Source organism: Nelumbo nucifera, chromosome 1 (genome assembly GCF_055504915.1).
Source record: "Nelumbo nucifera cultivar China Antique chromosome 1, China Antique-T2T, whole genome shotgun sequence".
NCBI classification, from domain to species: domain Eukaryota; kingdom Viridiplantae; phylum Streptophyta; class Magnoliopsida; order Proteales; family Nelumbonaceae; genus Nelumbo; species Nelumbo nucifera.
In genome coordinates, this window is record NC_142649.1 from 30102511 (window position 1) to 30163858 (window position 61348).

Here is a 61348-nt window from a genome sequence, read left to right on the forward strand (position 1 = left end):
GACTTCCCTATTCTCCTTCACTATTCAGAACTGAAGAAATGGCTCAACCTCCATCCCTCCATTGAAGACTTCTTAAAGTTTTGAGACTTTTGACAAGCAACCAAGGTGATAGTTTTTCCTTTCTTTCTCTTCTTCACCTTTCCGATTCTAGTGCATAGGTTTTCTTAGAGAACTGGAGCCTAGGCCATAACAACAGCCCGAATCACAATTCTTCCTTCTCTTTTGAGTTTCTAGTAGAAATAGAAGTTGAAAACAGAGTTTTGAGTTTACATTTGATAGGGTTCCTTCTTCATTCTATTTTTTTTATTTTTCTTTTCAGGTGAAAACTCAAAATAGAGTACCATTGTAACAAAGACTAAGTTGACTAACCAACAAGGCAAGAACCAGTCACAATTTGTGTATTCACGACCAATCAAACTTCAAAACACGAGATGCTCCACTATTTTAAACTTTCCACGTCCCAAGCCACAAACTAGTATTATTTACACGGATGTAGTAAGTGTGGACGTGCATTGCACATGGCAGCTTGATGATAGTAATAATATTTTTCTAAAATTTTTAGTTGTGTATAAAAATTCTTATTTATCATATTTATTTTTGTTTAATATGATAAATATATGACAACAGAGATATGCCCAAATGATTTCTACAAAATTTATCCATTTTTTATACCTTTTTGTCTTTATCTTTTTTTCTTATTTGTTGTACCTTTTTTTTTCTTATTTTTATTATTGTTGACCCACCACCAAATAAGAAACAATTTCATTTTTGGACCAGTTCTAAATTTTGAATTTCAGTTCTAATAACAATAAAAACAATTATATATATATATATATAATTTGGTTCCATTTTAAAAGTTTTAATATTTAACTAAGACATCATGGGTTGACCCATTTTAACTTGGTTGAATTATGATGTTAAACTTGGTTTTTATACTGTTAAAACTATTGGATATAGATCTAACGGCACAATTAATTTAAAGCAAAAAAAAAGAGAGAATTTGTTAGTGAAAAGCTTTCTTAAATACAGAAGTAAATGAGAGAGAATGGGAGTTAATAACTTAAATATATGACTTCATGAGAAGGAATTGAATGAGGTAAAAAATAGCTCAAATTACATTTTCTGCTCATAATTAGAGAGTGGTCAGATCAAAAGATGGGAATTTTAATCAAGAATAATATTAGATGAAAGATGATGGAAACTAATACCTTAACTATAAAGGAATTAAATAAGGTGAATAGCAGTTAGCCAAATTACATTTTCTACCCTAATAATTAGAGAACCAAATTCAAAAATAGGGGTCTTTTGGTTGAAAAGTTTCATACTCCCATTCATACTTTTAATAGTATACTAGCGGAGCTGGGAGACTTAAATTGGTAGCTTATCTATCTATAGCTGATCAAAGTGTGTGGCATATTTTGTGGAAAAAAAATAGAAAATTATAAATAGATTTTTCAAAGAATACATGATCAAATGTAACATTTGAATTGAGCCACCTGGGGATAAGTTCAGAGTTGGTAGTTAAAAGATTAGGTAATACAACTAAAGATGTCATGATGTTTAAATATAGTATGTCCATAATATTTTGGTTGGTTGCTGAAAGAAGGCAAGAACCAAGATAGACTAACAAGGTTCCCATGCTGTAAGAGCTATCCAAGATGAATTAAGCCATCAAAAACAAAAGTTAAATTGATAGATTTTCTTGGTCTCAAAATGATATATGGTTTACTTTGTTTAGAAAAATAAGATATAGCTTAAACAATAATTTTCAATAGTTAAAGCACAAAAATAAATAGTCTCATAAAACGAATATTGAAATTCAAAACGTATAAGCAATAAAAAAAATTCAAAACTTAGCTTACATGCATTAAATAAATATAAAACTCAAAGGTTTATAAAAAGTGAAATGAAATCATATTTGAAACCAAAATGATTCAATATTTTTTTATTTTGCTTATATGTTAACATATATTGCAAAAAGAAGACCAAAAAGTTAGGACCTTTTCCAATCTACCCCTCCCACTGGAACCAACATTGGGTGAGCCTTTAACTAATGCTTGTATGTTCATGTATATTTTTTGGTATTAATATGTTCATGTACATTACAACTATACAAACATGCATGCCTGTTCTTCCCTTAGTAGACAACTGATATGGTTTTGTTATGCCTATTCTTCAGATAATGTATATTGATGCAAGGGTCCAAAGAGCAAAGGGGAAACCAAAGAAAACATAATCTGAAGTGATTGAGAACAAAGGATCAGTAATTTGACAGGAAACATGGTTCTTGATAGAGCAAAATAGCGGGATAGGATTTGTTCAACCAACCCAAAATGAAGATTAAGGCTGAATTTAGTTGAGGAAAAATTGGAAAATTAAAAAAAAAAGTCCATTACCCAAAGTTAGTCCTAGCTATCTGAGGTCTTGGGACAGGTAAACTGGATACAGTTGTAACCTCTGGAATTTTTTGCATGAAGTGGCACAGAAACCTGCTTCTCAGACTTGGCAGCGCAAGATTTTACCATTACACCATGGTAATGAACACACTATGTGAAACATAGTTACTTTTCCTGCAAATATCTGATACATGTACTAATTACAGAAAGATAAAAAATAAACACAACCAAATCTACAATAGATACACAAACAACTTAATATTTAGGAAAAATAAATACACTACCCATGTCAAAAACATATAGATACAAAAAATAAATAAACACACTACCCATGTCAAAAACATATAGATACACAAACAACCAACTAAATATTTAGGAAATATGTTGTTTATCAAATCTACAATGTGATTGAAGAACCTCTGGGCTCTGACTCTAATACTGTGTTTGGCTTCTCTTATTTCTATCAAACCAAACACAGCCTTTTATAAAATTTGGGCTTGAAGTGTATCTGCAACACAAGACAACGGGAACAGGTCTGCTAGTCAGGACATTTAATTAATTAGACTGAACAACCAAGGCATCTTTCACGTGGCAAGTTGATCTGGATCCCAAAATGGCCCCATAGTTTGCTCTTATGATCCACTATTAACAGGGATAATTTCATCCCAAAACCCATGACATGTGGCCAAAATAAACCACTTTTTTTCAGGCAAACTAATATTAAAAAATGGAATTTAAAAGGTTCAATATTACTTATGAAGTATACTGTTTTTGAGAAGGTAAGATATATTTGAATTAATAGTATAACAAAATATCAAGGTCTGAGATGTAAATCAGTCCTTTAAATCTGATGTAAACTTGGGAAAAATTAGAGAGAAAAGAGAAAGAAAATAAGAGAACAGCAATGCAAGAGAAGGAAGATGGAAAAAAGAGGAGGAAGAAGAAGAAGAGTTCGAATATCTCTTCCCTCCTCTAATCCTTTTACTAAACTTCAATCTGAACATAATTACAAGTATACCCTTAAGTGGGCGGCCAGCTAGGCAATAACATAAAGAGAACTAGCAAAAGAAATAACAGGCCCATTAGCTAACAAATAAATAAAACATACTACAAGAAAAGATACTAGGGCCCATTCACAGCCCAGTTTCTTTACATTCCCCCTCAAGCTGAGCATAGATGTCAATCATGCCCAGCTTGCTTATATAGTGTGTCAACTTCCCTCTTGGAACTCCCTTGGTCAAAATATCAGCCAGTTGCTCTTCAGAGGTGATGAACGGCAAATAAACTTCTCTGGAGGAAACTCTTTCCCGTATAAAATGTCTATCAACCTCAATGTGCTTAGTTATATCATGTTGAACAGAATTATGTGCAATACTAATAACTGCTTGGTTGTCACAGTAGAGCATCATTGGCTTCTCATAGTCAACTCCCAATTCTTCTAAAAGGGAACGTAGCCACAATAACTCTAACACATCATGTGTCATAGCCCTATATTCGGCTTCAATAGAGGATCTGGTAACTACAGACTATTTCTTATTCCTCCATGAAACAATATTCCCTGCCACAAAGCACAATAACCTAAGGTAGATCTCCTATCATCAATACATCCTGCCCAATCAGCATCAATGTATGTTTCCAACTTCACGTGTCCATGTTTGGCAAATAGCATACCTTTCCCTGGAGTACCTTTCAAGTAATACAGAACTCTTTCTGCAGCAGCTAAATGAGTATCTCTAGGAGAATGCATAAATTGACTAATAACACTCACTGCATAAGAAATATCCAGCCGAGTCATGCAAAGGTATAACAACTTCCCAAGCAGTCTCTGAAACACTCCTTCATCAGATAAAAGTTCACCATCTATAGCAGAAAGCTTGTGATTGGGATCAATAAGAGTGGAGGCTGGTTTAACACCAAGTTTGCCAGTCTTAGCAAGGAGGTCAAGGATATATTTACACTAAGAAATGAAGATACCATCTTCAGATCTAGCAACTTCAATGCCCAAAAAATATCGTAGATCTCCTAAATCCTTGATCTCAAATTCAAAGTTAAGAAATCTTTTGAGTTTACTGACCTCTTGGGTATCATTACCCGTGACCACAATATCATCAACATAGACTATCAAAAAGGTCACCAGAGAGCCACTTCTTTTCAAGAACAAGGCATGATTCGATTGAGCTTGTGTGTAACCAAATGAGACAAGAGCAACCCTAAACCTCTCAAACCAAGCTTGAGGAGACATGTTTGAGAGTGTAAAGAGATTTTTGCAGTTTACACACCTTCCCCTGCATTTCCTTTCCATACACCCCTGGAGGCAGACATATAAACCTCTTCATGTAGATCGCAATTCAAGAAGGCATTTTTAACATCAAACTGGTGGAGAAGCCAATCAAAAGTAGCAACCAGAAATAACAAAACCCGAACTGAGGTCATCTTAGCCACAGGAGCAAATGTCTCAAGATAGTCAATACCATACATCTGAGTATAGCCTTTAGCAACCAACCTGGCCTTAAACCTCTCAATAGATCCATCAAAATGATATATAATGGAAAATACCCATTTACAACCCACTTTCCCTTCAGGTAAGTCAACAATATCCCAGGTATGGTTCTTATGCAAAGCATCCAGTTCAGCCATCATAGCATCACTCCATTCAGGTTTAGATAAGACTTCTAGTACAAACCTAGGTATCACATGGGAAGAAACAGAAGCAAGAAAAGAGTAGTAGGTAGGAGATAAAAAGTTATAAGATAGGTGTTTGGAGATACAATGGACTGTACACTTCTGCTTGCCCTTGTGGAGAGCAATAGGAAGATCAATGTTTGGGAAAGATGTAGATGGGTCAAAGGAAGGTTGACCTGTTACCTCAATAATGATGGGAGGAGCAACAGGCTCTTTTGTAGGAGTGGAAACAACTTGTTCATGTCTGAATATGTGCCTTTTGTACCACCTTTGAAGAATAGGATGAGGAGGAATTACAGGAGGATGAGGTGGAGGAGGAATAGGAATAATGGAGGTAGGCCCGGTGGGAGAAGTGGACACCTCATGAGATGACTCAAAAGGAACAGGAAGAGGAACTGCTAGAGACTAGCAAAGGGTTCATCAGATTTCTCCCCCTCAAAAGGAATACTAAAGAAAGGAGTAGACTCAACAAATGTGACATCACGAGATACAAAACGAGTGTCATTAACTGGATCAAAACAGCAATATCCCTTCTGTGTGGGGGCATATCCCAAAAAAAACACATTTACGAGCCTTAGGTTCAAATTTGTACCTTTGATGGCTGTGAACATGCACATAGCAAGTGCACCCAAAAACATAGAGAAGAAAAGAGAAGAGATCCTCATTTAGAAAGAGAAGGCTAAAGGGGGTTTTGAAACCAAGAACCCGGAAAGGCATATGGTTAATCAAAAATGTAGCAGTAAGGACAACATCTCTCCAAAATTTTATAGGAACATGGGATGAAAAAAGGAGGGATCTGGCAACTTGAACCACATGTCGGTTCTTCCTTTCCACCACTCCATTCTGTTGTGGAGTGTAGGAACAAGAACTTTGATGAATAACCCAAAAGTTTCAAGATAGGCTAAGAGGGTTTTCTCAAAATACTCCTTAGCATTATCAAAATGGAATATTTTGATCCAGGTGTTAAACTGGGTAAGAATGAATTCATGAATCTTTTGCACAATAGTTGGTACTTCATCCCTGGATTTCATGAGATAAATCCAAGTGTAACGCGAATAGTCATCAATAAAAAGGATAAAGTACCTGTAACCCCCCATAGTAGGCAAATGATATGGCCCCTACACATCAAAGTGAACAATATGAAAAGGAGAAATAGATCTTTTATTGCTTACTGAATAAGATTGTCTACAATGCTTTGCCAGTTCACACGACTCACAATGAAGACTTGATAAAGACACTCCCTTAAACATATCTGGAAATAAATGACTCAGCAGAAAAAAGACAAATGACCAAACTAAAAGTGACATAACATAGCTTTATCAATAGACTCTAACAAGGCCGACTCCAAGGCAACTCCATGAGGTGGTCCAAGAGCACAATCAGGTGTGTCTAGCAAGTATATTCCGTTCGCCTCATGGCCACTCCCAATCATCCTCTGAGACTGTAGGTCCTGAAAAACACAATAAGTGGGAAAGAAGGTTATGCTACAGTTCATGGATTTAGTCATGCTACTAACAAATAAAAGATTCGTATTAAGTTTAGGAACATGAAGGACAGAGGATAAATAAAGGGTGCCAGAGGTTTTTATATCCCCTTTGCCAGAAATGGGAGCAAGGGACCCATCAACAAGGTATATTTTCTCTTTACCAAAGATAAGGTAGTATGAACAGAAAAGGTTAGACAAGCTGGTCATATGGTCTAATGCACTAGAATCAATGATCCAAGGGATTTTATGATTACCTGAAACTGAAGCATGGTTTGTAGAAGCACAAATACCTAAGTGAGCAAATGTTGATGATTATGTGTTGCCTGAAGAGTGAGATGTAGAAACAATAGCATCCAAGTGACTTAACAGCCTACCATACTTTTCAAAATCCGCCTTCATTGATGCCAATTGTTCAATGCTGTATTTCTCTTCACTCTCCTTCCTCCTTCCAGTATTGTGGCGACATTAGCTGTCTTAAGCTTTCCTGTCTGACTACCCTTCTTAAAATCATTGTTATTCTTAAACCGGTCAGGAAGATCAGGGTGAAGCTTCCAGCAAGTGTCCTTCATATGCCTCGGTTTCTTGCAATATCCACATACCTGCTCCTTCTCAGTTGGACCCTTCGGCTTTATTCCCGCATGTGCAAAGTGTTCCATAGGTAGACTCTGTAATTGAACTTCCCGCCTACTCTCCTCACTGCTCACCATAGCATATGCCTGGGCAAGAGTAACATCATCTTTGGCCAGAATATTCTGCCTAATGATGTCAAACTCGGGGTTGAGTCCAGTAAGAAATTCAAACACGTTGTTTCTTTCCACCAACTTCCTAAACATTTCTGAATCATTCTTAGTCTCCCATCCAACTATCTTCATAACATCAATTTCCCGCCATAAGGATTTCAGTACAGAATAGTAGATTGCCACACTCTTCTCCCCCTGTCATAGGTTCTTCACATCACTTTTCAGCTTGTAGATTCTATCCACATTCAACTTCTGTGAATAAGTTTCAGTAACACTGTCCCAAATCTCCTTGGCAGAGGCCATCCAGAGATAGTGCTGACTTATATGAGGTTGCATATAGTTGACTAACCATCTTATGATAGTATAGTTCTCCTGCATCCATTTCTCATATTCAAGGTCTGTCTCTTTGGGTTTCACTTTACTGCCTATGAGGTACCCTAATTTTCCTCTACTACAGACATAAATCCTTAAAGATTGTGCCCAAGCAAGATAATTTGTCTCATCTAGCTTGATTGTGGTCACACCAGTCAAAACAGAATCCACCGAGCCAAGCTTGGAAATCGGCATCTGCTTGAACTCACTTCCATATTGCTCTATTAATCAAACGAAAATCAAAAAACCAAAAAACTTACTTGAAGTCAAACCAGTACCCAGATGCTTGAAAACTAGGGTTTCACTGTGTCTGGTTGTTGGGGAGAAAGAGAGAAGATGCAGCCGCTCCTACCAGAGCTTCCCAATCTCTTCCAAACCTGAACCGCCCTCTTTTAGAAGTCAAAAGACACCTCCCAAGCACAGAGTGTCACACCGAAAGCTTCACTTTTACTTGTAACTTCAAAAATCTCTAATCAGCTAGGGTTTTGGATAGATACAATACAGCACCACTTCTTGGCAATATCCAGCCAGATTTACACTCTCCAAATCCTCTACCAACTAGGCCAAAGATCCTCTGAACTATAGAGAGCCTATCTCACCATACACTCTCTTAACCAAAGGGTGTATGGGAAAAGAGAAAGAAGAAAAGAAGGAAGAAAGAAACCTGCTCTGATACCAAGATGTAAATCAGTCCTCTAAATCTGATGTAAACTTGCAAAAAATTAGAGAGAAAAGAGGAAGAAAAGAAGAAAACAGCAGTGCAAGGAAGAAGAAGAAGAGTTCGAAAATCTCTTCCCTCCCTTCTCTAATCCTTTTACTAAACTTCGATCTGAACATAATTACAAGTATACCCTTAAGTGGGCAACCAGCTAGGCAGTAACATAAAGAGAAATAGCAAAAGAAATAGCAGGCCCATTAGCTAACAAATAAATAAAACATACTACAAGAAAAGATACTAGGGCCCATTCAGCCCAGTCTCTTTATAGTCTGTACAATGAGATTCTGATTAGGCTTGAAAATTTGCAGAGGTGACTATCCCTAGGGTTCTCTATTTGGTTGACAGTTTGGATTGCTGATGGCATCCCTTCACAAGGCAAGTGTAACAGGTTATGCACAAAGTTTCCTACTTGACCCATTTAAGAACCTTTGTCCCATTTAAAATAGTTGATTACAAATTATTTTAATTGGTTATTGTTGCTTGAATTAGTTTATGCTTCGTCATCTAATTTGCATTCTTTTCCAACATTTATTCAATTATTTTTATAAATAAAAATTACATAATATTACAAAAAATAAAAATGCCAAAAAAACTAAAACTCAAAAGTTGAAATACACTTGTGGAGTCCCAAATCCATTTTTTATTTTACGAAAAAAAAAATCCTACTTTTCAGAATCACGGAGAGACACCCTTATCCATGTTGTGAAGAAAGTAGAGGTTCATTTATCAAAAACCGAAAAAAAATGAGGTACCAACAAGTCAAATCTAGACAAGGTATATGAATACCCACACCCAGAAGCTATATTAGATATGCCAATTCAAGTTATGGTGAATTGGATACTGGACCTGATCCACCAAAAAATCAGTACTAACAGATCATACCAAATTAAATGCACAAATACAATTAAAAGTTAGAGGAAAATGTTGATTTACCAATCTATAAATTTCAAGATTCACATATCACACGTTAGCAGGTATCCACCTAGGACCAGTGTTTGCAAACCCAGACCCTACTGACTGGGGCCACCTGTGTTGGATATCCAGGCAATCAGGTACCCATTGACACCGAAAGAAGAAAGACATAATTATTCCATACAGGCATACACATAGCATATCCATCAAGGGACCCAAAACTGGAACATATACAATGACTGAGAAAAGATTGGTATCCTCTACATGAGAAAGAAATGGCACAGAACTCAGAAACCACCAATTAGGAGATGCACTGGTGAAGCATTAAAAATCAGTGGCACCAGAAATAATGATCCTTTACATCCAAATTTGAATTTCTCATGTCCCAACCTTTTCACCTCTCTTTCAAAGTTAGCATTGATATCTTTCACCAAGTATTCTCAAATATCAATGATAAATCATAAAAAGTACTTCAAAAAAATGCATTCAAACTAGTAAACAGGGGAGCATGCTCAGTAAAAATAAAAGATAAAGATTGTACAACAATAGTCAAGACTGAACTTGTTTACAAAGGTGTTGTCATAAGGAACCAAGTATATGCATATTTACCATAGTACCAGATTAACTTGTCTCAAATGAACCGTTTTTTTAAGCAAGCGAGACTTAGAAGATAAGGTACCTGGCCGGAATTGCTAAGCATAGATTCACTGCAAGGATAAAGATCCTCCGATATCAAAGCAGGATAAAGCCTTACATATATAGTTCTTTCCAACAACCTGAAGGAAGATAGGAAGATCACTAAGAGCCATGTATGAGTGACTCAACATATGGTATGCCCATGTGTGTATCTTGTTATCTGAGATAAAGGTAAAAGTAACCATTATAAAAGGATAATGCTTATAAAGCAAGAGCATAGATGAGAGGGGAAATCACAGTATACATGAAATTATTATTCTAGATGCCCTTGAGGCTTGAAGCACAAAGTTTGACTTGGTTATAATGTTTGTTATACTTGAATAAAATAAAAGAATAAAGGTGTGTTCTGATGTAATTCAGGAAGAAGAAAGAAGAGAACTATGCATCGAAGAGAAGAAGAGGGAAGTGAGAGAAGAGAGAAGAAAAGAGAAAAGGGGTTCGGTTAGATTAGTTCTGCCGCCCCACTAATATATATATATATATATATATATATATATTCATGTCCTTACAAAGGTAGGAGTTACTCTAGCACCCCTACTTAAAATAAAAGACAAAAACAAAGAATAAACAAGGCCCAACCGGCCCAACTGTAATATAAGGAAATAAATAATAAAATTGTTAAAAGACTGGTTAAAGAGTGTTTTTTCTTATGTTTTTTATTTCTATTAGTGTCGCAGGGATATTATTGTAATTCCCCTTGTCTTTATGTCATGTCCAGTCGCCCTAATATAAATATTAAAAAGTTGGCACCGCCAGCAACTTTTGATGCTCTCAAATCTCTCTCCTTTCTTCTCTCTTTCTCTCCTCTATCTTTTCTTCACTTCAGTTCTGGACAAGATGGTACCAGAGCAGGACTGTTAGATCTGAAAGAAGAGATCAAGGAAACCTTTTTCTGTTTTCTCCCTTCGCCAGATCTAGATCCAGATTCAGATCGGACTGAAGTACTCTCTCTCCCTTTCTCTTTTTCTTTTTTTCCTGGTCGTGTGCCAGAACAGAACCTGTAATAGGTTCAGTCTGTCAATCTGAGGCGAACAATCCTTCCTCTTTCCTTTTTTGTGGATCGGCTAATCCCTGTAACAAAACTGCAGGTTGGTGATGACCTTTATATGCTGCGACAGCAGCCTTCTGGTGAACTTGTAGGTCAGGGGATGACCTATATATGCTGCAACAGCAGCCACACTTGATTTGTAGGTCAAGAGAGGACCTGTACATACTGCTACAACAGCCGTACAAGATTTATGGTAGGCTAGTGATGACCTGTAAGTCTGGTAACAGCAGCTGGTTTTGGTGAAGAACTGAGTTCTAAAAGAAGGGAAAGGAGTGCAGTGGTGACATAACTGACAGCAGCTTTGTGACGTGGTGACTGAAGTACTATAGTTGACCTAGAAGGTGGCTGCCTGGTTCTTTTATTATTCCTAGTGCAGTTCTTTTTCCCCCACAATTAACACCATGTGAAAGGGAAATAAGTTCGATTATTCAACCTCTTCTAGTGTGATTTAAACTAGCTATCATGAATAGTGGCATATGTTGGGACCCTCATGGAAAGACAAAATGGACTCAGGAATTGAGTAAGAAACAAGGTTCAGACCTGCATAAGAGGCTAAGCCAGCAAGATCCAAGAAAATTCATTGCAGCAACCATGGCTACTCAGGAGACCCAGCCTGCTACTACTACAGTTCAGACATATACAATTGGTTCTGACCCTAGGGAGGATATCATTAATTCATTCCATGATCATTGAGAGCTTTATGGTAGGGCAATTCGCCAAATGGATGCCCCCCTCCATCAACTTCATATGCGTCTACATCAAGTAATTCTGCCATAGCTCTCTATGTATCGTCTCATTCCTCTTACTCTCCTTAGATAATTGATTCTGGAGCGTCAAAACATATGACCGGTAAGTCCACCTACTTTCAAACCTATCATCTTCTCTCTAGAAGAGACAAAGTCAGGCTGGCTGATGATTCATTCTCTATCATAGCTGGTCAAGGGACCGTTTCTCTTCCCTTTGGTCCTACACTCTCTGATGTTTTACATGTTCCTCAATTCCCTATTAATTTGTTTTTTGTTAGTAGTATAACCAATTCTTTAAATTGTTCAGTAACCTTCTTCCCTTCTCATTGTGTAATCCAGGATTTGGACTCGGGGAAGGTGATTGGTAGAGGGCGTATGATGATGGTGTCTACTTGCTGGAGAATAAGGCTGGCCTTGCAGTCACCGAGTCTAAGAGTCAATCTAGTAAGAGTCAAGCCTAAATATGGCACAATTGTCTTGGCCATTTATCCTTTGATTCCTTAAAGATTGTGTTTCCAGAGTTGTTTAAGTCAATGTCAGTGTCAGAGTTGATATGTCAAACTTGTCAATTGAGTAAACATTGTAGAACTCATTTTTCTTTGAAGAATACTAAATCTGAATTTCCTTTCCATATTGTTCACTCTGATGTTTGGGGCCCAGTCACTCTACCATCTGAAAGTGGCTATAAGTATTTCATTACCTTTATTGATGATTATTCCCGGTATACATGGGTATACCCCATGAGAACTAGGGATGAAGTACCAAAAATTATCCAAGACTTCCGAAAAATGATTTTCACCCAATTCCAAACCAAAATCCAAATCTTGCAATTTGATAATGCCAAAGAATACTTCCATAATGACCTTACGGAGTTCTTTGCTTCACATGGATCTCTCCATCGTAGCTCCTATGCTCGAAAACCACAACAAAATGGTGTTGCTGAAAGAAAGAACCACCATCTTCTTGAACGTCCCCAAACGCTTTTGGCTTGAACCTATCCTTTGTGCTGCCTATCTTATTAACCGTATGCCCTCTCGGTGGTTAGAGTACAAAGCCCCGCATCAGCTTCTGTTTCCCAAGGCTCCTCTTTTGTCTATTCCTCTCGGTGTTTTTGGTTGTCACTGCTTCATTCAAAACCTGTCACCCACTCGTGGGAAATTAGATCCTCGTGTTATTCCTTGCATATTCTTGGGATACCCCTTCAAATCAGAAGGGGTATCAGTGCTTTGATCTCGTTTCTCGGAAATATCATATTTCCATGGGTGTCACCTTTTTTGAGAGTGAACCTTTCTTTCCTGTTTCTCCTCAGGGGAGTGTAGGCATGAGGACAAACAAGTTCAAAACCCTCCTCTACCTCAGATTCAGCTCCCTCCTCTACCTAATCCTCCCTTTCGTGTTTTTTGTCGTCGTCATAAAGGCCAACCAAGTTCAAGAGCTATGGAGCATTAAGGAGTTGTACCACAAATGCCATCACATTCTCCAGGGACAGATCCTACACATTCAGGTACCTTAGTTCCCATTGATATTTCTGACCCGATTGCTATTGATACCTCAAGTGTTGATGATCTTAACCTTCCTATTGCTCTCCGGAAGGATGTTAGATCTTGCACCACCAAGCACCCCATTTCCCACTTTGTTTCCTATGAAAACATTTCACCTTCCTTTTGAGCATTCCTCTGTTCCATGGACAGTGTACCTACTCCTAAGAATGTGGCAGAAGCTCTCTCAATGCCTAAATGGATAGATGCAATGAAGAAAGAGATTAATGCATTGCATAAAAATGGTACATGGGAATTGGTGGATCTTCATGAGGGAAAAGAACTAGTTGGATGTAAATGGGTATTTATAGTGAAACATAGAGTTGATGGCACAGTGGAAAGGTATAAAGCTCGTCTAGTGGCAAAAGGGTTCATTCAAGTGTATGGGGTGGATTATGTAGAAACTTTTACACCAGTTGCTAAGATGAACTCCATTAGGGTTCTCTTCTCTTTAGTTGCTAATTTCGATTGGGACCTTCACCAATTGGACATCAAGAATGCATTTCTAAATGGTGATCTAGAAGAAAAAGTGTGCATGGTACAACCTCCTGGTTTCCAGGCTCAAGGTAATGAACAAAAGGTTTGTAGATTAAAAAAGTCTTTATATGGCCTAAAACAGTCACCAAGAGCCTGGTTCAGTAGATTACAAGTAGTTGTGCAACAAAATGGCTACAAGCAATGCCATTCTGACCATACATTGTTTGTCAAAAGAGAGGAAGGAAAAATTGTAGCCCTAATAGTGTATGTTGATGACTCGGCCAGACATTGTTTATTATGTGGGTGTTTTTAGTGAATTCATGCATGCCCCTAAGACCTCCCATCTTGAAGCAACCAAAAGAATTCTCAGATACCTTAAGAAATTCCCAGGTGTAGGTTTGTTATTCCAAAAGCATGGACATCTGAAGGTTCAAGTATATACTAATGCAGATTGGGCAGGATCACTGGATGATAGGAAGTCTACCAGTGGCTATTGTACCTTTGTGAGAGGAAACCTGGTGACTTGGAGAAGCAAAAAGCAAAATGTGGTGGCTAGATCTAGTGTTGAAGTTGAATATAGAGCAATGTCTCATGGAGTGGCTGAAATAATGTGGTTAAAAAATCTATTGACTGAATTGGGATTTATAGTTGATGGACCTATGACTTTATATTGCGACAACAAGGCAGCCATAAATTTTGTTGCAAACCCAATACTACACGATAGAACCAAACACATTGAAGTAGACAAGCATTTTATCAGAGAGAAAGTTGTCAAAGGGGAAGTGTGTACTTATGTCAGGTCCAAAGATCAACTTGCAGACATCTTCACAAAAGGGCTACATCATTTGTGGCACAATGATTTATGTGACAAGTTGGGCATGATAACTTGAGGGGGAGTGTTAAAAAACTGATTAAAGAGTGTTTTTTCTTATGTTTTTTATTTCTATTAGTGTCACAGGGGTATTATTGTAATTCCCCTTATCTTTATGTTATGAACAGTCGCCCTAATATAAATATTAAAAAGCTGGCACCGCCAACAACATTTGATGCTCTTAAATCTCTCTCCTATCTTCTCTCTTTCTCTCCTCTATCTTTTCTTCACTTCAGTTCTGGACAAGAAAAATAAAGTGTGAGGCTGGAACCACACACACTAATGAGCTACTCACACTCCCCCTCAAGTTGGGAGAAAATATTTGTAATTCCCAACTTACGTACTGTCTCCAACTTGATTTTTGTGACTACTTTAGTAAAGAGACCAGCTAACTGCATGTCTGAGGCAATATAAGGAAGGCACACTTCTTGAGATGCAACTCGCTCTCGGATAAAATGTCTGTCCACCTCAATATGCTTAGTCCTGCCATGCTATATTGGGTTGTGGGCAATATTAATTGTAGCTTGATTATCGAAATATAACATCAGAGGCTTCTCATAATCAATTTCCAACTCATTAAGCAAAGATTTCAGCCATAACACTTCTACAAAACCATTGACCATGGACTTTTATTCAGCTTCAGCACTGGAGCGAGCAACAACATTTTGTTTCTTGCTTCTCTAGGAAACAAGATTCCCCCCCACAAATGCACAATACCCGAACATAGACCTTCTATCATCAACACATCCAGCCCAATCAGCATCCGTATATACTTCTATTTTCATGTGACCACTATTCTTGAAGAGTACGCCTCTCCCTGGGCATCTTTTCAAGTAAGCAAGTATCCTTTCCACTGCAAGAAGGTGAGTGGTCCTAGCAGAATGCATGTATTGACTAACAACACTGACAGCATATGAAATATCAGGTCATGTTAGGCAAAGATAAAAAATTTTCCCAACCAACCTTTGATACATAGCTCTGTCCTCAAGTTCTCCACCTTCTGCACTTATTTTATTGTTCAGCTCAATGGGTGTGTCAACAGGCTTCACTCCTAACTTTCTTATTTCTTCCACAACATGCATCCAAAGCAGTGGCTTTCCCTAGATCCCAATGGAAGTTTCTTGTGCCATATTTCTCTGAAATGAACTGCCTCCACAGCTTTCCAAACTGTTTATTTAATCTCCAAACCATTTTCCAAATAAGGCAGTATTTATTATTTTTAGTCTCCATATTCCCAATCTTGCTTGATTTTTTGGTTCATGTGCCTTATTAATTTACCCAATCATTGTGTTCATCCTTCCATCTATTCCATAATAAGTCCCTTGTTAACTTTTCTGCTTTCTTGCAAGTTGTGACACTAGATGGTAAGTTGCTAATGTGAACATAGACAAGAAATATGTGGGGAGGGATGCGAGGATACTTGTAATGAGAGCGATCTTGCACATGTTCCCCACCAACATATTAGCTAAGGTCCCCATCTCTGCCATTTCTCCTACCGACATTATTTCTGTCTTGTTCATGTTGGCATGCCAACATGAAACTACCTTGAACCATCTTAGAATGCTACAGAGATGGACATATGATCTAGATCAGCCCTGAAGAAGAATAATGTGTTATCCACAGATAGCAATGGGATCGGTTCTAATTCCTCCCCTGCCTATAAACCTTCAATAAATACCTCTTGAGTTGCCTTCATCATCACCATCCTGCTTAGAGCCTCTGACATATACAAAGAGGAACAGGGATAATGGATACTCCTTCCTAACTCCCCTGGAGCTTGGAGAGTTACCATGATTTGCCCCATTTGTAATCACTGAAAAGATAGGGGTGGCGATCCAAAGTTCATCATTACAAGGATGAGATCTAGAAATTTATAAATCCATATGATCATATCATCATCATTATCTAAGCCTTGTCCCAACCATATGGGGTTGGCTACATGAATTCATATGATCAATATGCCTTCTCCATATCAGCCTTGCAAATATCTTTTTTTTTTATCAATAACAACAGATTTCATTAAATAGTAGTAAACTTACAAAGAAGAGGAGCTAAGGTATCTGAACTCCCTAGAAGTTGGGAAAGCAACCAAACTGATAAAAACAACAATTACAACTGAGCCCAGAACCCAGAAACACTATTAACCCCTTGCCTAGCTAATCCATCAGCAAAGGAGTTTGCACTTCTTTTTACCCAAGTACACTGAACTTCCATATTCTTGATCAGCCATTTGAACTTCCTCTTTTCATTACTGTAGCTCCACATCTTAGAAGTGTCTTCTTTTAGCCAGTCCACTACAATCACAGAATCTCCCTCTATAATCAATTTCATGACATTTACGCCGTTAGCCCTTTGTACCCCTTCTAAAGCTGCTAACACCTCAGCCCTCAAAGAGTCTCCCACTCCAATTGGGCCAGAGAACATAGCTATTACATTACCTTTCTCATCTCTTAATACCCCCCAATACCCGAAGCCCCTGGATTCCCCATGATATCAGCCTTGCAAATATCTCCAACTCCTTAATCTAAAGTCAATTATTTTACTGGAAACCAACATCCCATCAAGGTATCTAAAGTCCGGGGGCGGAGCACCCGGACCTAGCCGCTAGACTCAAAAAAAAAAGGATAAAACATCAAATTTTCAAAAGGCGCACCAAGCGCACGCCTAGGCGCACCAGGCATGCACCTTTTGAAAGGGCTGTGCCTAGGACTTGGGTGAGGCGCCTACCCTAGAATGCGCCTCACCTATGCGCCTAGGCGCACCTTTTAAATCACTGCATAAAATTACCCTTGATCTCCTTTTTTAATCCCCAAATTGACCTCATTCACACCTACCCAGAAATACCCTAAATCCATCAAAATCTCAACCACCTCCCCTATCCTCCACTTATAAATGGATGAGAAACCAACAAGAATTAAGATGCCAAATGGAGAAGCCATGTAGAAAGGCTGTTCCTTCCTAGGCTCTCATGCCCCATCATCTGTCCCCACAAACCCCTTTTTCATCCTAGAACAAAAAGAGAAAGTCGCCATGCACCCAGTCTTAAGCTCATCAGTCTTCTCTCTTTCTAATAAGCATCCCCATGACTTTGCAGCTGTAGTATTCCATTCGATCAAAAAAGCGAGTTCTTACAAGCACAAATAACATCAAAAATCTACTATCTTCTTCGTCCTCAAACTTCTACTGCTTTAACTCCTCTTTTTCTTTGACTAGTAAGGATTGCTTCCACTAAGTAGTAGGGCATGCAACCAATCCTTCATCTCTCACTGCTTTGTAGGATTTGAATCCAGTGAAGGTGGTAGAGGGGGAACCTGAAGCCACCTGTCTACTGGGTGTCAAATTGACAATGAAACAAGAAATTGATGATGATGAGCAACTGACACTCTTTAATTAGCATGAGCTAGTTCCCGGTTCGTTTACTTCTGTTTTTGAAGCCTTTTTAGTCCAGTTACTTTGTCAAGAAGTAAGGGTTTCATCTGTAGGTGGCAGGGCTTGCTCATGGGAATCAACTTAAGGCATATCAAAAGAGAACCAAAGTCACTCCTATGCTCATTTGGCATAATTATGAAGATGTGGGGCCGACATTGGAGCTGGGTTAGCAATGCATCAACTTGGGAAGACTCTAGAGTCTTCAATCTACCTTAAGATGCTCTTTGTGTGGTTAAGCTTGCTGCTGGACAGGACTAATTTGGTTTTCTTACATTTCTGGATAGTAAGGGTATTTTTACAATTTTGCATGTTTAGTGGTTATGTTTGGGAATAGGTCTTAGTCTAGTCATTTCCCTTTGTTTGGCTTTACGTTTGTAATTGTTTGGGGCGGGTTTAGTCTAATCTAGCTTCTTTTTGTCAGTGGCTTGTTGGGCAAGCTAACTTGGGGGGCAAGTTTCTTTCTTTGGAAGCTTCTTCTTATTAAGCCTGTAAGGCTCATTTGGGGGACAATTTTTGCTAATGAAGAAGAAAGCTTCTCTACATAATTTGGTGTGCTTGCCAAGTTGGGGGCGTGATTGCCCTCACCCTTAGGTGTGATTGCCTAGGGTTCCTATCTTATTTCCATCTCCCCTTCTCTTCTCTTCCTTCTCTTTTAGTTCTTTGTTGTGCTGCACACATCTAGACATCAGTGGGTTGCAAGATCCTACATCACATTTGCCTTTTGATCCCACATCTCCCACGGGCTCTATAGGATTTGTGTCCAGCGGAGGTGGTGGAAGGGGAACCTAAAGCCACCACCCAGTTGGATGCCAAACTGATAATGAGGTAGGAAATCGATGGTACGGAATAGCCTACATACCAAATGACATGAACCTCTACTAAACTATGTTTCTAGCTTGTTCTTCCCTTTTTTGAATGCTCACACTTTCCTTTTTCCTTTACTTTTATAAAGTGATCTACGAATGAGAGAGGGGTTTGTCAAGCACAAGGGAGGCATGCCTAATACCTTCTCTACCTTGCTTGGGATCCTTAAATCAAGCCATATTTGACCAGTTGTGGAGCTAATCAAACAGGAGCGCACCCCCTATTCAATGAGTGGGATTTGATCCCAAGTCTTTGCTAGAACAAGTCAATGGTCCTACAAATTGAGCCACCCAACATGGATCAGCTTGACCCATGTTCATCTATATTTCTTTACTTTCATGGGCTCCTTCAGCTTCAATTCACTTAACAAAGCCCGAGCATTGCATGAACCCTAACTAGTATTTGTGTACAAGTTAGCATACCTACCAGGTGATTCATGATCTATCCTTTTCATGGAAGAAATGAGGGTGTACATTAGTATCAAATATCACAAGGTACGTTTAGCATCTTAATTGTTGCTCTCCTTTTCCATCTTTCCATGCTTCATGTCAATTCATTGAACTAAAAAGTTAGGGATCCTAAGCAAAAAGATTAAAACAAAAATGATCATTGTGCAGGTGGTTCCATGGCAATGTGACTTTTCTACTCATCCTCCACACTTTCCAAATTAGTTCTTCCCAACCAATTGCAAATGTCTTGACCAAAGAAAATTGGACTCAACCTCTCTAGAAATGCAGCCAATCTCCCTAAGAGCTTTTGTATGAGTGAAAACCTTGACTTCCTCTTTGTAGCCCAAAACACCTCAAATCAAATATTCACCATATCTCTGCCTTGGAAGATTCATTCAACAAACCAAATACAACATGGAAAAATAAGTAGAAAGAAAAAGAACTACAAAGAGTTAGAGACAGACAGATATTCTAAATTAAATTATGTATACAATTAGATAAAATAAAGAGTAGGTACTATAGAAATTCATCTCAATGTTGCTACCTATCCTCTTTTATGATTTTCTTTATAAAAATTAAATTAAACTAAAAGAAAATAATCTTACTAGAATCAACAATTCGTTGTTTCATTTATCTTCATATCTCTTGCTCTTCTTGGAGCCATTTTAGTTCTTTAATGTTTGGGTTCCTAATACCTTCCCCATGCCATAAATGAATCTCTAATCCTCATCCTGAATTATAGCTTATTCTCCAAGTCTTTTCTTTGAGAAGTAATTTTATTTGCAAGGAAAATAATCTTAATGGAATTCATAGGATGTTATTTGATTGGTAACACGGACAACATTTGCATTATGAAACAACCCTAATTTTACATTATTGGCATTTTCTTCATTGAATCGAATTTTGAGACTACAGATTTAGCTTCTCTCAAGTTGGCCTACTAAACAGAACAGGCAAGTTGAACATGGCTCTAATTCACTATATATATTAGTCATCCTAATTAAACTTCAAAATTGTTTAGGTTTCAGCTAAATAGCAGCCACCAAATTAGTTTTTTTTTTATCAGCAAAGGAGAATTTTATTCAAATAAAAGAAATAGTTACAGAATTAAATCAAATAGAAAGCAGACATCACACCATAGAGTGTTTCAATAATGCCCAGAAAAGTTGTTGCCTATGGACTCCCTGCTTGGCTAATAAATCAGTGATCCTAGTTGCAATTCTCCTGATCCATGTGAACGAGGTGTTGAATTCCCTTGCTAGACTTTCAATCTCCCTTAGGGGATGTCTGTAAATCAAAGGAGCACTACCCCTTCAATTAGTCTAAGATATCAGTATTTTTGAGTCCCCTTCTACCTCCAAATTCTTAAGATCTACTTGCTTGGCCAGTTTTAACACCTGTACCAGAGATAACAGCTCAGCCTTTAAAGAAGCACCTTCCCCTAAAGGTCCTGAATACATAGCCAAAACTTTGCTTGAGGAATCTCTAATTACACCACCAATGCCTGCCAATCCCAGGTTTCCTATAAAGCTCCCATCAAAGTTCAGCTTGAATTTGTTGAGTCCTGGGGGATTCCACTCCATCAACTTTCTTTCTTTCTTCTCAAAAGAATGTGCCATTTCATTCCACACTCTTACTATATCAATAATTGAGAACTTTTGAAAGAGCTCAAGTGTTTTCACCAAGTGTGCCACTCTTATCTTGATGGCCTCCACTAGATCCTCACTTGGCTTGTACTTCTCGTTGAAAATTCTTGCATTCCTTTCCTTCCATACAGTCCACACCACCACAACCCTAACTGATTTCCACATAACTCTTCCTCTTTTTGTTGGCTGCCTCAAAAGGTTTGGGTTGAAGAGGCTTACTACATCCTAGGGAGTACTCCACCTGCAACCAAAGAGAGAACAAAAAGGCTCCCAAACTGTTGTGGGCCCGGGATTAGGATCTCGTCGCGGGTCGGTCCACGGGGAAAAACCTCCTGTTTTCCCTTGTTCCTCCCTGCTCTTGATGAACCTATCTTGGCGCCCTAATGGTGATTTGTCCAAGAGATCACCTAACTCTCCTTGCTCTCTTTCTTGACTGAAATTTTCGATGCCTTCATTCAATAATAGTGGCTCCTTAAATAGGAGATTACAAGAGTCCTGCTCTTAGGGAGACTCCTTGCTGAATAGGGAGACCTCCAGCTCTATCTTGATAAGATAAGATAAGTCTCTCTTAATCTTAATCTAATAAGATAAGATAATCTAATCTACTAACTTAATAAGATAAGATAAGAACAACAAGATAGTCTAATCTAATCTGCCGAATGGATAAGACTGTTGCTGCCGAATTGGATAGGATGAGAACACCGGATCATTGTTGTTGCTGCTCATGAGAACACCGGATCATTGTTGTTGTTGCTCCCAATACGCGTCCACATCATTACTCCCCTCCTGAACTACGAGCTTGTCCTCAAGCTCGAATTCAGGATGGGTGTCTTGAAACACAGTCAAAGGAATCCCGGATAGGTGGAATGACTTTGCCCTCCTGGATCGGGTTCCAATGAAGAGGGTTCATCCTCATCTTCCCCTTGTTCCACCAGGAGGCAGAAAAGTCTCTTGCACTTGTGCCTGCTAAGTAGATTTCATCACAATTAAAACATTGTCCCCTCGCCCTGCGTTCTGCCATCTCAGCCCTGGACAAGTGCTTAATAGGGGGTGCAACGACGCTGCTCCCCACACTGGATGCTGATCTGGAATTGTTGCTCGTCTGTGGCTTCCGTTCTTGGCTGGATGCTGAATATTGAGCCATTCCGAGTGGTTCCGGGGATGCCCATGCTGATGGAGGCCGCCCCATACTGAAGGTTCCGCAGCTGAGTTGTAGTTTACGTTCGAAGGCGCGAGCTATATTCATGGTTGTGACCAGGTTGGGGGGTGTTGCATCTCCACATCCACCCTCAAGGGTTCTGCTAACCCTACGGTGAACATGTCTGCCTGCTGGTCCGGTCGTACCGGAGCTGCTCTGGCAAGGAGGGTCTGGAATTGGTGTTGGTATTCAGCCACCGTTCTCGTTTGTTTGAGGTTGATCAGTTCACCTAAGGGGTTGCTTGTCAGTGGGGGCCCAAACCTAAGAAGGCAGTAGGATTTGAACTGGGTCCAACTGAGCCCGAGTTCTTCCTGTTCCAATCAATAGAACCAGAGTTGCGCTTCCTCCGTTAGGTGAAAGGCGGCTAGGCTTACCTTGTCTCGGTCGTCTGTCCATTGATTGCAAAAAAACTACTCGTACCGGTACATCCAACCCAAGGGATCTCCATTGCCGTTGTACGACAGAAATTCCAACCTGTTGTACTTGGGAATGACCGCGGCCCCCTAGTTGACGATCTATTGCTCGCCGGAAGACTCCAACAGATCCAATCGGCGGCCGCTAGTGGCTGTCGCCCCTTCTGTGTTCCTCTCCTTGCTAGAAAGGAATAACTCCATCAGACGTCGTAGCTCCCTGACTTCGTCCTTGATTTCCCGTACTTCCGAGCTGGTCTCCACGAGCCGGTGCTCGAGTTCGTGGACCCTGGACGGCAGCTGCTCCAGATCACCCATGACGCCTTGCTCTGATACCAAAATGTTATGGGCCCGGGAATAGGATCTCGTCACGAGTCGGTCCACGGGGAAAACCTCCTGTTTTCCCTTGTTCCTCCCTGCTCTTGATGAACCTATCTTGGCGCCCTAATGGTGATTTGTCCAAGAGATCACCTAACTCTCCTTACTCTCTTTCTTGACTGAAATTTTTGATGCCTTCATTCAATAATAGTGGCTCCTTAAATAGGAGATTACAAGAGTCCTGCTCTTAGGGAGACTCCTTGCTGAATAGGGAGACCTCCAGCTCTATCTTGATAAGATAAGATAAGTCTCTCTTAATCCTAATCTAATAAGATAAGATAATCTAATCTACTAACTTAATAAGATAAGATAAGAATAACAAGATAGTCTAATCTAATCTGCCGAATGGATAAGACTGTTGCTACTGAATTGGATAGGATGAAAACACCGGATCATTGTTGCTGCTGCTCATGAGAACACCGGATCATTGCTGCTGCTGCTCCCAATACGCGTCCACATCACAAACAAAGAGCATGAAAGGGCAACGGATCAGTGAATGGGGTAGGGATTCACCATCTACAGAGAAAAGAATGCTCATGTAAGGGGTGAGGCACTTATCTTGCCTCCTGTTTTGAAGCATGTCACAGATGTTCACCTTCCCAAGAAAAACCTTCCAGCACAAAGCTTGAATTTTTAGTGGAATGGCCTTGCTCCAAATCTCTTTCGTTGGGAAATTCTTTCGCCCATCTGGAGTTTGCACAAGAGTGTTAAAAAAAAAAGAAGCACAAGTAAAGGTGCCATCAGATGATGTAGACTAAACTCTAGTGTCCTCCAAATATGGAACCAAAAAGGCTGCCTTAAGCTTGTCAAGCAAACAAATAAGGGACTCACACTCATTATCTCTCAAATCCCTTCTGAAACCAAAATCCTAACTCGGTCCAAAGTGAGAAAAGTAACAAAATTTGATATAAGTTGTAACTTGTAGTCAGGAACTGAATAAAGTTAAGGGAAAATAGCACAAAAAGGAGTGTCATCCAACCAAAGATCTTCCTAAAAGAGCACCCTAGAACCACAACCCACATCAAATCTAATGGAATCAATAAAGATTGGATAAACCTCTTATATTGCTTTCCACGAAGAGCTCAAGGATGATATTGGGGCCACCTTTGCATCCCAACCATTGTTCATCAACCCGTGAATGCTTTCTATAACCTTGTGCCACAGCCTGGCTCTTTCCTATGGAAACCTCCAAAGCCACTTCCCTAACAAGAAGTACTTCTATGAACTAAGTTTCCCAATCCTAGAACTCCCTTTTCCTTTGTTTTGCTGACTTGTTCCCACTTTACTAGATGATCCCTCTTTTCATCCCCAAGTCCCCAAAGAAAATCCCTCATAAGTTTTTCTAATTGCCCTCCTACTCTAGTTGGAACTCCAAAGGTGAACAAGAAGTAAAGTAGTAGGTTTACTACAGTTGCTCTAATCAAGGTTAGTCTCCCACCTATTTTTGGAGGATACTTGGGTTGGAGAGGCTCCATTGAAGGACCTTTTCCCTTCTTTGTTCTCTGATTCAAGATATAAGAAGGATTTTGTGTCAGTTTTTTTTTCCATTATGAATAATCCATTGACACCAAATTGGAACTTTGGGTTCCGTAGAGGTATAAGGGAAGAGGAAATTGTGTGCCTAACAAATCTGCTAAGCCTACTTGATACAGTGTGCTTGGACCCTTCTAAACCTGACAAACGGATTTGGACACCCAGGCCAAATGGATCCTTCTCATGTGCTTCTTTCTTTAAATCCATTACTCAGTCTACCCCCAACCAGCCTTTCACTCTTAAGGAAATCTGGTGTTGGCCTGTCCCCCCTAAGGTTATGGCTTTTTTGCTAGGAAGTGTATTATGGGAAAATAAACACCTTAGACAACTCAAAAGAGAAGACCTTTTCTCTATCTCTCACCTTCTTGGTGTATTCTTTGCAGGTCACATGGTGAGGACTGTAACCATTTACTAATATCTTGTTCATTTAATACACAGAGTTATGGGAGTAGCTTTTCTCATTGTTTGGGTGCAGGTTGGTTAGGCCAGCAGATGCAAGTTTGATTTTTGATCCTGCTTTCTTCCCTTGGCATCACAGAAGAAGAATTATGTGGAGGTGTGCAAGAGCAGCACTGATCTGGTCCATGTGGGAAGAAAGGAATACCAGAATTTTCCAAGAAAAGGAGAGAAGCCTAGAAGAGATGAAAGACTGCATTCTAAATAAGGTGATCCTGTGGCTAAAATCACTAGACTTATTCCATCAATTCTCGTTTAATGATATTTGGAGGAATTGGTTATCAGTGGCTAATTGTTCATCCTTAAAGACTAAAGTGAGTATTGGCTTGGGAACCCCCTCCTAAAAGCTTCTTGAAGATGAATTTCAGTGGCAGTAGTCTTGGTAATCCAGGCCTGTCAGGGGTGAGAGGGGTACTGAGGAATGAGGCTGGGAATGTGGTTCTTATTTACTCAAGACCCATAGGGGTTGGAAACTCTATTAGGGCGGAACTTGCAGCCGCTATCCAGGGAGTACAGCTAGCAATGCAGATAGGTGTGGAACAATTGATAATAGAAGGGGACTCCAAGGTGGTAGTGGGCTGGCTACAAAACCTGGACTCTATAGTGTGGTGCTTTAAGAATCAAATTAAAGAATTCAATTGCCAGACAAGGAGTTTGACAATGAGAATACAATGGGTGGGGAGATCAGCAAACTCTATGGCTGATGGTCTTGCAAAGCAAGGGGTAAACAGGGAAAGCTTGTATTGGGCTCAACTGTAGACTGAATCTGTTTTCTATCTTTTGCTTTTTTTCCTGCTGTTAGGAGAGGACGCAGCTTGCGCCTCTCCATGGGAAGCTTGTAACTGCATTAGTTTTCTATTAATGAAATCCTTCTTATTTATCAAAAAGAAAGGTTAGTCTCCCACCAATGGATAAATAATTCCTCTTCCACAAGGCGTACTTCCGTGTAAACCTTTCCACCACTGGCTTCCAAATACTTCTAATCTTGGATTCCTGCGAAAGGTAGCCCTAAGTACTCCGATGGCCATTGTTTAACCTCACACTCCAGAAGCTCAGCTAGCACTCTCAAACTTTCATCATCCAAGTTAATCCCTCCTATACAACTTTTTCCTCAATTTATCTTCAACTTGGAAATCGATTCCAATGAACTAATGAGCTCTCACAAATTTCTTATATTCTCTTGATGACCTCTCTCACAGAATAATATGATGTTATCTGTAAATTGCAAATGCGTGACTGTCACCTCATTTTTCCTTTCTTCATCCTCTAAATAGATTGCTTTGATCAGCCTCCACAATCATACTACTTAGGACATCAGCAATTAAAGTGAAAAGGGAGAAAGGGGAGCATCAACCCTCTTCTTCTCATTGGAAAGTAATCTCTAGCCACACCATTAATAATGATTGAGTACTGCACTGAACTTAGAAGAAAAGACCAGTCCACAAAGTCATAGGCCTTTTCCAAGTCAAATTTGCACATTAAGCCCCTCCCTCATCTCTGTTACACATTCATTTTCCACCAAAACCTAGTCAATAATCTTTCTCCCTTCAACAAAAACACCTTGATACTGTGAGATGACCATAGGTAAAACCATTTTTTTAGTCTTCTAGCTAAAACTTTTGCTATGATCTTGTAAAGGCTTCCTGCTAGGCTTATTGGTCTAAAATCCTTTGGAAGTTTTGTCTCCTTGGGGATAAGGGCAGTGAAAGTTAAGTTTATTCCATGAGAAATTTCCCCTTCAAGATAGAACTCATCAGAAACACAAATCTCTTTTGATAAGAACCCAAAACTCTTGATAGAAGGCCAAAGAAAACCATCTGGTCTAGAGGATTTGCACCTTTCTATTGAAAAAACTGCCTCTTTGATTTCTTCTAATGAAAATGCAACCTCTAATGCTGCATCCTTAGCTTCAAGCACTTTATTCCATTGAAAATCTGGTAAAATTGGACTTCTCTCCCCTTGACTCTGCTAGATGATCTTGAAGTGATTTACAAAAAATCCTGATAATCTCCTGCCCCTGGTTACGTCAAGGTGATCCACTTCTAACCTAGCAATGTGATTTTTTCTTTTTCTTCCACTGGCTAAAGAGTGAAAAAATTTTGTATGCCATCCCCTTCCAAGAGCCACTTGCATGAGTTCATCCAGATTTTCGCCTTTAGTTTATTTTGTTTGTTTCCATCTATGACATTTGTTTTAACTTGTTCAATTGCTTTATTATACTTAAAACAAAAATGTGAGGCTAGAGGATTTTCAGCATAGGTAAAGTAAATTCATTGCTGAATAAATACGGGTTCATACAAAAATCTATATATCTACATATCTCTTACTAGAATGGTGGTATATATTTTTTCTCTAACATCAGCATTAGTCATTGTCTCACCTTGTTTACTTATGATATATCTAATTCGTGTGATTTTTCAAAGATATCAAAATTTATAAACATTACTTATGTATATCCATTGCATTATTACGTAAAAATCCAACACCCTGTAAATGCAATTCTATTTTTCAGAGTGATGACACATTTTTCAATCGTGAGGGGCCATCCAAATAAATAGGGGAGAGAGAGAGAGAGAGAAGAGAAGAAGAAGAAGAAATCACAAAGCACTAAAACTCCTCAACAAAATATAACCAGTAAATACAAAATGTACCTTAATAGACACTCTGCAATACTAAAACAAAGAAGCTTTCATCTTCTACAACTCAGACTAATATAGATTCAAAATGAGAACTCTAATTTTCACCAAATGAAAGCGTACCTCAATAGACACTATGCAATACTAAAATTAAAAAAGCTCTATCTTCTACAACTCAGACTATCAAATTCAAAATGACAACTATAATGTTCACCAACTGAATATCTTTATTTTTCATGACATTTAGACTGGAAGTCTAATTTTCTCCAACTGAATATTCTTCCCCTTCAAGATCTCCATCTTCGTTGATGACATTTGTTGGGACAACCTTACTAGGTTTTTTCTTTGGTCTAGAAATTTCAAATTGCAAAACATCAAAATGATTTTCAAGTCTTTAGAGTTAACATCCACTATTGCTACCTTGAGTGCTTTACAATGTTTTTTAATTGCATTATGTGAGGCATCTTGTTGTGTATCTTTCTTTATAGTTGCTAATTTTCCACAAAACTTCCAACTATCTCCACCAATGTTAAGAGTAACTATGACTCTAATTTTCCATTCTACAACATCAACTACAACTCTTGGGGTGACAAATGCATTCTCAAGCTCAGTTCATTCAAGACATTTTTGAAGGAAACTAAATATTCATTTCTTGTTGCCATAGTTTCTGCAAGAAACAAAATATATAAATTATCCAATTAGTTTTCAATCTGTTGCAATTTCCTAAATAAAACAATTACTATCCAACTAAACTACTTTTTTTATTGAGAAACATCATATCTTATAGAAAACATTGATTTTTTCTTATTTATAATAAGGAAATCTCATTTCCAGAGGATCAAAAGAAAAGAATGTAGTGAGTTTTTCAATCTATAAATTTTTCATTTGTGGTTGGCTGATCTGTTCATAATTGGCCTGTGTTCTGATGTAGTTTCAACAAGAAACAAAAGAAAGAAAAAAGGAGAATAGAAGAAAGCCAGGGAAAAGAGAAGAGAAGAAGAATAGAAGAAGGGCGCAGCTAATGAGTCTGCCGCCCACTCTCTCAATTAGTATTTATATGTTTCTAATATAAAAACAGTACAAAGACATAAATACCCTTTCCGCCCAAGAAACTCTAACAGCAATATAACAGTAACTAAAAAACATAATAAAAACTAACAGAAACTAATAAAAGAAAAAAACAACTACATAACTAATTTACTACACTATTTCTCCGCACTCCCCCTCAAGTTGGGAATGGATATTGGTCATTCCCAACTTGCATAAGTCTATCTCTAACTTGTTCTTTGTAACTACTTTGGTGAAGAGTCAGCAAGCTACATATCAGAGGCAACATAGGGAAGGCACACTTCTTGAGAGTGAGAGGCAACTCTTTCTCTAATAATATGTCGGTCTACCTCAATATGTTTGGCCATATCATGCTGTAATGGATTATGAGCCCATTTCTTTCCACATGAAAGCAGCCTCCATATACCAGTCTTTTCCCTCATTCATCATGGAGCCATCCCATCCAGTTTCTTTGCTAGTTTCGACTTCAGTGGTTTTCTTTGAAAATTTAAAACATAATAAAGGATAAAAATGTTTTTTCATCAATTCTGTCAAATTCAATGGCATTTATTCCTATAAGATGAAGTTTAAGTCCCAGTTAAAAATCAGGGAGCTAGAAGTATTTATCATAAACCTCAGGGGAGGTTTAAGTCTTTTTCCCTTTAAGAATTTGGTAAACTAATGATGTTAGAAAAGTTCAGACAAGTCTTCCCTCTCAAACTGGAGATCACTTGTCTGTTTTCATTCTGTCTCTATAAGAGGTGTCCTAAGAGACAGTCCCTTATAGATTAGAATAACAAATAAAAGGGGGATAGAATTGGGAAATAAAGGTCAGGGTCTGTCAAGTGTTGACCAAGCAGGTTAAAATTGGAAATAAAAGCAGCCTATCTGACACTTAAGAAACCTAAATTAATGTGCGAGGGCTAGAATTAGAAATAACATAACCAAGCAATTTGACGATATTAACACGGTAGTATTAGAAATGCAAAATCAGACCATTTGATGACACTGCTTGTTTCCCATTCTCATTTTTTATATACTAGTAAGTGTGCACATGCTTTGCACATGGAAATTTTTTATGATGATGATAGTAAATAATATATTTCCAAAAATTTATAATTGTTTTTATATTTCCATCTGTAAAAATTATTCTTATTTGTCAAACTTATTTTAGTTTACTATGATAAATATACAGTATTTTTTTGTATTGATAAATGAATAATGCTTTTATTAATAAGAAAGGAAGTGTACATTCACCCTAAGAGGAAGCACGAGATGTTAACTCCCCTTAGAGGTGAAAGAAGAAACAAATTCAACAGAATACAATCAAAGAATCACAGAAAAAAGCACAACCCTTGAGACCCCTTGTTTTGCCAATGGATCTGGCATGGCATTTTCTGATCTGCTGACCCACTGAAAGGTGACTGACATATTCCTTGTGAGCCAATTAACTTTCTTAAGAAGATCCCTGTAGCCCCATAGAACTGCTTCTGGACTCAACGACCAACCCAGTACCACCTTAGAATCTCCCTCAACTATAAGATTTTCCTCTCCAAGTTGGTTTCCAGCCCGTATTCCTTGCACTACAGCCGTATTTCAGCCCTTGTTGAATCGCCCACTCCCACTGGTCCTGAGAATAGGGATAGGATGTTTCTATCCTTATTTCTTAAGATCCCTCCTATACCCAAAGGCCCTGGATTGTCTAGGCTTCTTCCATCAAAGTTCAGCTTTACCACACCCTATGTAGGAGGTTTCCACTCTATTTGTAATCTAATCCTTTTGGGGGCTGTGGCGGCCACCTCTGCCAAACTTTTACAGAGATCATCAAAAGAATAACCTCTACATAGATCTGAAGCTTTTATCCAATGAATTGTTCTTGTCAAAATGCACTTCTTTACTTCATCGATGCTTCTTTCCTTTTCTTGGAATATTCTAAAATTCCTTTCCGCCTAGATAGTCCACAAAAAGACTGCTCTGATGTGCTTCCACATTAGTTTCCCTCTCTTAATTGGCTGCCTAAATATAGACAGATCAAAAAGCAAGTTTACTTCAGAGAGCAAGATCTACCTGCACCCAAACAACATAAAGACCCAATTCCAAATATTAGCAACAAAAGCACAAGATAACAGCAAGTAGTGGTGATCCTCGTTATGCACTTTACACAAAATACACCAGTTTGGAGAAACACAAAGAAAAGGTCTCTTCTTTTGCAGGTCATCCATAGTATTGATCTTACCATAAAAGGCTTCCTAACAGAAAACAGCTACTTTAGGTGGAATGGCTTAACTAGATTTCTTTGATAAGGAACTCCAAAGAGAGAGGGGCAGAATAGAGGGACTTGAGATAAGAAGCACAAGTAAAGGAACCATTAGGAGTTAGGGTCCAAATTCTTCTATCAGGTTTAGAGAGGTCCAAACAAACAAAATCCAAAAGAAGCAAGAGCTCAGAGACAAGCAAATTCCTTATCCCTTAAACCTCTACAAAACCCAAAATTCCAATTCAAAGACAAGGGGAGAACTGGGGGAGAAAGAAATCTTGAAACAGGCTCCCTTTTAAAGCGGGATATAGAGTACGAGGGGAAGCAATCTTTTAAAGATTGAGAGCCCACCCAAATATCTTCCCAAAAAAGAACAAAATTACCAAAGCAGACTTCATCCCTTACATACCTGAGGAAATTAGGGAAGGTGCCTAAAATGGCCTTCCAAGGGGTTGTGAGTGAAGCCCATCATGATACTCCTGCATCCCAACCAATCATAGAATAGCCATGAATGCTAGCCACCACCTCATGCCATAACTTCTCTCTTTCCAACGGCCACATCCAAAGCCACTTACCTAGAAGTACTCTGTTCTTCCTAACTACCTATCCTAACCCTAGCCCCCTCTTTTTTTAATTCACCTCACTACTTCCTAGCTAACCAAATGATCCTTTTTTCCTTCCCCTGGCTCCCATAGGAAGTCCCTCATCAATTTTTCAATCCTCTTGGCTTCCGTGTTAGGTAAAGACTGACAGAAAATAAATTGGTAGATTGGCAAGTGTAGCTTTTATTAAAGTCGCTCTACCCCCTAAAGAAATGTAGCTCCTCCCCTAAGCCACCAATCCTTTTTCAAACTTTCCCACCACGGGGTTCCAAAGTCGACTCTCCTTTGGATTGGCACCTAGGGAAAGTCATAGATAGGTCAAAGGCCACTTGAAATAGGCACAATCTAAGCAGGCAGCGATAGTCTCCAATACCCCTTCACCCAAGTTTAATCCAACCACACAACTCTTTTCAAAACTGATTTTCAAATTAGAGGCATTCTCAAAGAGGATAATCAAATTCTTCAAGTTTCTCACTTTCACCAAACCACAACCCTCACAAAAGATGATAATGTCATTTGAAAACTGAAGGTGGGTTACCTGAATTCTATTTCTACCTATTCTCCAGCCTCTCAATAACCCAACCCTATCTGCATCTGATAAAAGTCTATTAAAAGCATCAGCAACCAAAGTGAATAAGAAGGGGGATGGGATAGTGGGTCACCTTGTCTTAGGCCCCTCCAGGCTAGGAAAAATCACATTAACTTCCCCATTGACTAGAACAGAATAATAACAGGAGGAAAGGCATCCCTTCATCCATTTGCACCATTTGTTGGGAAGAATTAGTTGTGGCTAGGGGTAATCTTTCTTTTCCGTGGGTCATTGGTGGGGACTGTAATGTCACATTGTCGGTGGATGAGAGAAGCTCAGGTGGGAGAAGATCGAGGGATATGGTGCAGTTTGCTGATTTTATCAACAGATTTGAGCTTGAAGACCTACCTCTTCATGGTAATAGGTTTACTTGGACCAACAACCAAGGTCTTCCTACCCTAGTGAGGCTGGACAGGTTTCTGGTTACTTCTAATTGGGAAAATGTCTTCCCGAAGTTTAAGCAAATTGCTCTTCCTAGGCCAATGCCAGACCACAATCCAATTCAGCTGGTTTGTGGTGCTAGAGTGAGAGCTAAAGCTTCTTTCCTTTGTTGAAGTCTGTTTGGGAGGAGTTGCAAGTGGAGAGTGCCAATTCATTCATATTGGCAAAGAAATTCGGGGGTCATTAAAGCAAGATTAAAGATTTGGAAGTTGGAAAAGAATTTGATTTCAAATACTGAGAAGAAGGCTCTCCTGAGTTCCATAAAGGAGATTGATACAATTGAAGAATTAGGTCCTATTGCTGAGAAGCTCAGATTAAAAAGACAGGAGGCTAAGTTGAAGTTTGACAAATTGGCAATGGCAGAAGAAATTAAATGGAAGCAAAGAGCCAAAGTAGCTTGGCTGAAAGAGGGGGCTAGGAATACACATTTTTTTCACAAAATGGCAAATGCTAGAGCTAGAGCTTCCGTAATTACCAGACTGGAGGGTGAGGGCAGGGTAGGTATCTCTGAGACTGATATGAAGCTTGTGGCAACAAACTTTTACAAGAAGTTGTAGAAGGAATCTTGGTTTTTCAGACCTTTTCCTAGATCCCTTCCTTTTAACCAGTTGAGTGATGAGCAGTCTTCCCTTATTGAGAGACCTTTCTCTGAGGAGGAAATCAAATAAGCTATTAAGTTGTTGGCTGATGAGAAGTCTCCTAGCCCTAATGGTCTTACAAATCTCTTCTATATTAAATGTTGGGATGTGGTGAGAGAGGATATCATGAATGTTTTCCAGGCATTTTTTGAAGGGGTTCTTTGTTGAGAAGTCTGAATACTACCTTCATTACCCTTATTCCAAAGATTGAAGGTGCAGTGAATATTAAAGATTTCAGGCCAATTAGCCTTCTACATAGCTTCTATAAAATCCTAGCTAAAGTGCTTGCTGAGAGATTAAAAGGAGTCCTTGGTAGTGTTATCTCAAATAACCAAAGTGCTTTTATTTTGGGTAGGCAGATGCTAGATTTTGTTCTTATTGCCAAAGAGCTTATTCATTCAAGGAAAAAAGAAGGTTCCCCAGGTTTGATCTATAAACTAGACATTGAGAAGACCTATGATCATGTTAACTGAAGATTTGTGGACCTTGTGCTTCATCAGATGAATTTTGGGCAGAAATGGAGGAATTGGATTAAAGTCTGTATCACTTCTCCAAAGTTCTCAATCTTGGTTAATGGGCACTTTGCAGGTTTCTTTGATGGTTCCAAGGGCCTCAGACAAGGAGACCCTTCATCTCCTCTTCTTTTTCTATGTGTAATGGAGATCCTTACTCTGTTCTATAAGAAGGCTGCAGTCTCAGGAGAGTGGGATGGTTTTGCAATTGTGCCAGGGGGAGAGAAGGTGAATATTCTTCAATTTGCATATGGTACTTTGTGTTTTGTGGATGTCTCCCCCTCTCAGGTGGAGCTAATCCTTGGGATTCTGCCTTGGTTTGAAGTGATTACAAGTCTAAAAGTAAATTGGAACAAGAGCCAAATTATCCCAGTTGGCCATGTGTCTAATTTAGCTGAGTGTGCTGGTATTTTGGCTTGTCAAATTGATTCTCTCTAGGGGTGAGTGGTGGTTCCTTTGCAATTTGGGACCCAGTTATTGAGAGATTGGAAAGGAAGTTGGCTTCTTGGAAGGAAAAATACCTCGCTTTTGGGGGAAGGGTGACTCTGATTAAGAGTACTCTCTCCAATTTGCCTACCTACTTCTTGTCTCTTTTCTACATACCTAAGAAGGTTGCAAATCAGATTGAAAAGCTTCAAAAGAGTTTTCTTTAGAGAGGCTGGGAAGAGGAGAAAAAAGTGCACTTGGTGAGTTGGGAGCAAGTCTGCCTCCCCAAATTTGAAGAGCGGTTAGGTATAAGGAAGCTAAAAAATTTTAACTCTGCTCTCCTCTATAAATGGATTTGGAGATTTGTTGTAGAACCTGATGCTTGGCGGAGATCTCTCATTGCCAGTAATATGGTGTGAGTTGGGGAAATTGGAGAACTAGGGATCCTCCTCCTAATTGGGGTAACTCTCTATGGAAAGGGATAATGAAGACCTATTCGGATCTGGCCAAGGTGGTCTCAATTAGGGTGGGTAATGGTAACAAGACCAAATTCTGGAAGGACCCTTGGTGCTCAGATGTTCCTCTTGTTGAGTCCTTCCCACTCCTCTTTCAGTGTGCTTCAGATCAAGAGGCCTTAGTTGTTGAGTGCTATAGTATTTTGGGTGGTTCAGTTCTTTGGACTCCCTCTTTTCGAAGAAATCTTTTTGATTGGGAGGTGGAAGAGGCAGTGAATCTCTTGACTTATCTTCAAAATCAAGTTTTGGATTATAATTTGGAGGATAAGTGGCTTTGGAGGTGGAATTCTGATGGTCTGTCTTCTGTAAAATCATTGACTACTATGCTTGGTAGGAGGGGTGGACCTGATTTCCCAGCTCGGCACGTGTGGAATCCTATCAGCCCGACAAAAGCCCGCTTCCTAGTTTGGACTGTGGCTCTAAATAAATGCATTTCTAAGGAGAAACTTGTGAGAAGGGGAATCCAGGTTTCAAACTTGTCTTGTAGTTTATGTGGTAGCAGTGCTGAATCCACTGATCATTTGTGTATCCACTGCCCGTTTTCTGCTCAGTTGTGGAACCATTTCCTCAACATCATGAAGGTTTGCTGGGTGATGCCAAGGCAGGTTAAAGAGTTGTTACGCTGCTGACAGATTAGGGGTTTGAGCAAGAAAAAGAAGACACTTTGGAGGTTGCTTCCAATTGCGGTAATCTGGTGCATCTGGACCGAGAGGAATAGAAGGGTTTTCAATAACAAGTTTCTAAGTCTGGAGGACCTAACTTAGAAGTTAGTGGCCAAGCTGATTTCTTGGTTGTCTGTTGCTGCAGATTTTAGAAACAGTAATGTGTCAGATGTATTATTTCTGTTTCTTGATGGTTCATGTATTTGTTGTTTAGATCAGTCAGCCTATTCTGGGATTGATCTCAGCCTCCTGTGTGTATCTCTTTCTCAATAAATATTACTTTACCTTTTTCCGAAAAAAGAAAACACTAGATCATAGGCCTTTTCAAGATCCAATTTACAAACAAAGCCTTGATTACCCGAACTTGACATCTCCTCTACACATTCATTTGCTATTAAAATTTGATCAATTATGTGTCTCCCCTGGACAAAAGCTCCTTAGGCTTGACTGATGCTTGAGGGGAGCACCTTTTTGATCCTCAACAACAAGACCTTCGCCAAAATCTTGTAAATGCTAGTCACCAAACTGATAGGTATAAAGTCTTCTAGATGAATGACCTTTTTCTTCTTTGGAATCAAGGCTAGAAAAGTAGTATTAACTCCTCAACTTATTATTGAACTTTCTTCAAACTCTTTAAAGGCTTCAAACAAGTCTTCTTTAATAATATTCCAACAATCTTGAAAGAAAGCCATAGTAAAGCCATCCGGCCCTAGGGCTTTAGATCTATCCATAGAAAAGAGAGCAAATCTAATTTCATCCTCCTCAAAGTGCTTTTCCAACCATCCTTTATTTTCCTCAGAAAGTCTTGGCCAAGTAACACCTTCCAACTCCACCCTATTACCTAGAGGCCCCCTTAGAATAGATTTGAAGTGAGCAACAAAACAATTGTTTATCTCCTCTTGAAACTCATAAGTCACTCCATCCACTTCAAGCTTAGTCACCATATTTTTCCTCCTCCCATTAGCCATCTCATGGAAGAATTTAGTGTTTCCATCACCTTCCTTAATCCATTTACATCTAGATTTTTTACTCCACGAAATTCTTTCCATAGTAATACCTCTTCTAGATCCCTCTTCAGCTTCCATCTCAATTCTCACTCCTGCATATTCATGGTTCTTTGGGACCCTTCACATCTAACTCCTCTATTTGCATTAGCAAAGTTGATTTCAGTTCCTCTAATCTCCCAAAATGGTCTTTATTCCAATCCTTCGATTTTGATCTCAAGCTTCTCAGTTTTTTGTAGAATCTCACCCCTTTCCACCTCACCCCACTTATATCTTCCCTCCACCATTCCTCAATCTTCTTAACAAAGTCAGGTGTGTCAGCCACATGTTTTCAAACATGAAGGGTCGAGGACCATGCCTAAAAGGTTCTTGTCCTAACTCAATGGGACAATGATTAGAAGTAACTCTGGGTAGAGCTCTAGCTACCAAATCCCTCCAATGACCTTCCCAACTTTCATTAAAGAGAAATTTGTCTAGCTTTGAACAGGTTGGGATTTCCTAGTAATTAGACCAAGTAAAGTGAGCTTGTAACAGAGGAAGTTCCTTTAACTCACAACAGTTAATGAAATCATTGAACTTCCTAATGCCAGTTGTTATGGCCTAATGGGGGTTGTTTGATTCATTAGTAAAGCAAATTACATTAACCCCCCCCCCCAAACACAAAGGACCATCCCACAAACCCTAAATCCCTGATAATTCTTCCCAGAATTCATTCCTTTCTCTATAGTTGCATGGTCCATGCGCATTGGTTAGTACCCAACTAAAACCATCATTCACACTTCTAAAGTTGAGGGATACTGAGAAACTTCCTATTACTTCCTCCACTACCTCCACAACATCCACTCTCCAAAAACTGACAATACCCCCTGAGGCCCCCCAAGAAGGTGTTGAAACCCAACTAATTCCTATAGATTTCTAAACACTTCTAGCCCATCTTCTATCAAGTTCAGCTAACTTGGTCTCCTCTAACATTACGATATCTAGTCTTTCCCTTCTAAGGAGATCCTTTATTGCTCTTCTCTTCCTTCATTGCTTAAGCCCCTCATATTCAAGTTGATAATTTTCATGGGAAAGCAAAGATTTTGACATCCTCCTCAGTTTACATGGCCCCTACTTAGAAACCTGCCTTCTCTCCCCTCTTCCACTAAATTCTATATCTCCTTCTATGTCGGAAATTAGTCTCTCTACCTCTGGTTTTTTTCTTTTTTCAGTGGCTGTTTGCTAGTCCTGATTTGCCTGCTAACACCTTTGATGCTTTTAGGGGATCCATTTTTCTGAGATTTTCCTCCGAAGATTCTTCTATAAGTTTATGTTCCTCAAGGAGTGCACAAATTTGTCCCCAATTCCTCCTGTAATTTTTCCAATTCAGGTTTTCCTGCCATAGTTACACAATCCTTAATCACACTATAAAAAGCTTCCTCTTGAGCTTTAAAGTATTTTGTATTTCCTTCCAACTAGTCCTCTCTTTCTATGTATTCCTCAAAATAAAAACATATCTAATCCCGAATCTTCTCTAACTCCTGTTTCTTTTTTCTCCTCAGTTCTTCTTTCTCTTTGCCCTCAAATTCGACACCCAAAAGCTCCCATGCCCTAGCCATTCCGTATGGCTGGGGTGTAGAGGTACCTGTTCTAGGGACAAAACCCACATTAGTACCCAAAAACAAATTGAGAGACGTGCCTGGACTTGTGAAGGAAGCAAACAAAGAAGCTATGTCCCAAAATGGGGAAGCAGTTCAAGGACGGATCCTTCCCTAAAGTGCAATTGTGGGATTAAGTTTGGTTCAACCAAAGTTATGTTAGCCTTAGCAGCCAAAGTGACCTTTCTAATTTGTTCCCAATTGATGAATCTGCATTCAACAGCAAAAACGAGTTCTGTTCCACTACACCAGTAACCAGCTTGGGCTGTTCTACTGGATCGGGATTATTTTTTAGTTTAGGTGTACCCTGACTCTCCTTAGTAAAGCCTTCCAAATTTATCGCTTCCTTGGGTGAAGCCAAGTGCTGAGAGGGCTTTATCTGGATACCTTGTATCGAGCTCGAGCTTTTATCTTCTATTAACAATTGTTCGGTGTTGAAACTTTCACCATCGGGAAAGGCCCTTCAAAATCTGTTGATCCACGCTTCCAAGACCAACTGTATCCTCTAGGAGGGGAGAAAAGAGACCATTGAGTTAGGTGGGATATAGTTACCAAAACCAAAAGTGATGGTGGGCTTGCTTCATAGTTGTCAAGGCGATGCCTAGGCAACAAAGCGCCCTTGGATGCTCGCCTCACCCAGTCTAAGTAGTTTTGTCCACTATGTTATAAAATACTTTTATATTTTTTTATTTTTTGACGTTATAATTATAAAATAGGCATTATTAAACTAGAATACTCATTTTATGTGTTTATGTATTAATTTCTTTTTATTATTTTCTTATTTGTTAGTGTTTAATCAACACAAACATTGCTAGCTGCTGTATTGAACACATGGTTCAAAGTATCGCTACACCTTTGTGCATCAGTAGAGGTGTATCAATACTTATAACAATACTCCCCCTATTTTTTTATTTCTTTGGTTTTCAATTTCATTTATTATATATATATATATATATATTAAAAAATGGGTTCCCGAAAACATCTGTAAACATGTGTATTGAGGCACCAAAGATACAATACAATACACCCAATACAGGGCATATCGTATCAAAGTTTTGATCCTTGATTGAATCCTCAAAGATTTCAGAACCTGAACCAATAAGCAAGGGAAGAACTTAAAATTTTGTCTAATCAACACATTTTCTTATAGATCTTCTTCTTCTTCCACCTTTTCTTTTCTTCTTTTCCTATAATAAAAGTAGGGATTTAGCCCCTATATTTTTTTTATTTTCTTTCCTTTGTTCTTTTTCTTCTCATAAAATCTTGATTTTCTAGACTTAAACATGAAGTTTATAATTTTCTTATGAAAATTATGGATAGTTATTAAAGAAAGTTGGTTATGGAACCTAGGGAACTACCCTAGGATATTTGATTTTTACTTAAAAAAATATCCATTGTCTAAGCGACACCTAAGTGCCCACCTAGGCGGCTAGGCGACAAGCGCCTCCTGTCACCTAGCCTCGCCTTCTTTGGCACCTTGAAAACCATGGCTTGCTTTAGGTAATTTTCAGAAAAAGAATGAATCTCTATTGGATCATGTTTGGGTGGGAAACACACCGTTGAAGAGCTATTCCCTTTCACAAATTAAAAATCAGCCAGTCTCCACTTTTCTGACCACCTCTAATTCAACTATTGGTTGGAACTTGGGTTTTAGAAGGGCCCTTAGAGACTCTGAACTGAACCTTATTTCTGACCTGCTCAAAATCCTAGATGAGGTGGGTATTGACCCCTCTAGGAGGGATAGTAGGATTTGGGTCCCTTCTCCTTTGGGTGTCTTCTCATGCTCTTCCTTTTTCAAAGAATTGGCTCATTCCCCACCTGTTTTTGGACTCCCCTTCCCAGTTTTGGATGAAGCTCTTCAAAAATTATTCAGAAGGAGACATCATCAGGAAGTGGAAAGAAATGGTTTGGTTAGCTCCAATGAAGATTTCATCTAACCCAATGTGGTCTCCTCCAGCTTTGGGGTTCACTAAGCTGAACTTCGATGGTAGCAGCGAGGGAAACCCAGGCCCATCAGGTATAGGGGGAGTTTTCAGGGATGAAGAAGGCCGAATTATTGCCATGTATTCCGATTCTATTGGATGGGGGGATTCTCTTAGAGCTGAAATATTGGCTGTTGTTGAAGGGGTAAAAAGAGCCCAAGAGTTAAATATCAGAAAACTGATGGTGGAAGGTGATTCTAAGCTGGCTATAAATTGGCTGCAGAAGGACGATTTTAGTTTGTGGAAATTTCTGAATGAGAAAAAGAAAGTTAAGACAGTTCACTCAAAACATGGAAATCAAGTTTCGATGGACTAAGAGGAGTGCCAACTCCTTGGCAGATTCATTGGCCAAACAAGGGGTGGGAAGAGTCAACTTTTTCTGGGCAATATTGTAAACTGAAATGTACCTATTGGGAGCGTTAAGAGTTTTTACCCCTCTTGTATCTTTTTCTCTTAACATCTATCAATAAAAGTTTCTGTTATCTATCAAAAAAAAAGACCGACTGTATCCTCAATGTCGGAGTCTGACCAATTCTCTTCCTCCAATGAGAACTCCTCTTCAAGGGATTCAGTTTTACTACAAACCGCCACTTTTGAAAACTCAGAAAACATCGATTGTGCATATGATGGAGACTTCTGGTATTTTGAATTGCATCGTTCTAGGAAACGACTTGTTTTCCTTTTCTTGGGACCCAAAACCAAGATTAAGACGTCGTCGATCTGTTGTTTCCTGTAGCAAAGAGTCAAGGGATGTTCGATGGGGACAATGATTGACCAAACTTAGTGTCCATCGTCACCCCAGCTGGCTCGGTCACAAGCCCTTTTAAAGTGGTGCATGTCTTGTTAAAACATGGGCCAACCTCTTTTGAAGTATGAGGTCCACTAGTTCTATTGAACGGCCCACTTGTTTCAATTGGGCAGCTTTTAAAGTTCCTCCCCCGCCACATGACTACTTAAAGAGTCGTGTGATTGACCGCGGTTCAGAAGATCCACCCGACTCAAAACCAGTGTCCGGTCCAAACCCTTGTTTTCTCTCAGTCCTTGCTCCATTCATGTAACCTTTTGAACTTCCTACACATGCCTTATATTAACTTATCCTATCACCACCTGGGCATAGGAATTTCCTCACATCTGTCTTCTCTGCCCAACATTGTTTCCCCAGGTGCTAAAATCATCCTCTTGCTTCTTTTCTTTTTCGTTGCCACTTTTGACTAGGACAATTTCATGCTAAAGTCTCTGTCTTCAAGTCCTCTCAAGGAGACCTACTCTGTTTCCTCGTCTTCTACCCTGCGACCTTCCTTCCACAACTGAGCTTCAATGGAGATTTTCAGCCAAACAGGGTATAAGAGTCCATCAACCAGTAAATCTATCCCTCTCGGAATGTGACAAGGTTTTACTCCAATAAACTTCATCACAGTTGAGTGAAGATCATAGTCAAAAACTCCATCTAATCTGGCCTCACATATGGAAGCTATGGACTGCACCGTTTCTAGCTTCCAAAGGTTGAATGGAAGACCAAGCAACCGGACAGTTACATTATCCTCGATATCAATATTTTTTGTATTTGAAAGTGGACACCATTTTGAAACAATGAATGCACCTACCTCTGACTGAAAATTTTTGCCATGATTTCTACTTCAGCATCACCGAAATCGAGCAATGCCTTGCATATGTCGGAGGGTGTGATAACAATCGAGTTCATCAAACTTAACTCTCTCAGAATCACTTGTGCTATTCTTCTCCAGTCTTTTGGTGGGATTGACGTTTCAACCACATACTTCCTTCCCCACTCCTCCTTTCCAGCTGAGGATACTAACTTACAGTTTCTTCTTCCCTTTCCAACAATTACCAAACTCTGCTCAGAGATATCCTCTACTCCAGATTTTCTCCCCAGCTCTCTAGCCCTTATCATTAACTTTGCTTTTTTAGATTTCAACCAAAGCATACAATCTCTCAGCACCCCTACAACTTCCTTCCAACTTTGACCCTTTTTTCCTTCAAGGAAGCAAACTAGCTTTTTCTTTTTTTTTATCGAAGTGTTCCCATAATGTTATGTAGGAACCTTTGGCATTCTTTTTGCACTCTAGCACATACCTCTTCCTTGCTTCCAAGTTAAATTCCTTATAGTTTTCTCTCTTTCCTTTAGACCTTGTTCCCGTAACAAAGTCCTGCAACCATTCAATCATTTCAAAGCCTTCCAGCAGAACCATTGCTTTCTAGGCCTCCCTGATCTTCAGACTCAGCAAACCTTTGATCCTAATTTCCTCAAAGATCAGATCCTTTGCTTCTATCTTCAAAGTTTTCCTCCATCTTCCAGCGGCCACAAATCTCTCCATCTCCAGAACTTGTTATTTGCTTTTTCTAATAAGCTATAAAATAGACATTGTTATCAGCCTAACAACACAATTTGTTTTATTTCTCTTCTTCATTCTTGTATTCTGTATATTTGTCCTAGATCCAACTAGAAGGTAGACTAGCATAACCAATCAGAACAAGGGATCCATGACACATCAAATCAGAACTTACAGAATAACTACTTTATGCAGAAAAGGGTTAGATCGCTCTCCAGGCCACCCCACACAAGACCCTGGTAGTTGGAACCATGATGAATATAGAATATTAGAAAGTGCCCAAATGTTTTCTACAATTTTTGTTATATTTTGTATACTTTTGTATGTTTTCATCTTTTTTAATTACACATTTTTTGGCCCAAAAACGGTTGAATTGTTGACTCACCACCAAATAGGAAAACAACTCTGTTTTGTGTTGGTTTTAAATTCGTATTTTATTTTTATCCTCAATGAAAACAATTATTCTTTATCACACTTGTTTTCCTTTAATATGGTTAATTAATATAGGATTCAATAAAAGAATGAGAGTTAATACCTAAGACTTAATGAGAGGGAATTGAATGAGAAGAAATGTAGTAGTAGTTCAAATTACAATTTGTGCCCTCACAATTATAGAGGGATAAAATTCAAAAAATATGGGTATTCTAATCAAGAATAGAATTCAATAAATGTTAATGGTAGTTAATACCTTAAATATAAGACTTAATGAGAGGGATTTGAATGAGGAGAAAAGTGGTTGTTCAAATTACATTTTTGTCCTTACAATTAGAGAGCAACCAAATTCAAAGAGTGAGGTATTTTAGTCAAACAAAAATTCAACTCTTATTCACACTTTTAATAGTAGTATAGATGGTCATTAGATTTCAGTGCTGCAATGCCAACAGGTTGGATTTAGCATGAACCCACCTCATTCCAAACAGGTCAGTTCAGTGTGGATCTACCACTTAACCCAACCCACAGACATCCCTACTTGTAATTGGATTTTGAACCCCCATTGTTCTTTGTACATCACTTGCTTGTAGCAAATACAGAGTCACCTTTTCCCAGTTGTTATAATATGGTATTTTATCTTTAGCAATAAAGATAAACCTAGAGACTACAAGCCCATCACCTTCTTGTTTACCATTCTCCTCTTCCTTAATCTCTTTTTTTAATTATTCTTGTTCACTGCCTCCCTCCTTTTCATCTTGTTTATTCAAAAAAAAAAAAAAAAACAAAAAACATTAACAAAAAAGGAATCATGAGATAACCAGACAAGATAAATGGTATCAAATTGAAGATTTGTCATGGTTCCTATTAGATAAATGCTCAACTGATAGTAAAATAAAAATATATATATTTTGATGGAAAAGTAATAATTATTAAAAGAAAAAAAAAAGAAAATTACAAGAAAGGTGACTAGCAATCATCCAAGAGAAAAAAAAAAAGAAATCCCTACATCCAAACAATTACTCCACCCTCCACTCCTCAAAGGAAACAAAGCCCGCACAACAAAAGAAACACTGGGTAAAAAAAGACAGAACACAGCAAATATACCCAGACACAACAGCACAACAAAATCCCACAACCTAAATTTCCACCCACCTTCACAAGATAGACCTCCTAAACACCCAAAACTTCACCTTCACAAACCACCACTCAAAACATACAAACTCACCATATATGCCACACTAAATTCCATCTTAAGCCACCAAAGCATTCCTTTAAAAGCTAATACAAAAGAGTAGCTCTGATTTGAACAGTATGGGAAGAACAAAAAACCACATTTTTTAGGAGAGGAAAAAGAAGGTAGCTGTAATTGAAAGTATAATGGTGAGACTAGCACATTGGGTAAAAAGTTGGAGGCTTTTGTAAACCTCACGGTTGATGATTTAATGAGAAACTGGATTGCAGTGGCAGGATCTTCATGTAGGAAGCAAAAAACAGTGAGGAGTCGGTCTCAACTGGAGCCAGGTTTTATTAAGTTAAATATTGATGGTAATCCAGGACTTTCAGGTATAGGAGGGGTTCTTAGGAATGAAAAAGGAAAGATTTGTGCATTGTTCTGAAGACTGACTGGGGTTGGAGACTCCATGAGAACACAACTGATCTCTGTAGTGTATGGGGTACAAAACTCCAAAGAATTGGGGGTTGCAAAACTTGCTATTAAGGAGACTCTAGGACTGATAAATTCGCTGATGAATTCAAAAAAAAAAAATGTGGGAGTTTAGAAATGAAATTAAAAAAAAAAAAATTGTATGGTTCATAAGGGGCATGCAATTGAAGATATAATGAGTTCATTGATCAGCAAACAACATGGCAGACCATCTTACAAAACAGGGCGCATATGTACACCTCCTTTTCTGGGCCACAATGTATAAATTGTTTGGGAAAAGACTTAAGGACTAGGGTTGAATTTCTTTTTGTTGTTTTGCTAAAAGGTTTCTGCGGCTGTTTTTTGGTCTTTGGTCTGAGAGAACACTAGAATTTTTTAAGGAAAATCCTCTCAAATAGATGAAGTTATACACAACATGACAGCAAAGATTTTTCTCTTGGGCAATGGCTTCTAAGATATCAACTGAGACCCTGTAATTATACATTTATACTTATACTTTGTATATATTGGGGATTTCTCTCCCCATGTACAGCCACAATGTCTTGGGGTTTCCCATCTTATATGATCAACACAATATACTTTACTTTTTCTCAAAAAGATAAAGAAAAAGAAAAAAGAACTCAATAGACTTCTTCAGAAGTAGTTGGCCAAAAAAGAAATTGCATATCAGCAAAAAGCTAAAACTCAAAGCTAAAATGTCACTTGGGTAATCAATTAGATTAAATAATGCATTCACGGACAAATATACATTAATGGTATCCAAACTGACATTACTAGAAGGCATACATCAAAAACTTACTAACATAAGTGTAAATGACTAATTGGTAAACCTCCTGTGGGTCTTAAACACTATAAACTGTCACCTGGGTCGGTTCAGATCCAACTGCCTACAACACACTTTACAGTGTGCTGGATTCTTTGGAATGAAAGAAATAGATGACTTTTTTAAGACGGATCAAAGAACACTGAAACACTAGTTGCTCTGGTTGGGAAGCTAGTAGCGGATAGGGTTTGGGTGCTACCAGAATTTCATCAAATCAGCAGATCTGAAATTGGGAGGAACTTTTGGAATATTCTAGAAATTCAATCGTTGTAATTTGGATTATTGTCTGTTCTTATTAACAGTTAGTTTGTTGTGTGAGCAATGGTGACACCTTGTCACCATTTGGATTGTATTCTTTTTTTATTCAATAAATTTTCATTTAATCTTCAAAAAAAATGACTAATTGGTAAACCAAAGTTGCATCCTACCAACTTTTAAATAGGCCCAGTGTGGAAATTGCAACCAGAATCCAGGCCTGAGCCAATACTTGCCACCCTAATACAACACCCTCTGATCCCATGACCATGATGACAAATCTTATTCCAGAATCAAAACAGTCAATTTTTGTATTCATTTTTTTTAACTTGAAACTTCTTACCTTGAACTAAACATTGTTGTCTAAGCAAGCATGTCAGTCTACTTTCATTTCATTCAACGGAACTTGATAATGAGATCTGCTACAAATAAAATGCTCAAAGGCTGCACCAGAAAATAAAAGGCTGAAGAAATAGTTGAGAACACGGAAATACTCTTAACATAGAACATTTTTGAAGGTAAATAAAAAACAAATTTTATTGAATAGGATATCTCAGTAAAAGTATCTTGAAATTCTTACCTCTTCGGTCCTGATACACAGGGTTCCACATCCTCAAGATTCAATTCCAGATAAGAAGAGTAAACCCTCTCAGTCTTGGGCTGGTTTCAGCCAACATGATTACAATTAGAACTCATTTCCTAATAGCATGCTTAATAAGAATATGTAGATAGGAAATTGAACAAGCTGCAAAATTTTACCTGGCTATAATCCACAAACATCTTAAAAGCCCTCAGATAGGACTCTATCATAGAAACCTGAATGTTTATAAAAGGTTTAGTACACATAAAAAGTGCCATCACATACAAAGAACATAATTTTAATTAACCACTTACAGTATCATTACACCTGCCTCTCAGTTTCAAGTACTGCACAGTGACATGATCCACAGGGAAGAAACCCATAGTTGCACCATAATCAAGAGGCATGTATGCATAAACTGACACCCCAATACAATGCAAACTTGCTTCTGGTAACTCCGTAAAACAGAATTAAATTTCTCTGCTAGGAAAATCAGCCAGCAACAAAAAAGTGCCTGATGATTAGCATTATAGCTAAAAAGGGCAGTGTTGAACCACAAACTCATTTACCTGGCCAAGCATTACAGATTCTGCTTTTATTTAATAACTGGGTATGTCATAACATAAGCATTCTTTTGTGCTTGAGATCATTAATCCTAGAAATGCATTATCCCTGACTTGCTTTATAGCTATTTGAAATCCCTTTTTTCATTGTAAACTGTACTTATTGTTTTTCCTTTCTTCCTCTCATACAGTTTGTCCAATAACATTTGAATGTCTGCCTTTCTTCCTGGAACCGCAAAAGCATTGGCAATACAATAAAGAGTACTTGAACAAGGAGTAAATCCTTTTTCCATCATCTCTGCCAACAGACTTCTTGCCTCAGCTTGGTATAATGCACTCTGCCTCTTTTTAATCTTAGCATTATGAGACAATTTGCAACATCCACTAATCAGAATGTCATAAGTTGAAGAATTAGGAGATACTCCTTTAGTCTGCATCTCTTTTATAAGTTCTCTAACTTGTACCATCTTCCCCACCTTAACAAAATCACTAATGAGTGCATTAAAAGTACCAGTACTAGGAATGAAGCCTTCTGATATCATGTCATAGTATAACTTTATACTTTTCTTCTTATTTCCCATATTTCCATATCCTGTAATCAGAATATCATAAGTAGTAGCATCAGGAATCACGCCTCTCTTTTTCATCTCATCAAAAATTTTATCAGCCTCTTGCATCAAACCAGCAGTTGAGAACCCCGATAAAAGTGTGTTGTAAGTGATAACATTCGGAGAGATACCCTCGGCCAACATTTGGGAATACAAAGCAGCTGCCTTCTTCAGATGGCTACTTTTACAATAGCCATTTATAAGAGCATTATAAGTAACAGTATTTGCTGAAATACCTCTTCTTATCATATCTTTCAGTGCATGATTAGCCTTTCTTGTCATCCCTCGCCTGCATAAGATAGCAATGAGTGTGTTATAAACCATCTGATCAGGTTTAAACCCCATAACAATGAGTTTTTCATGCATTTCAAAAATTGAGTCTCCATTCATCTTGGAACATGCGTCAAGTACTACTTTATGGGTAACTAAATTTGGGTGAAACCCAGCAACCACCATTTCATTCAACAAATCAATTGCTTTATGCATCTTACCAGCCTTGCAGAACTCTCCTACTAATGTGTTACAAGTTAATGATTTGGGGAATAACCCACAACTTCTCATCTCATTCCAGAGTTTCAAAGCATTCTCCAAGTTCCCATCTTTGCAGTATTCATTGATCATGATATTGTATGTAGCACAATCAGGAAACATGCCCATCTCTCTCATTCCAGTATACATAGATTGTGCTTCATCAAACTTTCCAAGTTTTAAGAGGCCATTAATGAAAACATTGTAAACTACAACATCAAAGTCTATCTTATTCTGAGCCATTTCTTTAGCTGTTTCAAAAGCATCAGATTCTTTTCCCACTTTAAAGAAGCCATCTATTAGGGAAGTGTAATTAATACGGTCGGGTGACAAGCCACTTTGCGTCCATTCTTTAAACAACACTTCTGCTTCTTGCATCCTTCCACCTCTTTTATAGTTGTTTACAAAAACATCAAGTATAAATTTGTTAACCTCTAAACCTCTCCACCCCATTTCATCATACAGGGCAATGGCATCTTCTTGCTTACCAGCCTTTAAGTAGCCATCAATCAATGTGCCAAAAATGAAAACATTTGGAGAAACATTTTGGTCCTTCATCCTCTGCATATAATCAACAGCCGCATCAAGCATCCCCTGTTTGGTGTACCCATTGATTAAAGAAGAGTAAATAATGACATTTGGACGTAGATGTTTCCTTTCCATTACTTGTACAACTGATACAGCACCCATCATATCTCCTGCCTTGGAACGCCCATTAATCAATATGGAATATGTAATGTAGTTTGGAACAACTTGAAGCATAGGCAGTGCACAGAATAAGTCCTCTGCCTCATCAACTTTTCCAACTTTGAAAAGTCCATGAATCAAGTTGTTGTACACCACCAAATCAAATGCAATTCCTCGAACCACCATTTCTCCCTGAAGAATATGGGCATCAATGATATTCCCAGTTTTAGCAAAGGAATCAATCAGACTGGAGTATGAGAAATGGTTAGGAGCCGCACCCCTCCTTTCCATCTCCCTGAGAAATAACCTCCCTTCAGTCAGCCTCCCACTCTTGCACAAGCCATTAACAATGGAGCTACAAAAGACCACATCAGGTAAGCAACCGCTCTTAAGCATCTCCTCACACAAAGAATGTGGATCCTCAAGCACTTGCTGCTTGTAATACTCACTGCCACTGATAAGTATAGTGTGTGTTATAATGTCTGGCTCCAAATCTGAACATCCTGTTACATTATCTTCCACTGCATTCTCATCTTGGCACTGACTTGTATGAATTTCAAAACTGTTCGCATTTGTTTTAAGACCCAAAGTCATCTCATCCAAAAGTTTGTCAGCTTCATCAATTTCCCTAATTCTATAAAATCCACTAATCAGAGTATTGTAAGTAACAGTGTCAGGCCTGAAGCCCTCCCTCCTCATATTCTCCTTCAACTTGAGAGCAGCTTTCATATCTCCAACCTTACAATACCCATCAATCAATGTGTTCAAACCTATAATATCTTGATTAATGCCCTCATTAACCAACTTACCCATTAGTGATTCTGCATCTCTAAACAACCCAATTTGGCAAAACCCTTTAACCAAAATATTGCAAGTAAAAGAATCAATAAGAACATCCTTCTTTATCATTTCTGACAAAAGCCCAAGTGCTTGTTCTGTGAATCCTTCTTTGCAGAACCCCCAGATGATAGTGTTATAACTAACAGTGTCAGATTCGGCAGTTCTAAGCAAACTTAAAGCCATTCTCAACCTACCCACTTTGCATAGAGAGTGGAGTAAAATATTATAAGTACAGACATTCGGAACTATCCGACAAGAGAGCATCTCACTGTGAACGGTCCATACCTGAGGAACTAACCCGGAAATATTAAATTTGTAAAGTAGCCGATTCCATGAATATAGATTCGGAGTAAGCCCGTGATTCCTCATGGAAAAGAAAGCTTCTATTGCCTCTGAGAATCTAGTGCAGGCCAGGTAAGCTTCTATTATAGTGCAGAACAGGGTTGCATACAACCCCGTCTCTGAAGGTGCAATCTTCTGCTGTAAATTGTTGTCAGAAGAGATAGGTAGAGATGAAACATGGGGAGTAAGATTCCGGCAGGTTTGGGGATTTGAAGGCCAGGATGGCTGATTTGATGAGAAAGTGGAGAAACGAATCAAGAGAAGATAAGAGATTGGGGGAGGATGGGGGCTGAAAAAAGTCAGTTTCTTGAGTTGTTTGAAAAGTGCCATCTTGTATGCGCGTGTGGGTGCGGAGAGAGAGAGAGAGAGAGAGAGAGAGAGAGAGAGAGAGGGTCGAGAAAAGGCCGCAAACGAAGCCCTTTGTTGGATATTGCTTTGGGCACTAAAGCAATTACAGTCCGATCACTCCAGAGTCCAAACTCCAAAGAAATCTATTACTATACAACCAGGAAAAAATAGAATTTGAAGAAAATTTAGATTTTGCGTCCAAGAGTAAAAAGATAAGTAGATAACACCATCAAGGAACTCATAACATGGTTTGAACTGACGCTTCCATCCCTTCAACCACTCCATAAAAGAAGGGCTTGATAAGGGCTTGATAAGGAGTCCCACGCAGGAAGGGACGAACCATAAAGCCGCTGATTTTGGATTTTGGTCGCCGACGCCGACCTGCTACTGTCAAGCCCCTCTCTTTGGTCTTTGGTCGCCGGACGCAGGTCACTGCAGTGAAGCTCCTCTCCTTAGCTTTTTGCTCGCCGGAGGGTGGAATCAATAGGTTGGTCGTCGGCTCGATGATCGTTGTCAAGCCCCTCTCTGTGCAAATGCTGATCGTTAGTCGAAGAAGAAGCAAGTACCGAAGAAGAAACCAACTCAAAGAACAACTTAAATCTTTATTCCAACCAAAATCCCCCGAACCATGGGTTGTATTACTTTCCTAACTAGACTATGAAAAGTTTCAAATACGCTCCCAACTCCCAAGCATTCGCCCGCAACATTAACCACGTCGAAACGAGTCCGGTGATTTGTGGGGACATGCTACCCGGCCTACCACCGTCTTGTGTAGCCCCTTTTCGTTTACAGTTTATTATCGAAAAAAACGAGTCCGGAATCCGGATCCAAGACATTGTTGGCCACGTCCACTCAGACACAGATATGGAACATCGGATGGGTTGTGGTCACCGAGATTTTCAACACACGGCTGGATGAGTGTGGTCAGCATATCCGAACTCCTCGAAACAGCCTTAAATCGATTTATTCAGAATTTTAATTCTATTTCTTATTTGTCTTTCCTTTTAAAGTGTCTTTCTTGTAAAAAATTGAGGGAGTAACTCTACAACATTTTTATTAAATCGTGTTCATCTAAGTGCAATTTAAATATTATTTTTAACTTATCCTATTAAATTTTAGTGAGAATGTCAATTTTTAATGCTCCAAATAAATTTGTATTGTTTTTTTATATCTAAATCAACATATATCTCAATCAACAAGGACCCTTGTGATGCACAAGCTTCCCATTAGAGTTGTTCATCAAACTAGTGAAATTGACCAATTAGGCCTATATTTTCGACTGATTTTGGTTCAGCAATTTCCCAACCTGATTAAGTTGAGTCAATTTCGATTTAGACACTTGTAAATCAATCCGACTCGAACATAGATATATATTAATATTTTTATATTTTAAATGTAACTTTTTAATACAAAAAGTGAGAAAATTCACATATTTCAAAATTTAAAATAATTTATATCATCAATTTATTTTTTAATAATACCACTGTAATATTTTAAATTTAAGTTTAGTTTTTTAGTTTAGATCTTTTGAACCAAATGAGCAAATCAGAAATCGACCCAAACAAGTACAACCCAAGTTGGTCGATTTTCACTAATGGTTAGTCAGTTTTGAGTGACCAACTACCAAGTTGACCATGTCAATTTGGTTGGCCGAAGAGCCCAACAATTGAACTAAACCAAACCAACCCGTGAACAACTCGTAATTTCAGCTAAATTAATAGTCTAATCTATAATAAATAACAATAGTTTAATTTCCAATAATTAACGAAAATCTATAGCAAAAATATATAATTATTGAAAATAAATTTGCAATAAAAATACAGTAAATAACTAATAAAAATATAATAAATACAATAATTAAAAATATAATAAATACTGAAAATAATAGTTTAATAAATATTAATCAATAAATTATAACAAAAATACATAGTTATGAAAAAAATATGAAAATATTTTTCTACATTTAAGAAAATTGTTAAATATATTACATAAATTCGTTATTTTAACTATTTAAGTTTTAGTTGTATATTTTAAATATTTTTGTGCTTAAAAGATTTAGTAATTTGACTATTTAAGTAATATGTAAAATATTTAAAAGTTATCATTATTTGAATTTTATTTATTTTAAAGTTATTATGTAATATTAAATATTTTTTTTATGTCACCCTCCCACCCCTCATAGGCTTTTTATTTCAATATTAATAAAATTATAGTGGTCATTCCTCAACTAGGAGTAAATTTTGGGATTAAAAGAGGTCATTTTTAATATTTTATTATGTGAGATATTTATTATTGATTTTTTAAATAACATTTTGTTTTTATGCTAAATTTTTATTATTTGGATAACAATTAAATTGAATAACTTGTAAAATTATAATTTATATTGTTAGTACGTAATTTCCTAATGACTTATGTAAAAATATAAAATTATTAATAATATGAATGTTATTAAATCTATTGTAATTGTTATTTGTGTCTTTAATAAATCTTTTAAAAGTTATTATATAATTTTGTTAAAATATTTAAATAATTCTTATATTTTTTAATCCAAACTTTCTTTAGGTAGATATAGATAAAAATTATGGAAGAGAATAAAAAGGAATTAGAGACAATTTAGGAGAAAGTGGGGGATAGTGGTGCCACTTGACTAGGCATTATAAAAGAAAATCTCTCTTTTTCTTTATCTATTGGTTGTTAGAGATAATTTAGCTTATATTGTTTCCTTATTGATGTAATGAAAAATTACATGGAATTAAAAAAGAAAAAATATTCAAAAAAAAGGAAAATTAAGAAGGGGATTTTAGCAAGTAGAGGCATGGTGATGTGGACAACCTTGCTTTCTATATATAGTTATGGTGGTGGCTCATGTGATGCATAGGACATTGTTTAACAATGTATTTTTAATGGAAAAATGAAGTAATAGTGATTCACTGAAGTTTTTATATATTTATAGTTCTTTACATATAAAATGGTAGAAAAAATAATTTTCTTTTATTGTCTATTTATTGAGCTTCAAGTTTATTCATTTTTCTATAGCTTAAATATGATAAGAAGTACAAAAATTAACTATTTAGCAAGAAAATAAACTGAAGGCAACTTAATTGATAGGTTTTCTTGCTAGTTGTAGTGGAGACTTGACATCAACTCTTTCTAGCCCCAGGGTTGGGGGTAAAGGTTTGGGGGATAGACTACCCCTGTTGTATCCCTATAAAGCTAATAAATGTTATTAGCATGAGATCAAAAACAAAATTAAAAAAAAAAAAAAAAAGACAACTTCAAAATTGAACTAACGAAGATAACCAATGGATTGTGTTAAGTGATTTCCTATTACATTTTATTAGTGAACTTGAGCAGTCCATGAAACAAATCTACATTAAATTAATGAAAAATAGAGAAAAAACTAATAACCCATAGAAAGGACCAATGATTTCTTTAGACTTTTATTTAGTAAGAAAATTGGTTAACCCTATGTTAATGGGTGGGAAAATTTGGGTTTTCCCATTAGTTTGGGTCTAAGATAGGGTTCATATTTAGGTTGGTCCTTAACCTAACCCAATCCGTATAATTTGCACATCTAGTTTATAATAGAGAGCCAAAAGGTATTCAGAAAAAATTAAGAGTAAAAGAGGGATTCAATGGGGAGGGGAGATGTCACAAACATTATTGACTATTAAGGGGAGAGAGATTCAAACTTATTTTTTTTATATAGCATATATATATATATATTATAAGAAGTACATAAAATAACCCCTAAACACTCATAATTTCAGCTAAATTAATAGTTAAAATATCCAATAAATAACAACAATTTAATCTCTAATAATTATTGATAATTTATAACAAAAATACACAATTATTGAAAATAAATTTATAATAAAAATACAATAATTACAAAATAAATACAACAAAATATTTAAAAAATTTCCTTATTTAAATTGTATTTATTTGAAAGTTATTATACAATATTAAATATTTGGTTATATATCTATTTAGTTGTTTTTAATATTTTATTTTGCATCTTTAGTTATTGAACTATTTTAAAAATATTTTAAACTTTTAAAGTTTCAATATTTAAAAATAATTTTAAATAATCTTGTTATTGATTTTTTTTAAATATTATTTAGTTATTACATAATATTAAATATTTTGTTATATATTTATTGGAATATTTAAATAATATTTTAAAAAATTAATTTTTATAATTTAAATAATTTATATTGTTATTACATAATTTAAATTTGAATTTCATAAAAAAATATAAAATTATTAATAATTTGAACATTATTAAATATATTATATATGTTTTGTTTTTAATAAATATTTATGGTTATTACATAATTTTATTATAATATTTAAATAATTATTAAATTTTTTAATTCAAACTTTTTTAGATAGATATAAATGAAAAGTGGGGGAGAGGATAAACAAGAATTAGAGATAATTTAGGGGAGAAACTCTTTCCTATATTAGACATAATATAGAGATAAGAAATAATTTAGTAGAAAATAGGGGATAATGGTGTCACTTGGCTACATTGGGCATATAAAATAGATTAAGTGATGTTTTAGGAGGAATTTTAGGTGGGAGAGATAGCTTAGGAGAAATTTTTAGGAGGGGTTGGGTGAGTGATTAAGAGCATGAGAGAAAGGGAGTTTGACTGGGACTCTAATGAAGAGGAGAGGGCTGCCACATGGCTACATGGAAGGGTTGGGAAGGGTAAGTGAGGAAAGAGAGAGAGTTAAGGAGAAGCCAAGATTGGAGAGATGGAGCAAGAATAGGGCTTGTGACGTGGCCTATATGGCTATATAATATAGTATAGATAGATAGTATAAATATTAATTCTTATTGATGTGTTTCTATTTTTGTATTATTTTTAAGCAAAATCTTTAAAAAAAATCATCGTACAGCATTTCTATAAACCACATTTGTGCTTTGACCTTAACAAATTAAATGCCTCCCTTATAGTTTTGAAAAAATGCAAATACCTCATTTTCCTTGGATTTTTAATAACAAAAGTTACCAAAAAAGTCTTATCATTATTAAGGCATTATAATACACATTTCAAAGTTTCAACTTTATCCTCACTAATATATTTTGTTGAACGACTTTCGAAGAGTAATTCTCTCTTCTTTTCTTAGATGAAGTAAGGCAAATGGCTGAAATAAAGTAAAAGGAAGCAAATCTCTTTTATAGGAAGTATTTACAATTTTGTTCGAAACAAGAGGGAGGTATTTACACATTTTGTTTTCAAAAAAATAGAAGTTTTTGTTAAGGTCAAAAATAGGGAAGTTTCATAGGATTGTAACACAAGGAGGTATTTATAATTTCCCCTATTTGTAAATAGAACTTAAATTGATTTTAAATTAATTAAATTATGTTTAAAATTAATAATTTTTTATTATTTTTTTTTTATGAATCATTATTCAATTTAATTAACTTTATTAAATTTTCATTTATTAGTGAAATTTAAGTTGGTTTTGAATAATAAAAATTAATTACAAAACTAATAATTGTTAGATAGTTTTGTATTGGTTTTATATTACTTTAAATTGATATTAGGTTTTAATTTGTCTTATTCATTTCTATTAATTAAACTATTTTTATTATGTTAATAAAAATATATTTATCAATAACAATAATGAGTAATCTCGCGATCAAGAAATTTTCTCATTTTTTTTTAATTTTTATTTTTTTATTCCATTTCATTTTTTAAACAACCAATGAGATGCACTTTCTAAATAACCTAAATAATCTTCTCCAAAAATTTATCCTAAACTACCTCCACCACTATCCCCCACTTTCTCCAAAATTATTTATAATTCCTATTTATCTCCAAAATTATTTATAATTCCTATTTATCTCCAAAATTATCTCTAATTTAATATAGAATTTATCTCATAAATTATCTCTAATTTCTATTTATCCTCTCCCCTACTTTTTATCTATATTTATCTAAATAAACTCTGGACTAAAAAACTTAAGAATTACATAACAAAATTATATAATTACTTTACAAAAAATAATTTTATATTTTTACAAGATATATCACGAAATTATGTACTAACAATTTAAGTTATGTTTTCCAAATTATCAATTTAAAAGTTTTTTAAATATTTAATAATATGGAATAGATTTAAATAACAAAAAATTTTAAACCTTTTATAGATTATTTAAATATTTAAATAACGGAATATTTATCATAACTAGATTTTAAATAGTTAAAATAACAAAATTATGTAATAAATTTGAAATTTTTCTTTAAAGTAGAAAAATAATTATAACATAATATTGAAACTAATAATAATTCTATATATTGCAAAATTAATAATGAAATTATGTAATAATAGTATAAATTATGATTTTATTTGTATTTAAGTATTTAAATAACTAAATATTTTGAATAACAAAATATTTAAAGTAACTAGGATTTACTTAATATTGTAAATAATTAATTTCACTTATATCAAATAATATTTTAAGAATATAAATTTCAAGAAAAATAATATTTTTTAATAATAATTTTAAAACCCTAATCTATATTTATTATATAATTATATATACTAAAATTAATATTTATTGTTTTTTGTGATAAATGTATTTTCAATGATTATTTATAAATTTATTTTGTTTTGTTATCTAATAGAAAACTTTCAATAATTATTGGAGATTAAATTAATATTATTGAAATTCTTAAATTTAATTTATTATACTTATTGTATTTTTCTTATAAGTTATTGATTAATATTTATTAGATATTAAATTGTTATTTGAAATTATACTATTTATTGACTAAGTTAATATATTTTTAGTACTTATTGTATTTTTGTAATTTCTATAATTATTGTATTTTTCATTATCAATATATTTTCAATAATTATGTATTTTTTCTATAAATTTTCAATAATTTTTGGAGATTAAACTATTTTTATTTATCAAAGATAAGACTATTTGGCCAACCGAATTGACCTTGTCAGGTTAGGGAGTTGGTAACCTAAAATCAACTAACCTTTTGTGAAAACTGACCCACTCAAGTTGTATTGGTTTGAGTCGATTTTTTGGTTTGGTCAATCGATTCAAAAGATTTAAACTTGAAAATTAAATTAAATTTTAAAAACTTTAAAGCAATTATTAAAAATAAAAATAAAACTTATATTTATGATATAAAACATTTTAGACTAAGAAACATGAGAATATATATCCATGGTTAGGTTATTCAATTTAGGTCAGTTTATAAATGGCCAAAGTGAAATTGATCTAACTTGGTTAAATTGGAAAATTTTTTATCCAAATTCAACCTAAAATACTAAAAACATTGACCAACTCGGGTTGAGTTAATCAAGTTGGTTGGTTTCATCAATTTGATGAATAAACCTAACTGAAAATAATTATTATTATTTTTGTATTATAAAAATTATATTAAAAGTAGTATATAAAATATGATTAAATATTAATTATTTAAAAAGTTGAATGGGGAAGGGAAGGTAGTAGACAATGAACGGAAGAAAAAGAAAGAGAAGAAGAAAGGAGAGAGGGAGGAAGGGAGTGGCTAAGAGGGGCTGCCAACGCCGCTGCTCTACTTCTAGGTTCAAACAGGGAAGAAGAAGAACGAAAAGGAGTGGTTGAGAGGTTGTGCTGCCACTGCTACTCTACTTCTGGGTTAGAATGGGGAAGGGGAGCTACCAGACGATGAATGGTGATTTCTCATAATTTTTTACGTCACTGGTACCTATAACAGTGATTTCTCAAAATTTTCTACCGGGGCACACAGTTTTGGTGCGACCCCAAATCCTCAATTTTGGGATCTAACATCTCACATTTTTTTCATCCCATCCCTTTGTTTCCCTCAAAACAAATGAGAGAAAAAAAGAATATTTTTGGAATATTCCCTTTTTCTCATCCACATCCCATAAACCATATGGGGCCTTAAGGACGACAATTTTCCCCATCCTCGACAGGACCTAACTCAAGTTGGGGATGGGGATTGTTTTGACTGGGCAGGGGCAGGGATGGGGATTAATAGGAATCCCTGGTTGAGGTTGGGGTTAAGGATGGGAATTGAGGTCCCCGCCCTACCCCAACCCCAATTATATATATATATATATATCAAAACATATTTAAAATTTTTATTTATTAAAAAATAATATTATTTGAATACATTTTGGAGATTCGGGTCCCCGCGAGGAACCTATCCTATCGGGGATCGAGGATGGGGGTTAATTTAGAATCGGGGTCGGGGACTGGGAATATGATCATTGTCCCCTTTCCATTCCTACACACCATATAGTTTTACATATTTACTTAACATTACTTATAGTTTTCATTTTACTAAAACATCTCATATATTTTACAACTTTACTTAATCAACCTTTCATAAGGAGTGTTTGTTTTGCCATTAGGCCCATTATGTTTATTCCAAAAATACCCTTAACACTTTTTTTGTATAAGAAACAAAATTGACCAAATATAACCAATAGAGTGGTTGCTTGTGTCTTATTAAGCACGAAAATGGTATTTTTGTTTATAATTTATTTTAATTAAATTTATTTAAATGAACAGTAGGGTTAACACTATCATTTTCCATTGTCATCTAATGGAAGATTGACTAAATCCATTGCAAATTATAAGTGGTGTTTTAGTAAAATGCTAACTATAGGATAGATTTTAGTAAACTCATGAAACTATAAGGGGTATTTTAGTAAATGACCTTTTTCTATTATCTAACTTTCGCTTAACTATTTTAGGATAGTTTATTATTATATTTTATTTAACTTACTAAGTTACTTTTATTATGGTTGATTAATTTTTATTATTTTCAACCGGAAAGTAAATGAATTATAATTTTTATTATGCTATTCAATGTCTTTTTTACCTATCATTGACTTGAAAAGTTTAATCATTCAAACCATCACTTGACCCTGGTTACAAAATAAAAAATACTAAAAACTTCTAGAGGATTTAACTTTGTGCTCAGGTATTTGATTGGGGATGAACTTTTTTTTTATATATATTTTGGATAACTTTTTGCGATATTTACAACCTCGTCATGGTTTTAAAAACCAAATTGGAGGCAGAATCATTTGGCTACTGGTTCTTGGGTCAAACGATCTAACCACCCGATCTGATGTCATGTCAAATAGTTTTGGGGTCTAAAACTAGATAGGAATATATGACCAATTCCCGAGTCAACCGATCCAACCGTCTGATTTGATTTTCAAAACCATGAGTCTCACTATACAAAAAATATTCAATTGTTGGCTTCAATTTTTAATTTTTGGCTCTTATATTTATAAGAAATTAAAAACAAATAAACTTTATATTATATATATATATATATATATATGAAGTGCCACAATTTGACTCTTTAGCCTAGATAATTAAATCATTAACAAATGACCTAAAAGCAAAATCTATTCAGCCTCCAAAGTCAATGTTTAAAATGTCAAGTTTATATATTTGGGTGAAATAAATAATATTTATTCTAAAATGCAAATTACTTGATTAATTAACTTAAAATTTAATTATCATTTCAATGGAAATAGATAATTTAGCATAACAATATATCATTGATTATCTCCATTTCAATATAATTAATCTTTATTAATACTATAATTTAATGTAAGTATATCTAATGTATATAAAATTATTACATTAGATATAGATAAAATTAATTATTTTAAGAAATTTAATGGAGTAAGGAAGAGGAGGCAGAATCAGTGGCATGAATGAAGGAGATAGTTAATAGAATAATTAACGAGGAGAGATAATTAAAAGAGTTAATGGGAAATATGAGATAAAGAGAGTTAAAAGTCTTAAATGTGATTAGCCACTTGAGCTATTTTGTTAAATTTTAAAATTAAAAAAAAACTAAAAAGATGGAAAAGAGATTGGTGCATTTGAAAAGAAACCACAAAGCATAAAAGTGCTAGTTGCTTGGAACATTCAATTTTAATATATAGATATAGTATGTGTTTGGTTGCATTTACGTTTATTGGATGGACATTTATTAGTAAGCCCACCCCAAGATGAGTGCTCTCCTATTCCGACTTCCCCAAAGCCTCCGGTAGCACAACCGAGACAGCGATGGGTTCTTTGCCCCTGCGGCGATGGAGCGACAGAAGTTTTGAGAATCCAAGAAAAGGTCACAACGAGATGAGCCGTTTATCATTACGATAAGTGTCAAGTGGAAGTGCAGTGATGTATGCAGTTGAGGCATCCTAACAGACTGATATAGACTTGAACCTTGTTCCTAGATGACCCGATCAATTCGATCAGGTATTCGCCATCTATTTTCATTGTTCAACTTTTTGACAATACGAAAAAACCATTGCATTGTTCAACTCTTTGACAACATGAAAAAACCAAAAGCTCTGCCCTCCCTCTCTATCTATCCAAGGGATGAAAGGGCAGAGGCCTTTGGTGTCCCCTCCAGCCAAGAATTGGGGCCTCACAGTCACTAGCCAATATGCTTTTCTCTCATGCCCTTCTTCGTTCATGGTTCGACATTCTGGTGTCCTAGGCATAGAGGAACCACACCAATCCATCCCGAACATGGTGGTTAAACTCTACTGCGGTGACGATACTGTAGGGGAGGTCCTACAGAAAAATAGCTCGACGCCAGGATGATAAAAAGCTTAACACCTCTCATTCTTATTACTTATTCAATATGAAAAAGAAAAAAATGAAAAATGAAAAGGTCGTCTTATTCAAAATCCCAATTATGACATCCCTTCTCTCCCACTTCCCACCTCAGAACGCACCGCTCTTATAGAGAGAAGCGCGCTTTCATATCTTCTTAACCCGAAATGGCTGAGGAGAGGAAAGGTTCCTTTTTGAGGATACTCCCGGGAACAGATCTAGTGGAGACGGGGTGGGGCCTGTAGCTCAGAGGATTAGAACACGTTACGAACCACGGTGTAAGGGGTTCGAATCCCTCCTCGCCCACAATCGGCCAAAAAGGGAAGGACCTTTCCTTTACATCTGGGGGTAGGAAAATCATGATCGGGATAGCGAACCCAAAGCTATGGAACTTGGGTGTGGGTCTTTTGTCGAAATGGAATGGCCTTACTTTTTCTTTTTATTTATTATTTATCGTGAATACGTTCACCATTCCATATAGTATGCCCGACTCGAATCAACATATTTTTGTGTTTTACTCCCTATAACTCTTCCTCAGCCAGGCTTGGGCAGAATAGAAGAGCAAGTACAAGTATCAGTAGCATAGCAAAAATGTGTTCCTCATCATTACTATGTTTGCTCGCGGTAATTGTTGCCTCTCGGGAGAATTGATGATTGCATCTTTGATGCATTGCTAGTACTAGTACATATGAGAATTCTT

General features: G+C 36.9%; 2 protein-coding genes across 6 annotated transcripts; both read right to left on the minus strand.

Moving 5' to 3' along the window:
• Positions 1-2151: 2151 nt before the first annotated feature.
• LOC104589766 (aconitate hydratase) lies at positions 2152-46543 on the minus strand. Of its 4 annotated transcripts, none has more exons than XM_088896447.1 (5): positions 46412-46543; positions 46277-46333; positions 46098-46177; positions 9986-10082; positions 2152-2580 (listed from the first exon to the last, which is right to left on the minus strand). In XM_088896447.1, exons 1-5 carry the CDS (start codon positions 46502-46504, stop codon positions 2497-2499), a joined length of 411 nt encoding a protein of 136 aa, XP_088752573.1. In that variant the 5' UTR covers positions 46505-46543; the 3' UTR covers positions 2152-2496. The 4 variants fall into 4 exon arrangements, with proteins under 4 accessions (XP_088752573.1, XP_088752575.1, XP_088752574.1 ...); XM_088896449.1 differs by having other exon boundaries at positions 2158-2570; XM_088896448.1 differs by lacking the exon at positions 2152-2580 and adding an exon at positions 2631-2904.
• LOC148803077 (PPR repeat protein) lies at positions 9792-50747 on the minus strand. Of its 2 annotated transcripts, none has more exons than XM_088896444.1 (2): positions 46667-50747; positions 9792-10162 (listed from the first exon to the last, which is right to left on the minus strand). In XM_088896444.1, the coding sequence occupies exon 1, from the start codon at positions 49993-49995 to the stop codon at positions 46786-46788; it is 3210 nt and encodes a 1069-aa protein (XP_088752570.1). In that variant the 5' UTR covers positions 49996-50747; the 3' UTR covers positions 9792-10162; positions 46667-46785. The 2 variants fall into 2 exon arrangements, with proteins under 2 accessions (XP_088752570.1, XP_088752571.1); XM_088896445.1 differs by lacking the exon at positions 9792-10162 and adding an exon at positions 46487-46577 and having other exon boundaries at positions 46667-50746.
• Between the last annotated feature and the right edge of the window lie 10601 nt (positions 50748-61348).

Excerpts from the sequence above, each read along its gene's own strand:
- LOC104589766 (XM_019196396.2), bottom strand. The coding sequence starts at position 46,504 with ATGCCTCTTGATTATGGTGCAACTATGGGTTTCTTCCCTGTGGATCAT. Across the intron at positions 46,334-46,411 it reads GAGGCAGGTGTAATGATACT|GTTTCTATGATAGAGTCCTA; the intron begins GTAAGTGGTTAA and ends ATAAACATTCAG. Across the intron at positions 10,083-46,097 it reads TGTGTATCAGGACCGAAGAG|GTTGTTGGAAAGAACTATAT; the intron begins GTAAGAATTTCA and ends ATCTTCCTTCAG.
- LOC148803077 (XM_088896444.1), bottom strand. The coding sequence starts at position 49,995 with ATGGCACTTTTCAAACAACTCAAGAAACTGACTTTTTTCAGCCCCCAT.